This window comes from Haemaphysalis longicornis, unplaced genomic scaffold (assembly GCF_048455015.1).
Source record: "Haemaphysalis longicornis isolate Haplotype H1 unplaced genomic scaffold, Haemaphysalis longicornis Haplotype H1 scaffold_3, whole genome shotgun sequence".
Lineage (NCBI taxonomy): Eukaryota > Metazoa > Arthropoda > Arachnida > Ixodida > Ixodidae > Haemaphysalis > Haemaphysalis longicornis.
The window spans coordinates 88,681,547-88,742,494 of NW_027526335.1; the positions used below are offsets into that span (position 1 = coordinate 88,681,547).

Sequence of the window (60,948 nt, forward strand, 5' to 3'; positions counted from 1 at the left end):
TTACACTTATTTTTGCTCACGTTTTACTAGTTACCTCTTCAGCTGTGTTGGTTAACAACTACTTTTTGGCGCTTTTGCCCTAGCTAGGCTTGCGCCATAAAAATCCAACCATCATCCACATCAGACAGACAGACAGACAGACAGACAGACAGACAGACAGACAGACAGACAGACAGACAGACCGATGCACGGATGGACGGATGGATGGATGGATGGATGGATGGATGGATGAATGGATGGATGGATGGATGGATGGATGGATGGATGGATGGATGGATGGATGGATGGATGGACGGATGGATGGATGGATGGACGGATGGATGGATGGATGGATGGATGGATGGATGGATGGATGGATGGATGGATGGATGGATGGATGGATGGATGGATGGATGGATGGATGGATGGACGAAGGACGGATGGGTGGGTGCGTGGATGGATGGAATGTTTGTGTACCATGGTGGCACGTTATAGAAATTTGAAAGGTGCCCTCTGTGGTGTAGGCAGTCGTAGAATCCACATCTACACGCTCTAGGGCGAGAAGTTGCTAGGGAAGCTCAACCTGTCCCGGACTTTTTCATCCTAAGCGCCGGGCGCGTTCTCTGTATTGGTGATATTCCCAATTTTCCCGCCATGCCTTATTCATCCCTCATCGCCTTATAAACCTCGTATTACCCGCCTTGGTGGCTCACGAGGTCGCGGGTCCGATTCCCGGCCGCGGCGGCCGCTTTTCTGGTAGAGGCGAAAAGCAAAAACGCCCGTGCGTACGATATTTCGGCGCACGTTAAATATCCCCAGCTGGTCAAAATTAATGGTCAAAATTAATGGTCAAAATGGTCAAAGCTGGTCAAAATTTTACTTGACGTTTCTCTTTGGGCTCGGTATAAAATCTTCTGTCTTGAGCTTTCACCTTTTTTTTCTGCGCGTCTTCTCCACTCGGATGGAGTTGGAGAAACTCGTTCACGCAGATTTGCAGTATTCTTTGACGCCTCGATGGTGCATTGGTACTCCACGATGACCTGACCGATGCCGTGTTTCTTGAACAAAGAGGTGTCCAGCTGCTTGTTGCACCGAGGCCTCAGCACTTCTAGGGTTCCGGGAGGTGAGCAGAGGGGCTTTTCTGGCGGAGACATTCCTTGTTCTAGGGGGGCGTTTAAAACAGGGTTATTACTGGCCGGTTCACAAAAGTTCGTGGCAGCTTCTTGAAGGATGTTTCTTTCTTTTTTCTTCTGTATTGTTTCTTCATTGGTGTGGGCTCCTATGAACGGATGGTTCATGCACATCGGATGTTACGATAGTCGGTCTGCCCGTAGGTAGCGGTTTTCCCCGGATTTAATGGGGGACTTCAGAGTCGCTGTTTTAAGGACAGGACTCGACGTAGCTCGAAAAGGTATCCCATTAACTTTCGATAGTGGTTGGTGTGCTTGTGCCGATGTCCGTTTGACTTTAATAGGGGCATTGCGCTCTGACTTCGGCAGCACTGAATCGCTGTTCGTCACTCGTCCGTCTTGGGACTTGGCTCTCATGCCTTCAACGTCCCAGAAATGAGGGAAAAGTTTCGAGACCACTCCATGTTCGACGGACGATCGCAGCACAACAGCACTGGCACACTGAATGACATCGGCTGCTACCGGCAATGGGCCTTGTACAGTCCATCCTAGTTTGGTCTCTATGGCTTTCAGTTTTCCGCGCACAGGTTTTACGGTACCGGTTACCAGATCCCAGTAATAATCTGACCCAATAAGGACCACAATCTGGTTATCCTCCACTCCTTGAACTGAAAGGGGCTGCGTATCCAGGTGTATTTTGTTCATTTCCGCTAAAACTCTCTCTCCTGGTACAGGAATATTTTCACTGCATATCGTGTCCACTTCCAGCGCTTCGATAGAAATTTGACGTTTCCTGTTTGCAGCGAGGAAGAGGACTCGCACCTTTCTCATTGTTTTCCGCGTATTTGGACCGCCGAACACACCTATGGTCAACGTTTCCTCGCCCAGCGGTTTGCAACCGAGTTTTTCAGAAGCACTCGCAGTAATGAAGCTCCGCGGCTTCCTCCATCGAACAGAACTCGGTAGCGCCCTGACGTTTTCGCGCATGCTATTGTGGCTGAGAGTGTCTGCAGCAGCACGACGGAGCCTGCTTGTTTCGCGACCAGGTTGACCGGTGCAGACGTCACGTTCTCCATGTCGTGGTTAGTGCTGTCTGCGAGGCACGCGGATCTTGCGTGCCTTCTCGTGCACTTGCCACATTTTAGCTGGATTCTGCAATCCCTCGCCAAATGACCCTTCTTGAGACACCGGAAGCATCGTCTAGCTTTGGCGAGCATCTCCTTTTTGCACGAAAGGCTGAGTTCTTCGGCATCACAGGCTTCGGAAGAGTGTGCTCCAGAGTGGCAAAAGAAGCACTGCTGCGGCCGGTTCACTGAGCTTTGTAGAGCAGCTGCCGTGAGTGGGAACATCACACGGGTGGTTTTGTTTTCGTGCTTCTTTCTCTGGTGTGCGATGAAGTTTCTGTTCCGCGCGTTCAGCAACAACCTCTCGACACATAAGTTGGTGGTCGAAGAATTCCAGAAGCACTTGAAGCTCCTAGCTGGTCGGGGGAGGCAGTTAAACCGGTCGAGTCGCCGAGTTCGTTTGACGAAGCGTCAGCTGTGGAACGTGACGTCTTTAGCCCCTCATGGAACCGCAGGACCATGTCTGTCGGTAACACCCTTAGCAGGATTTCCCGAAGCATGGTGCAGTATGTCGTGGAGCTCGTGCCAAGCGCCTTGAGGCTGCGAATGTGCACCTGGACCCGATCGTAAAGTTGCCTCAGTTGTCGGACGTCGGATGACGATGACACCGGCTTCAAGTCCAGGAGGCCTCGCAGGTGATCTTGCACGATGATGCGGTCATCTCCGAAGCGCTGTTTCAGGATCTCGATGGCGTCCTTGTAGCAGCCATCGGTAGCTTGCAGTCCGGCTATGGCTGATGGAGCTGCTCCAGTCACGAGGCTGCTCAAGTAGTTAAACTTGTCAGCCGTGCTGACCTCGTCGTTGTTGTGGACGGCATTATCATATGGCCGGTCTTCAATTGATTTTATTATTAGGCCTGGATGATTAGCGCTGCTTTCACGCTGCGTCAAGTAAAAAGTGTCGAAATTTAATCGTACAGAACAAGGACAAGCCAGCGTAGAAGTACGAGCAAAGCATATACCGACAAGCTCTCACCCAAAATTCATTCACTGAGGCCACCTCTGACTTAAAGTGAGACACTGAGTGTAGTAAACACATATGTAATTTAGTTTCTTCGTTGATTCGGGGCCGTTCTTTGTTTACAACTCTGATCTTTGAAGAAGCTCTTTCAGCATCCACATGTAAAATTGGCAATTTGGCGAGGAGAAGGGCTACGGAAGCTAATCCTTGCGTTTAATAAATTGTGAGCGTGGAAAGACAATCGGTGCCCGCTTTATAAGTGCTGCATAATTCGTGTACTCTATAAACATTCTTTCAAAAACTAAATCTCATCATTGGCCCTGGCAACAAGCTTGAAAATGTCCTTATACGTTTAAAAAGGGTCAGACATTTAAAAGCTGAATACTGACCTTTTTCGGTAAAAACTGAATTTCTAAAAAATAAGTGTTCTTTTATTAAATCAAATAGAAAACACCACCCTCCGGTCTATTTAGAGAACAATAGAAACATACCTCACGGGGATGAGCATTTGGTTAATGGACGTCTATTATTTACCCACTAAAAAAGAAAAAGCATTTGTATAGTTTATCTAGCCTCCCGCCTCCCCTGCCGCACCCCCCCCACCCCCAGCCTTTGAGACGAACGCCCCCCCCCCCCCCCCCCCCCTTAATTCAATTCCTGAGGGAACCCCTGATACAGTCTTCCAACCAAAAGTTCAAACAATTCGTCACAAAGACGCATATATATGTGCAGAACCCTTGCAAACAACTAAAACTGCTGGCCTGCATGTCTCCATTATAAGCGCAAAGGAAACCGCAGGCACATTTCAGGCAAAATATAAGTACCGAACCAATGCTTCCCACGTTGTTTTGGTTAAGAATACACGTTGTGGCGGTTTTACTTTGTTTGCACTTAACCTGGTACGAAGCTTCGATCCGTTTACAAATAATGCCGTTTCATACAAAACCTGCAATTCGCCTCTACAATGCTGGCACAAAAAAGCTTGCAAAGAAGTACCTATGTACGATGCGACGGTGACAGACAGCTGAAAATATACGTACCGTGAAACAATTAAGGCCTCCCCGATAGCGCTAAACGTGAAGGAAGCTCACACTAACGCGTAAGACAGAAGGTAGGGAAGCTGTACGCAACCTTCACGACCATCACGAAGGTTTAAGTCCACGATTGCAGCCCATTTGCTTCTTCGCAGCCGCAAGGACCTTTACTCTATCATTGTTGCTACAGGTGTGAGATCTTCACTTTTTTGGAAGTGATAATCATTGGACATCACATTAGAGGGGCATACGCTAAGACGTGTCTTTTTCGTTGCGAGCAAGTGTTGCCGCGATTACGAAGAACTCTAGTTTTTTTTGGCCAATCTTTGCCAGTCTCCATAAATGGGTATGCTTGACCTGCGAACGTGAGCCGGGGGCGCTGTGCGGTCGCCGCGTGGCACTCGCACATGAGCGCTCGGCATTTTCTTGGTTTTTCTAACGGCCGGGCGCTCGCCACAATCTTGGCCAATCTCCCTAAGTGGGTAGGGTATGCTTGGCTTGGCAGACATGCGCTGTGCGGTCGTCCCGAGGCACGCGCACACGAGCGCTAGGCATTTTCTTGGTTTTGCTAACTGCCGGGCGGTCGCCGCAGTCTCGGCCAATCTCCCTAAGTGGGTATGCTTGGCTTGGCAGACATGCGCCGGGGACGCTGGGCGGTCGCCGCGAAGAACGCACACACGAGCGCTAGGCATTTTCTTTGTTTTTTTAACTGTCGGGCGGTTCGCGCGAGGCCCGCGCTCACGCGCGCGCGCACGGCAATTTCTTGGTATTTTTAACTGCGGCCCAGTCGAAAAACACAACAGGAATTTCTGTCGCACAACAGAACTTTCTGTCGCACGACAGAAATTTCTGTCGCACGACAGGGATTTCTGTTGGGACTACAGGATGGTCTGTCGTGCGACAGGAAGTTCTGTAGTACAACTACAGAAAATCTGTCGTACGACAGGCATTTCTGTCGCACGACAGGAATTTCTGTTCGGACTATAGGGTGGCCTGTCGTGCGACAGAAATTTCTGTAGTACAACTACAGAAAATCTGTCGTACGACAGGCATTTATGTCGCACAACAGGAATTTCTGTTGGGAATGCAGGATGGTCTGTTGTGAGACAGGAATCTCTGCAGAATGATGACAGAATGTCTGTCGTACGACAGACATTTATGTAGTACAACAGGCATATCTATCATGCGACCGACATTCTGCAGTCCCCACTACAAAAACCTTTGTAATAGAACTACAAAATTTCTGTCGCATGAGACCTTTCTGTTGTACTACAGTTATTGTGCAACACCCTGTAGGCACTACACAAACTTCTGTTGGCCCACAGACTGTCCTTCAGCCACTACATTCAGCATTCGGTAATTACCATTATTATCTGCCATGCGACATCATTTTGTAGTCCCTGCAGATTTTTATAGTGTGAAAGACAAGCTTAGATCCATTGCGAAAGTGTCACATGACAGACTGTTCAGTATTGCTACAAAATCTCTTGCTTACCCTGTCGGAAAACCCCGCGTTTTCCGGCATTAGGAGAGCGATGGAATAGCCCGGAAAGAACGGAATACACAGGAAAACGCCGCGCTGAACGACAGCAACGCGGGGAGGTTGCTGGAGAGCATCGAATAACATGGGGACATTGCCTTTGGGGACAGGGCTTCAGCCAATGCGAAGGGGATATCACGAACGGGATAGTCCGGGACGGTATGGTGCCGCTGCTTGGCTGGACACGGGAATGCCGCGCGCCGCGATCGACGCAGATGCTCCGAAACTTGGTGTTTGCGGCCCGTGCGGTGCCGCAAATTCCCACTTTTTTAGCGTGCGCTGCACGTAAACAATGCTGCGTGCGAGTGACGGTCATCTCGTTCAATTGCATTGCAAGCGTCTGTTGTAATGAACGTTTGTTGCATTGCGGCCATTAGCATTCCGGCCGTGTTGGAAAAAACCTTCGCTACAAATTTGCAATTAACAACACAACTTAGCACAAATCAGACTAATGTTGGAGCATCTAAGCGTACCCCATAATAAAAAAAAATGGATACATAGAGAACTTCGGAAATTCCTTGGGTTCTTTGAGTGAATTGAAATTGCGTATATTGTACTGTGGACAATGTTTGATAAAAGAATCAGGCAACAAGGGTAGCCCCTCGGCAAAACGGACGCATAAAAAACAAGTATATATGTGCTTTTTGAAGACGTGGTGTAATAATTGCAGTGCACATTCTGACATGTATTTCTGGGTGTCTTTGAGAGCCCCATTGTTTCAATCTGCGTGCTGTTGTTTTATTTTTTTAGCGAGAAATTTGTTTATTTTAACGCGAAACATGTGTCCAATCAAGCCGAAATAGTTAAAATAAGATTTTAAAAACAGCGAACCAGTTGCCGCTACCTGTGTGAAAAAAAAAAGAAACGGCGCCAGTGAACTCGCTGCATTACCGAGATGTGTTAAAAAAATAAATGTAGAAAGAAAGAAAACGCGCGCCTTCCCTCTAGCCCGGCCCTTCGGAATAAGTTCGGGGAAGCATCGTCACCACTGAAGGCATGTCGCGGCGCGGCAGAACTCGCGGGACGGGGAGACCAGAATACGAAGAATCGAGAGGGGTGCGGAGGGGTCGCGAAACAACTTCTCGTGATCGGCCGGTTCCCTCCTTACCCTTCCTTTGTTCCCTCCTGCTTTTCGTCTCCCGGTCAAAATTTGCGGTGGCTGCGTGGCCCAGTGGCTCGTTCACATTTCACATCGGCGCTTTGCCTAGTTGAAGTTAGGCTTAACTTTTTTGTAAAAACGTGCATCTTATGTCCCCGCGGAGTGTCAGCAGCAACATTTGAAGCTTCGGAAGCTGTGGTAAAAGCAAGATCAGTGGTCCGGATTTCAAGCATCTCGATGTGAGGACTCCTCCAGCGACGACTAACCGGGGTGCTTGGGATAATTGGCACTTTAATGTGAGTGAATGCGACGAATCTCGCACGCAGCGTGATTTGGAATACGTGCGATGTGCTTCGACAATCGACTGAACTTGCCACGATCCCTGCGTGAATTCGGCAGGTATCGTGCGTGCATACTCTTCAAGATAGTGCAGCACCACAGAGACGTGCGCTCTTCGCCACAGGATATCCTTCCACCCCTTGCTGTGCGAATGCAACGGAACAAGGTTCACAAAGGCAAGCATTCCAGCTAAAGATTGACTTTCCATTTTAATTTTCTCACGTTCTCTCACGTTTTGCAGTGTAAAAAAATATTTGTTCACTTGTGTTTTAATGGCGCTAACTAATATAAGGAACGAATTTTCGAATGGTTATTGTCGATGCTCGTTTAATAAAAATTATTTGTTTGGTATAACAGCAACATAAGAGGGCAGTAAAAGCCTCTCCATGACAAAAAGTGAAGCCGCGGTAGTGCCCAGGAACAGTGTTGTAAAAAGAGGAAAATAAAATGGATAAGCACCGCAAACTGCTTTTTTTTTGGACTGTGATCAGGCATGTGCAGTCTGCGTAACATCAAACTTTTGTATTGCATGCATGAATGTACCACTAGTTGCATTGCTTAAATGCCTTTTGGTTCAGCTTTCTGAAATCAGTTATTCACTGAAAACAATTTCAAGCTTGTACCAGAAAGGCAAGAATGACCCCAAATGCTTATGTTTGTTGGTCATATTTTTATGGAAATTGTTATTGAAATTTTGAAATTGAAATTGAATGAAATTTTATTGAAATCATCCATACTTCAGTTACTTAATAGAAAAAACATCACGGGAAGTAAATTTCATATGCCAAACAAGTTGAAATTGGAGACATGACAGAATTTACTACGAAAACAGACATGACAGGATTTACTACAGACTACAGAACAGGATTTACTACAGACTACAGGGCAGGATTTACTACAGACTACAGGACCGGATTTACGACAGACTACAGGACAGGATTAACTACAGACTACAGGACAGGATTTACTACAGAATACAGGACAGGGTTTACTACAGGCTACAGGACAGGATTTACTACAGACTACAGGATAGGGTTTACTACAGACTACAGGATGTCCCATTCCCTCACAGGATCATTCTGTCGTATTTTTCTGTTGTGTTTTTCGACTGGGGGGCACGAAAAATACGATTTGCTAAACCAGATTCGCTGTTAAAAACAATTATTTATATACCGGCCGCAGAAACACGTCTTGGTCTCCATAAGCAAATTGTTCAAAATTAGCACACGTAAAAATAACTTGTTTTGGATCCACGCCGCCTGCGAGCTGCTAAACGATGTGTCGTCTAAACAAAACAAAGATTTCGTAAACTTCATCTGCAAAGGCTCTTTCACTTCACAAGTCACACAAAAATGTCATGACAGGTCGTAAATACTGGGGTAGACAAAAAATAGGAGATGGCACGTTCATCGATGGGCGCCGTCATTGGTCCAGTTTACGCGCCGCCGACCACGTGCATCGATTCTTGGGATTCATCGGAGCTTCTGGCGGGCAGCGAAACGTCCTCGCAAAGTCTTCCAGTTGCTTGAGTGGGACGTTGGTTATGCGCACCCGTCGCGAGGACCACTCCTCCGGGCAGCGGTGCAACGTGGTGAGCATGTGGAAGAGCTGACCGTGGGAGAGGTACCACAGGCTCCACGCGTGCTTCGAAGTGTGCCAGCCTGGTCGGCTCAGTGCCCTGACGACGGACGCCAGGCCGAGCGCATCAGCAGCCAAAGCACTGCTTGCATCCACTGCGTCGTCGACGCTCCCGGGTAGGTGACCACGATGTATAGTGTAGCTAGAAACAAGGCAGTCAACGAAGCGTTTGATATTGTCCTTTGTCTTGCTCCCCCAAGCGTCGTCGCTCAGGACCACGTACCAGAGACTCTCTGCCATGAGGCGGCCCAGGACGGTCATCCTGACCAGTTCCGATCGGAAAGACGTGCCGGCTACTGAGCGTGTGGAGGCTTCCGGTGGAAAATGGAACAACTCTGGGCCTCTGAAATATCGTACAGATTTGTAGGTAATGGATGGGCTACCGAAGTCTGCAATACCCTTTTGCAATACAGCAAAGGTATAGGCGCGCCCCTGCAATAAATTCGCGGCAAATCTGCTGCCGGGCTGCGGAATTTCGGTTGATGATTTCACGATCTCTGAAAGAGTAAGAAGGGAAATACTTCTGAACAAGGTTTCAAGGCGTGAATGGTCTTCAGGCTGGAAGAGGGAACTGGATCGGCAGTCCTCGTACACGGTATCCCTGATTGCAGGGAATATGGCTGTCGCCTTCACTTCAACGTCGACGTGTTCGAAAAGTTGAATTATTGACAGATCTTTGAGTCCTCCCATATAATCGAGACTTTTTTCGCAGCTTCGAAACACAATTAAAGAATTCCCGGTACGCGCTATGTTAAACTGCGTCTGGCCACTTTCGACGCTTTTCCATACAAGGAGGACCGCCTTTTGTCCGTCTGCAATGGTCTTCGCCGTTGCAGAAAAAACGTCGTAAATTGCCCTAATTGCACTTACTCCAAATATAGCCAGTTTAGTAGCATTGGTTGCTGGGTATCCGAATATTTCCCAGCCGGCCTTAACGTCATTGATGCTCCAGACACTGTTGAGGGAATGGTCGTCGAAAGTGTAGTTTCGGAAGTCAAAGAAGTCGTTCGAAAAACGTGTGCAAAGACTATCCATAATTTCTGTTGCCCTTCCTTCAGTCACGGTCATGTTCAGTATATTTCTGAGGGCGGAAGCCGACGCTTCCAGAGCCAGGTGTGAGAGCGAATTTGGCTCGCACCACGAATTCTGAGGGAACAGTGCAAACGAGGACAACCCGAAGACGTGTGCTTCAAATAGAGCCGGAAGCTTGTACGTCACAGACATTCTGAGGCCGTACGCCATGGCGTTTCTGGTGTCCGGCTTCGAGAGCAGCTGGCGCATCGCGTCGACGACACCCGAGGCCAGGTCAGAGAAGAAAAGTCCACGCCGAGAAACGGTTTCCACACACGATTTGTGGTAGGCGTTGAGAAAGAGCCAAGCGTTGCTCTTCTGCGCACCCTCGGGCAGCATTCCCGTCACCACTATCCTTACCCACTGTCCTCTGCCCAGTTCCGATGATCCATGAGTGCGGTTTGCGCACACGTACGCCGAAAAGTCGTTGCAAGGCTCTACACTGGCGTTCACGTGTCTGGACATCTCTTCGGCTTCTTCCGGGCAGCAAAACGGTGTACTCGTACTTGTGGTAGGGATAAGGCGCTTGCTTATGTAGACTTCGACCGCCACGATGGCTGTGAAGAGTGCTGTAGCTGCCACGAAGGAGCAGACGGCGCAGATTAGGCCGCAATGACCTTTCCCCGCTGTAAGAAGGTTGTGAAGAGACGTAACTTTCGAAATCCGCGAACGCTGAACTGGTGAGCCAGTGTTGTCGGCCATGCCACCGTTCTTCTTCGCCTTCGTCGTTGTCTGAGTAGGCTTGTAACAAAATTGAACATTCGTATGCATTCAATGCTTCATATTGCCACGAGAAGACGAAGAGGGCAGTAGAACGTAGCGCTGTGCTCTCATCCGTTGAGGACGAAGACAGAGAGAGAGAGAGAGAGAGAGAGAGAGAGAGAGAGAGAGAGAGAGAGAGAGAGAGAGAGAGAGAGAGAGAGAGAAAACGTTTATTGAAACAGCAGGGACGGGGTAGGGGAGAAAAAGAGTTAGGAGCTGTGGGCGGCCATCCTATTCCGGTAGGCCGCGCGTCGCGGCTGCCATCCTCGCCCGAGAGATCAGGGCCTCCTGGTCTTCGAGCTGGCAGCTCTGCAACGCGCGCTCCCACTGCTCAAGGGTAGGGGATCTGGGTGGTGGAGGGCTGGTGGGGCACGTCCAGACGAGATGAGCTGTGGTGTTAGGCTCATCGCATTGGGGGCAGTTAAGTGGGCAGTTAGTAGGGGATATGTGGTGGAGATGGAGGTGATTGTAATAAGTGTTGGTTTGAAGTTGGCGCTAAATGCGGGCGTCAGCGGTAGAAAGGGAAGGGTGGGGATAGTCTAGGTGGTGGTGGATAGGTTCGTCGGGTTGCTCTGTAGTGGTAGAGGATGTCAGTGTAGGTTTGGGAGAGGGGCGTAAGGGAGTTTGTAATAGAGAGAGAAATATTTTTATATATCGAACAGATGCTGGTGTATGGGCTTCGCCCCGTGGAAGGCGTCCCTATAGTCCGGGATTCCTTGGCTTCGGCTGGCTGTCCTTGGCCGGGTCACCAGGTTGAGCTTGGTCTCCGGGTCCTAGGCTGGCCAAGGAAGCCCTTACCTGCTCGAATGTGGGGTTGGGAAGTGGAGGCAAGTCTGGGGTGCGTTCGCACGCCCATACTATACGATACAGGGCGCCAGGCTGGGGACAGTGAGCACAGTGGGAAGGTTGTTGGGTGGGGAAAATGAAGTGTAGGCGGGTGGGATGGGTGTAGGTATTCGTTTGGAGCCAGCGCCAAGCTGTAGCTTCGTCTCGGTAGAGACGAAGACACTGTGTGTGCACGGAGCCTCGCACGGGCTCTATGATAGCCGCCATGTAAATAGTGTAAATACATCGTTTCCACCTCTCACTGTCCATGTACGGTGTCCTGCTGCCCCGCAAAAATATTTGATTTTTAGGTTTTTGTGTTTCGATTGTCATAACTGTGGGGGAGCTGTTGGGGCGAATAAGCCACGGAATACTCGGCCACACTAGCATATTACAGATGTACCTGAAAGAGATGCTCTCAGCTACATTAGTCCCGAACGAGAGAAGAAGCCACCGACTAGGGATGGCTCCTGGCAGCAACGTTTCCTAACTGAAGCCTTCTGAGCAGAATGTCCCCAACGCGATGTTCCGTTCCGAGGTAGGTATAATCCTGGTACGTCCAGTGCTATTCGTAACAGTAATTAAACGTGTATGAATGCGGCGCCCCGCTCCTCACGGCCCTAAAGTATACCAAACAACTCTTATTTAGGAAAGAAATGCGTATAATTGAGCTAGAAATATATTCTACAGTAAAAAGTATCACGGACTCAGTTGACACCAGGGATCTGCTACGGACAGCCCGTCAAAACAGACAAAAGTACCCAACACCACACAAAACACTCACTCGTCGGGAATCCGCTGTACTAAGGCAAATTCAGACAAACACGCTACCTACTGTACACCTAACACACCGATTCCAACGATTACCGGGCACCCCCAAGTGTCCTAACTGCGGGGGCTACCCTAGCATCTATCACACTCTCTGGACATGTACACAGAACCCTAACCTTCCCCCCATACCCAATCCTACCCCCACTTCATGGGAAAGAAGGCTGGCCGACTCTAGCGCGGAAGTGCAAAGCAAAGAACACTCATTGAACGCGCAGAGAAGGCCCTGTCGGCTATCCCGGGAGCTCCGGACTAGGGGATCCTTACAAAAATAAAGTTTTCTTCTTCTTCTTTGGTTGATTAACGAAGTACTAAACCAGAACAGCCGTGGGCATGTGGATTGTCTCTTCAGAGTTCTTTTCCCTTTTTCAACACACGTGTAACAGAATATCTGTATCAAATAAAAACAGGACACACAAAACAAAGCAATCACTCCTTGCAAATGACGATATCGCGCTTGAATTGTGGAGTCGAGTTTCTGAAGCACACGCTACCAGGATAGGGTGTACAGTCAAGGGCGTCGACCGTATCAAGCGGCCACTGCAGTCTGCAATGAAAGCTAGAGGCGGGCGATTAATAGATTACCCTACCAATTAATCGATTAAAGCATTAATCGCGATAACTTTCTACCAGTTGATTGGATCAACTCACGTGGGCGAATTAAACCAGAAATAAAACTCACCAAAACTCTACATAAGATTATCTCAGGGTGTCGCCTTGAGGTTTAGATATCTCCAAAGCCTTCGACACTGTGCGAACCTCGGCCATACTACAGATGGTGAACAAGAATGGCTTTGGAGAGCGCACGTGCAACTACATTAAATCGTTCCTCTCATCTCGTATACTACCCTTCATTTCGTAAACATCCACTCGGACCCCATTAAACTGGGACGCCCCAAAGGAACGCCCCAAAGATCGGTAGTCACCTTTCTTGTTTAACCTCGCCATGGGGGACCTTCCGGCCCTTCTCTCGGACATATCCTACCTACATCATCCCGTCTATGTAGACGACGTCACCCTGTGGATGGCTCAAGGCTCCGACGGCCAAATCCAGGAAGCCCTGCAACGGGCAACCCAAACCGTTGAGGAGTACGCAGCCATGCGCGGCTTTTCGTGTTCCCCCCAAAAATCGGAGCTTTTCATCTACAAACCAAATCATAAAAACCCACCGATAATGAACGTAACCACATCATCAGCAGGCCAACATTTCCATAGTTCACTCCATAAAGGTTTTGGCACTCCGCCTAAATGCTAATGGCCGGCATACAGATGCACTCAGGGGGATCGAGAAGGGGGCCTATCAAACAACCCGACTCATCTCCAGGGTTTCGACGAGGCACAAGGGCATCAAGGAGTACAACCTCATAAAGATGGTGCAGGCTTTCGTCATCTCGCGCGTTACATACGTATTGCCGTTTCTCACCTTGCGGAAGATGGAGCAGGAGAAAGTTGATAGACTCATCCGTATGGCACACAAGCGAGCGCTCGGCCTCTCCCAACACACATCAACTGCAAACCTACTGCACCTCGGGATACATCATACACAATACCCTCTCCAAACTTATAGAGGCACAGTGAACCGCACAGCTAGAGAGGCTCTCTCTCAGCTCTGCCGGTCGGTGCATCCTGAGGTGTTTGGTCCGGGTACCACAAACACCACACTACACGCGACTATAGTTGCCATTCCGCCTCCTCTTAGGAATGTCATCAGAGTGTCCCCAACGCCTAGGCGAATGCACCCCATCCACATTAAGGAACACCGTGAGGCAAGAGCGAAGGCCCTTGCCAAACAACACCAAACAGCTGACTTCTCCTGTGGTATACACCGATGCCGCCCCATATCAAGACAGGAACGCATCGGTAATACCGGTGGTCGACTCCAAGGGGAGCCAGCCCCATCGCTACAGCATCTGTAAACTTGTGGAGAGGGGGGAATCGCGGAAGCCCGCGAGTGACCGGAGAGGAGGCGCCGTTCCATCGCTCCGCAGCCAGGACACGTCATGGGTTACGCGGAAACCCGGCCGTCCAATGGGGCGGCAGGACAATGAACATGACGTCATTCGGGAGGTGAATTAGCGCGCGACGACTCGGGAGCCGGGAGAACCGGCTCGTCTCAGCTAGCATCGACGAACATCGTTATCACCGGTAGCGCCTGAGTCCTACACCGTGGCCTGAATCAACCGACTCGGCCGCTCAAGCAACGCGGGACCCGTCGACGACGCCGAAGACGGGAGCGCGAGGGTGGTTTGGAGAATAAACCACCCCAGAGGATTACCGCCCGTTGTCCTTGCCTCTTGCATGCCTTCCCACGACGGCGCTGTCCACACGGCAGCCGCGTGCGGAGGATCGTCCGAGTCAGACCCACGCCACAAGCTGCTCTTCCTGCACAGAGGCAGAGGAAATGGCAATCGGTCTAGCCATAGTCCACATCCGGTCTCCGCATCTTAACATCATAACCGATTCTAAATCGGCCGTACTAAATTTTTTAAACGGCAGGGTATCACCTAGAACCTTGGAGACCCTGTCGCAAGGGTCCGCACTTCATAGCCGGACCTTCCGCATCATCTGGTCACCGGCACATTCTGGCCTGATGGAAAATGAGAGAGCCAATGAGACTGCTCGAGATATGGTTCGCCGAGAGCCTCATAGGACCCCTTAAGATATCCGCAACCTTTCTGCTATAAGGACCGCGTCCATATTTTCGGCGAAATCCTTGACCATTTCCCCCAGGATCGGGCAGTTTTTCCACCACGCATCCATCGCTCAGTCGAAGGCATGCAGTCCTTCTCAGGCAGCTCCAAACATTATCATTACCCATTCCACATCTAATGTCCATCATATATCCTGGCGAAAGAAGGACGCTTGCCCCTTCTGTTCTGTGGAACGAGCATCACTTCACCACATCATTTGGTCATGTCCATTAATACCCGCATCACGTAGAAGAAATCATCCCATCCTTCATAACATATCATCCTTAACAGAGTGGGAGGCTGCTATCTCTAGCCCAGCTCCCCACGTGCAAGAAGCCCTCGCCCAGTTGGCTGAAGACACCGAGCTCCCAAAACATCGGGAGCCCCGCTGTCTTAGGTGACTGAATGAACAGCTCAGTGGTGCAATCACCACAACTTTGGGGCAAAATAAAGTTACTACTACTTACGCCAAAACAACCCGCACGTTTGAAGTGGCAACGACGAGAAGCCCCGGGTTCGCTTCTTTGAGAAATGGCTCCAGGGGCAGATCACCAATGGCACAAAAGGTTCAAATGAATCGGGTCCTCCGGGCTTAGGGGCCCCTCCGAAGGCTGAAAAAAATTGCATGCAAACTTTGGCTTGAAGAATTTTAAGCCTTCTGCTGATTTCCCCTGATCGAAACGGAGGTTCCAATAATGAATGCTTCCAAACGGCTCATAATGTGCATAATCTTGAAGTCAGCTCACAGTTCTTGAGTCTGAGTTAAAAACGTTGCGCTCGCCCAAAACCATGCATCACGTAAAGCGACCGAGCTCATCCAGCTGATGGACACATGTAGAGAGCAGCCGGACTGGTATTTGAGCAACTACGGTCCAACAGTTTCGGAACGCTCAATGCGAAGGCGCGTGCTCCGGCATGCAGGCTCATTTGGAAAGCCCCGCGCTTAAAGACCCGCTTTTTAAGCGCTGTACTCAAAATCTGAGCCCACAGAATTCTACGTTTATTTTCCTTTTTTTTTTACATTTGTAATTTTTCTGAGCGGCATATGAAAGGAGATAACGGGAGAAGAACGCTAAAGAAGCGAGAACTTTGGTCGACGTAGCTGGCTCGTCTATAGTGGTGAATGTTTCCGTCCTCTATGAGTTCGTGTCTTGCAATTATCAATTTAATTAACAATGTTGTCGTACATTACTTGTAGCCATGTATGAAGAGCGCATCTTGCCCTTTTTTGATCTGAACAATAACCTATACAAGGCAACGTAGTCCATTTGGTGCTGAGTGTCGCGCTACCTCTACGAGGCTGTAGCCCGGCCACAGCCCGGCCGGGGAGGCCCCCCCAGAGGAGAAGGAGGAGGAGAAGTGGCAAAACGTTTATTGAGCTTAAAGGGAAGGGGTATAAGGGCGTGGTTAGCCTCCTAAGTCCAGGAGGCCTCTTGTCCGGGCTGCCTCCAGTGCGCGCCGCACCAGGGCGACCTGGCGCTCCGGTGCGGAGCTGGTCAGCTCGGACTCCCACTGCTCAGGGGAAGGGGAGGGGTGGGGATGTGGGTGTTGGGGGCAGGAGAAGACGAGGTGGTAGGTGTTGAGAGGGGTGTGACAATGTGGGCAGTCTGGTGGAAAGAGAGAAGGGGAAATGTGGTATAGAATGATGTGGTTAAAGTAGGTTTCGGTCTGTAGTCGGCGGAGGATGTAGGCCTGTTGGGCGGTGAGGGAAGGGTGGGGGGGGCGGGTATCGCCGTCGGGAGTTAGTGTGGTGGGAGAGGATGGAGTTGTACGTGGGGTCGAGAGGTGTCAGGGCTGCTGGGTCGGGGGGTGGGGGAGTTATTTGGTCGAGGCTAGGCGAGGGAAGTGCCCGGGTAATGAGTGCGCGGGCTGCGGCGTGGGCTGCTTCATTTCCTGCCAGGCCGGAGTGGCCGGGGGTCCAGACAATGGATAGGTCAATGTCTTCGGGGAGGCGTTGAAGGAGGTGAATGGCTGCTGGCGGGGCGAAGCCGGCTTGGTAGAGGCGGCAGGCTTGCTGCGAGTCGGTTATTATGGTCAGGTAGGGTTGGTGACGGTGGGTCAGGGCAGCGTGGGCGATGGCGAGGGACTCGGCGGTGAGCGTGGGGATGTGGCGGTAGGAGGCCGCGGTGGGGAGGCGGCCCTCGTTGTTGACGACTGCGATGGTGGTGCTGTGGCAGGTTGAGGACTGCGCTATGTCGGTATAGCGGGTGTTGGGATCCGAGCCGTAGCGTTTTTCGAGGAATCGGACGCGGGCGTTGCGGCGGCCTTGGTTGTAGATGGGGTGCATATGCTTGGGGACGGGAGGTACGTGGATGCGTTGACGAATGGAGAGGGGAATACGTTGGGGCGCGTGTGGGGTTCCAGGGGCCGTGCGTCCGATTACCTGAAGTACCCGTCGACCAGCCGGTGTGAGGGAGAGTCGGTGCAGGTGGGAAGTGCGTTGGGCTTCCAAGATTTCTGTCAGGGTATTGTGGAGGCCAAGCTGGAGAAGGCGTGTGTTGGAAGTGTAGGTAGGGAGGCCTAAGGCTGCTTTGTAGGTCTTGCGGATCAGAGCGTCCAGCTTGTTAGCTTCCTGTGTCTTGAGGTTGACGAAAGGGCAGCAGTATGTAAGGCGGCTGATGAGGAGGGCTTGAACGAGTTTGCAAGTGTCGGATTCTTTGAGGCCGTAGGTGGAGCCGCGGATGCGTCGAATGAGGTGCGTAAGTTGGGTGATTGTTTTGTGGAGCTGTGGGAGAAGAATTGCGCCGGAGCCGTCGTAGTGGAAAGGACCCGGACAAAAAGTCCAACAAGACTTTCCTGTTGGGCTGACAGCACGCCTGTGGGGCCAATAAGAAATTCTGTCGGCACTCTATCGTTCCAATAGCCTAGTCTTCCAACAGGGAGCTTAACCTTGATGGCGTTTGTGGGGCCAATAAGAAGCTCTGTCGGCACTCTATCGTCCCAACAGCGTAGTCTTCCGACAGGGAGTTCAAGCGTGATGGCGTTTACCGGCTCGCCAACACGATCAGTGAACGCCAACAGACGCCTTGTTGGTAATCAGCGGCGCGAGCGCGCCATCAGACAGAACCGACAGACGTCCTGAAGGTGTTTTTAGGGCCTAAACAGCAGCGTCTGTCTGGCATAGACGCTAAACGTCAACGTTTGTGTTCTGATTTTTCCCTTCAATAAGTATACCAGTCAGACGGACGATAACATAACGATGTCAAGATATGCTTTGGCTCATACCACGGCAAGCACAATAGTTTGCAGCCTCGGTTGCCCTTCGTCAAGAACAAACTGAATCGGCTGTACAGCTTTCTTCGAGGGCGTGTATGCAGGGGTTCTATCTTCCTTTTTTGCGCAGGCCGCCCGGGGCGGCCCTTGTAAAATCTTTTTCGCTCGTCGCTGCCGTCCACGGTACCTGTTTGCTGTACCTATTATGTCGCCGCCACTGCATGATTCGGTCGCTATCTAATATTGCCTTGCATTATCCCCACTTGTTACAAATTCAGAGTTTTTCGCACTGTTAGCAGTCGTTTTACACGACGGGTTTGATGCGCCTGGCATGCCCGGAGTGACATCGCTTGTAGTATTAGCGCGACGTTGCTTGTCTGCAAGACGGTGCCGGACAAACAAGCGTTATCAACGCCAGAATTCTAGCGGCACATTCCATTTCATTCGTGGCTACCGTGGCTTGCGCAGAAAAGGTCGGGTTGACCTGCGATGGCTTTTCTTGAGGCTAATAAGGGAGCTTTGGCTCAATCGCTTGCAGCGCTAGCAATGTGGCCTCGTCTGCAAGCTCGGTGCGTGAGAAATAAGCGTTAGGACAGCCAGAATTTCAAAAATGCAGCATAAACTAGACACAAACTACAAGATTCGTTGACAACTTACGTAAGTAAATAGTTGTCTTAGGCGAGCCCCAACCGCTCGTCAAGATAGCTCAGTGGTAGCGCGTCCGCTTACTGTTTTGAAGGTCCATGGTTCGATTCCTCGTCGAACCTCGCTGTTTTTTTTTTGTTTTTTTTTTCCGGGTGAGGATTTTATTAGCTCTTTTTTTTTAAGACCAGGGTAAGCGCCTGTTGCTTGCTTTCCATCACGCCGACATTTACCACCCTCTTCCTAAACCCAAAGTAGCTTGTTGTCTCGCCCCTTCTCCCTTGAGAAGCCCGCCGTGAAAACAAAACCAAAACAAACGTCGAAACTTCTTTACAATATCAGTATATATGTCAGTTACTATATGTGTATTCACTTTTGCGTTTAAAAACCTCAAATTCAAGTTATAAACACCTTTCAGACTTTGAAATCAGAAAGATAGTTACCAATATTACAGCACTAACACAATTTCTGTCAAACATAAAGGTGCTGCTATTGAAGTCTGGCAACTATCTCTCACTTTTTGTGTGTTTGTTCATGGCGTGTTGTGCCGGGTGGTTGATGGTTCAGTTTTATCTATTTCAAGCTTAAATCGTAGTTATAAAAGCTTTATGGGTGATGTCTACGCTTCCAACCTACGCGTGTGTCGAACATGGAGACCCGGGAAGAACGATCATCGCCGCATAAAATAGTGCGCGTCAAAAGTGGATGACATTGCGTTCGAACAAAGCCTGCTGCCTGTTCGTGTCCGCGAGATGAAGACGACAGTGAAGGAGAATTGTACGGTGGAAACATCGTTTTTGCTAGGGTAAGTACGCATTTTTTATTATTCTGTATTTGGTTGGAACGAGTTCAGTGGTTCACTAGACCCCCATCTCATTTACTCTGAGAGCCTAGGTGATTTAGCATACTTGCTTCGCGCCCAGTCCACCGTTTCCGCAGAAGTCAGCATCAATTTACGCTGAAGCTAGACCTTGGCTACGGTGCTCGCGCTGTAGTACACGGCTGCTAAAAAAAAAAAGAAAGCGTACACTTGATTCTTTGGCTGCCGTCTCGTAGGTGGTGTGAAGTCTCCCCCCCTACCCGAATTCCGTGCACTGCGCTTCGCAGCTATTGCGCTCGCTAGACCGGCTGCCGCCGTTGCGACCTTGCGGTCTTCGGGCCGCGATATGCGTGCTGTTCTCGTGACGCTCGGCCACAGCGTCGTGAAATCGCTCGCCAACGCACCCCGACAGCATACGCGTCGACCGGGTGCTGGCGGAGTTGTGCTGGAAGAAAAGCAGGCAAGAGATGAGGGCGCACGAGGTATAGTTAAACAGATGAGAATTTACAAAGTGGAAGTGAGAGAAAATAGTATGCAAGGGCAGGAAACGGTGAGTGTTCGGGCCGCGCGCCAGCGAGCGAGTGCGGCGATTTCACGACGCCTGAAGTTGCCGAGCTTCACGAGTCCGGCACGATATGACGACGCCCGTCTGAGAGTTCATAGAGATATAGAATTCACATACGTGCAAATTGAAGGTGAAATGCGCGCATGTGGCCTCGCAGGGAGCTAGCATAGTCTCGGGGTAGTTGGGGAGATTTCACAACGCCTACGAGGCGCCTGCCGATTCCGTCAGAGTAGCTCTCGGGAAGTCTGGGGCTTGATATCAGAGGCATATTTAATGTTTAAATTAGTGCAGAAAATTGAGCGAATTCGCAAGTTCTCATTTTCGCAAAACCGCAGGCCATACAGAGACTAACAAGAAAGCGGTAGGCACTCACTCAACTCGATTTATATTTGAGAATTGAACGTGCAGATACAAGTCAGACATTGAAATGGAGGAGCCTCAACTATCACTCACCAGTACCTATTGAAAGCAAGGGATGCAGATTAGCTGCTAGCATGCGTTCCATGCAAATTAGCTCAGCAGTGAGCTTTGCATATATCATGCATACCCCACTCACAGTACCTGCGGGTCTATTAAATACATTGTTACTGTGACCTAAATTTCACTTGGGGTGTTCCGGGATTGTTCTTATTAGTGCCTTGGAGGTTACTGTCTTTAAGCGATTAAAAATCTACTTGATGTAAGCATTCGTGCTTTGTGTGTGCTCTTCTTGTATTTCAACAAGTGTCAGCACACTCAGATTATGCACCTGCAGGTGCTGCTGCTGGCTGTCCTGGGTGGGCTGCCTTCCAATCCAGTTTCAAAACCTTTGCCAGGGCCTCCCTTGGCCAACCGACACTGCACCTGCTGTACCCAAGTACTGCCTGGCCTTTCGTTGGTGCTCTGTACGCTTTGCTGCCAGGAATGGTCATTCCTTCATCCATCATCTGGCCGCTTGGACCACCCGTTCAGAAGCCAGTGCATTTGCTCGACACATCGGTCCAGGCACTGCTGCCATACCGGTGCACCCACCGATTATGTACTTTCAGGTTAGTTATTGCATGTTGTGGAACCTGCCATGATGTATACCTGTTAGCAGAGCTGTGGCCTCTGATTATATGAAACATTTTCATGAACCAGTGTTGTGTGTTTGGAGTGTGTCATTGCTTAGCAGAGATATTGAAGAGAATCTGGGGCCGATGACTAAAGGGCAAAAAGAGAAATTGGACTGACTTTGAAGCAAGTATTCGTATGTAATCAAGCCAAGCAAACATTTAGGATCTTTCGATATGGTTTTGAACTTGCAACAAAAACTCGTGTGAAACTAGTTTCCATTTTAAGTAAGCTAACAATTTTATCTACTTCAGATCATACTGCTATTAATCATACTATACCGAAAAGTACATCCTGCAGTCTGTAGAATTCCGACAGCGCTTTTTTCGCAGTCTCTCATGACAGGCACTATTCTCAATAATTGGAAGATAGTGGAGGTAGCACCAATCTTTAAATCAGGAGACTGTACTTCACCATTAAATTTCCCTAACAAGCACCATATGCAAGGTCGGGGAGCGTTTCATCCACTCTCAGGTGGCTAATTATTTATAAAATCACAATATCACATTCGAATATCACCACGGTTTTCACAAGGGTTACTTGAGAAACACAACTTTCAGGATTTGTTCACGATCGACATTGATCCATTGACGCAGGCTTACAAACTGCGGTAGTTTTTCTTGATTTTTGTAAAGCATTCAATCGCATTGCACACCACAGACTACTTTTCAAACTTCACCCTAATGTCCTCACTTGAGCGAAAGATTTTCATTCTTCTCAAATGCAGTTTACTTCTCCTAATAACTGTAACTGTATACTTTTGGTCGTGCCACTTTGTTGTCCGCCCAGGCAGGTTGCTTGGTCCTGTCTATCTTCCATGTTGCATATCCTCCCATGTAGGTCTATTTGCAGATGATGTTGTAATTTATCACACAATTTCTTTCAACTACTACCGTCAATGCTTTCAATCTGATCTTAACACAATTTTAACTCCTGGTGCTGCAAATGGCTAATGTCGCTTATCTCTAAAACAAAGTGCATGACTTTAACGGTTGCAATTCTCTAATTGTAAATACTCACTTCATTAACAACAGCCTGATTACCTCTTGAGACAAAGGTGTTTTGGTAGGCCGGTAGGGGAGGGGGGTTGCATGGTGGATTTCAAAAGGTAGATCAATTGGGAAAATAAGACGTGTGATTAATATTTTCATTTGCACTCCAAAGCTCGCTTTATTTCATATGTTTAACTGACTGCAGTGGCTAGGGTGGTGTCCTGTGGAGGTGAATGTTGGTTAGATACCGCTTGGTGTGGCCGCTTTTCAGATGGAGGCAACACGTTAAGACGCCCGTGTTTTGAGATTTCGGTCTGCACAAAAATACCCAGGTGGTCAAAATTAATGCGAAGCCTTCCCCTACAGTGCTCCCCATATCCCGAGTGTAGCTTTGGCGTGTTAAACCACCGTTTTTTTCTTTCTTCATGTTTTTGGAATATTACCTGCTGCTGTAGCAGGTGCAACATAAAGGTGAAATTTTGCATGTTTCCAAGAGCTAAATATAAAGGCCATATTGAAGTGCGTTTATGGGTCTATCTCATAGCAGTAGTGAAAGGTTATATACTCTGGTGCAGGTTAAGAACGGCAATGGCTCATGTAGTGTAGTCCAGTGTTTGACAAAATGCCGTGTAGGCAGGTAAAAGCATTATTGCAATGATGAAACGTAGGTCACTGACCAAGTCAAAAAACCCATTTAACGGTTTGGTGCTTGTTCACGGTGAGCATGTGTCGTGGAAAACGAAGCTATATATTTTGCATTACGCAGTGCAATGAGTTTGCATAGATATGGTGCGGATTGCCATCCATTATATTGATAATGTTGGGCGTCATCTGAACGATGAGGGACTCTACCAGTAATCGAGAAGATAGATTGCACTCAGTTGTCAGTAATTTCGCCTTGTTCCAGTCGACCACGTGTCCCGTCCTCTCACGGTGCTCTGCCAGTGCACTTGTTTTTGCATTGCCCTTGTTCACTTCGTTTCAGTGCTGCGTTACTCTTCTGTGCAGATTGCCTGTTTCGCCAATGTACACTGATTTGCATTCAGCGCATGGAATCTAATAAACAACACCCGGAAGCTTGGAACGTGAGAGGGGGTCCTTCACGCTGACAATGTCAGAACGCAGCTTGCTAGTGGGCACATGCACGATGTATGCACTGCGTTTCTTGAAAATGCGTGCGGTTGTTTCACTGATGTGTGGGACGTAGGTAATTACTGCACGTTTGGATGCAGTCCTTGTGGCTGCCTAAAGCATTGTATTCAAAAAGAAGCTAAGAGGGCGACTAGCAGGAATCCGCATTGACATTAGCAGGCAGAAGCGTCCACAAGGCCTGTGTCAAAACGTGCTGCAATTCTCGTCCTACACATCAATCAAGCTTTTGCACGCATTTTCAAGAAACACAGTGTGCACATCGTGCACGTGCCCACTAGCAAGCTACGTTCTGACATGGTCAGCGTGAAAGACCCCCTCTCACGCTTCAAGCTTCCAGGTGTTGTTTATTAGATTCCGTGCGCCGAATGCAAATCAGTGTACATTGGCGAAACAGGCAATCTGCACAGAAGATTAATGTAGCACCGGAACGTAGTGAACAAGGGCCATGCAAAAACGAAGCCCAAACCAGCCCTGACACCAGAGGTCACATCCCTGAAAAGTATTGCATGTGATAGCTGGCATCAGAACTCATAGCTAACTCATAATTTAGCAAAAGCAAGCATCCCCTAATATGAAACTTCTGGCACAATAAATGGTCTCACATGTGAGAGTTTTAGCAGTCCGTCTGTTCCGTCACGTACGTAGCTAGCGTGTTTACCGGGACCCGTCTGGGCACTTAGGCATTCTTCACAGTGGGGGGATTAGTTCCGCACGCCGGCCGCGGCGGCCGCTTTTCTGATGGAGGCGAAAAGCAAAAACGCCCCCGTGTGTACGAGATTTCGGCGCACGTTAAAGATCCCCAGGTGGTCAAAATTAATCCGGAGTCCTCCACTACGGCGCGCCTCATCGCCTGTGTTGCGTCGTCGTGTTAAACCCTACAATCAATCAATCAATCAAGTTCCGCACGCCTGCCTTTGCCATGTCCGTGCCTCCTCGCCCTTCCGCGCGCGCAGGCGCAGACCGGTTCCGGCAACCCTGTAACAACGTAACCAACGGAACGACGGACTGCTAAAACTCTCTATTGTGCCTGAATGCCATTCATGAATAATGGTTTGCAGCAGGCCCAGCATGGGTTAGCTTGCAAGAAAAAATGCTACAGGGTATTAGTTTATTCCCCAAAGTGTTGCTTTTTAGTGGCAACCTGTTTGGCAATATTTGTTACCCTTTTACCACATGGTCTTTTGTTCACAAGGTCATTGAACCCTTAATTCTCTCTATCTACAGCTCTTTTTCAGATCTATGTGGCCAGGCTGCGTCTGCGGAGCCCACTGAAGCCAGGCTAAAGGTGGTGCGAAAGCACCTTTCGCAAAAGCACGGCGACATGCAGCGCAAATAAATGAGTGAGCAGCACAAAATGAACTTCTCTATTTTTATTTTGCTAAAAGGCCTACATACTTGCCAAACTTGTAAACCAGTTCCACACCTCACAGCATGTGTCCTAAGTCAATCTCGTCATCGGACCTATAGCTTCACCAACAGACTGCATTCAGACCGACAGACTGCATTCAGACCGACAGACTGCATTCAGACCGACAGACTGCCATCAGACCGACAGACTGCCATCAGACCGACAGACTGCCATCAGGCCAACAGGGTGCCATCAGACCGACAGACCGATATGCCGAATTTCCGGATTGGCTGTCGGTCCAACAGCCTGAATGTCTGTTGGGATTTCTCTTGGGGGAACGCCGAGTACCCGAAGGGTGGTGACTTGGGGAATGGGAGAGCCGTGGATGGTCACTTGTGGGTTCGGGGTAGGGCTGTGGGGGGCGGCCGCGGGTGCGGGCTCGGAGAACGAGGAGGGCAGACTTGCTTGGTTCGAGGAGAAGGAAAAACTTTATTAATGTACAAGATAGAGTTAAAGAGAGGGAGAGGCGGTTAGGCCTCTATTGCGTGGGTGGTATTTCTCAGTCCGGGATCCCATTGGTCGAGGCCGCCGCCCGTGCCCGCTAGACGAGAGCCCGCTGAGACTCTATAGTCCGAGCAGCCGGACAGGGCCGCCTCCCAGCCCTCCCTCGTTGGCTTCACTTTGACTTTTAACCCTGGATTATACTGGCGGGCCCATACCATATGATACGTGTCTGCCCACTGACCGCAGAAGTTACACGAACCCGAGAAGGACGGGTTGATGTGTTTTAGCATTGCGGGACTGTACAATGAGCCCGTCTGCAGCCGGCGAAGCCTTGGCGGTGTTGCGACGCTGATTCCCCGAAAACCTGCCGTTGACCCTCCGTCATCGACTTGCCACGAACCGGCGTATTCACAGTGGCGAACTTTGCGCCTACTTGAACTATGCGCCTTTCAGCGACCTCGTAGCTTCTCAAAGTGCCAACCGGCCAGCGGCGGTGCTAACAAAAGCAATGCTGGGCGCCCTGCACAACAAGCCTCGGCGGCGTGCCCGCGCCTCATTGTCATGCCCTCTTGTGGCGTGTTGTCTTCAATAAGCCACTCGAAGAATATTTCCACCGAGGGATGCAAAGCGTCTTCGTGGTAGTGCAACATCGCCAGGACAAAGGAGGGCTCTGACTACGGCGGATTGCCACGGCGGGAGCAACCTGGCGCTCACCTGCCCAGGAGAGGAGGGCTCTCGTGCGTGTGCGCGTGTGTTTTGCGTGGTGGCGCTCCTATCAGTGCCATGACCTCCGTGATTGGTGCCTCCTGACGTCAGCCGGAGAAAAAGGGTGAAGGGGAAGGGACCCAACGTGCCTATTTAATCCCGCGCGCGCAGGAGCGCACTGCCCGCTCTCATACCAAGATGTAAATACTTGTATATAAAGTTTTCTTCTTCGTCAACTTGCCCATCATGACTGCCCCGGCACTTCACCAACCTCGGCCCACATCGACCACGCTACCATGGTTCGCAACAGTGGAGACAGCGGTGAAATTCCCAACAGTGGAGTCAGCCCCTGGCTTCCCAACAGCGGGCACCGGGAACGCCCGCCTACCGAGGCGCAGGTATGTTGTGACCTCAGAGAATGTGGTTAGCGGGTAAGGGACGAGTGTACGGTCAGAGCCAGGGAATTACCGTAAAAACCCGCGTATAATACGGACCCGCGTATAATACGAGGTGTAATTTGGGGACAGCAAAATCAGAAAAAAAAGTTTTCATCCGCATATAATACGAGGTAAAGAGCACAGAGAACATTTATTTGCATTGCAGTTACCCTTCAGCCATTGTCAGTTTTCGCTGGCACTGTCTCCCGACGTCCATTCAGTCATCGTCAGGTTCGCTGCCGCTGTCTCCTGAAGTCGCCTTGTTGGAAATGTCTTTCCACAGAAAATGGTCCTCAGTGCCATCAAGGGCGTTCGAGATGCCGCATTTCTTAAAAGAGCGACTGAGGAGCTCCTCTGGGATGCTGGCCCACGCATCCGCGATCCAGCCACAAAGCACCGCTGGAGAAGCCCGCGTCAGCCATCCGGTAGCTTACGGTTCTCCTGACCTCATCCACTGTTGGTAGCAGGACCTGATGCAGTCTTTGAAAGGCTTGTTGATGCAAACGTCTAGCGGTTGCATCTGGGATGTCATTCCTCCTGGAATGGCAATGAGTTCGATGCGGGGTTCGCGCAACAACTTCCTCACGGAATCGCCCAGGTGGCAGCGAAAGGAGTCCAACACGAGCACTGACGGGAACCCCCAACAGTGCTGCAGGCCGCCGACACCACACAGACAAATCCAGTCAAGCACCAGTTGCTTTCTCCACCCGCGAATGCTGCCTTCGGTGACGCCGAACTGCCGTCCTGCGGCGGAATTCCTGGTGGTCTCGCCACATAAAAAAACCTTTTCTTTTAATTGCCGCTGAATACTGCCTTCATGCACCCGACATTGTGATAGACTTGCGGTGAACGTGCCGATCCTTCGCGTGGTCAAAACAATCAAAATGGAGCTGGCTGAGAGAAGCAGCAGCCAGCTAATACCACCGCAAGATAGCCCACCCCCCGCTGAAACCTAAACCGAAAGTGCAAATTTTCAGCTGAAAACTTTGAGACCCGCATATAATACGAGGCACAAATTTTACATAGTAAAATTTGGAACAAAACCTCGTATTATACGCGGGTTTTTACGGTAAGTCAGAGGAACTCCGGGGGAGAGACGCTCGGGCGGCTGTGTGCGCAGCCTCGTTCCCTTCTACTCCCTGGTGGCCAGGTACCCATACAAGTTGTTTTATATATTGTCGGATATTTCTGGATTAGCATTTGTGAGAATTTTTCTAGCTAGGAGTGCTATCCGACCCCTGATGAAATTTTGGCAAGCTTGTTGCGAGTCAGACATTATGTGCGTTGTGTCAGAGTGAGTGGCGGCCAAACTCAATTTTACTCGTTTTCACCGATAGTTCATCCACCTGTGTTCCCTCGTGCAGGACCGCAACCGTACAGATGCCCCCCGGTGTGGGCCCCGCTGCGTCTACATAATACTACACGCCTTTACGGGTGCCATATTGTTTTGTTATGGCTGTTGCTCGGGCTTACCTTCTTCCTGAGTTACGGTCAGGATGCATATTACGGGGCAGAGGTTTAACGATTAGCTTGCGACGCCAAGCGGGAGGGATGTCCGCTCTGTATTTAGTGGTAGGGGGTAGAGCGATGCGGAGATCCTCAAGGACCTGCATGCCAGTAGTTGTCATTGACAGTCGCATGATATGGCTCGAGCCTCTATGAGCTCAGTGATCGTATTGTGCATCCCGAGCTGTGTTAAACGTTCGGTGGACGTTTTAGAAGGGAGTCCAAGGGCTCTCTTAAAGGGACACCGAAAAGCTTTCTGAAGGTGGCAATCAAATGCATTCAGGTGGTAGAACACATAACGGGGGATTTTTGAGCCAAGTGTGAGCCCCATACGTTGTACAGATAATTTGTAAACAATTTTTGAAGATCGCCTTTCTCAGCCGATGAGCGCGACGCCGCAGCGAGCCGACCGCGGGTGACGCAACGGCGACCGCGGGTGACGCAACGGTGATCGCTGCTGACGCAACGGCGAAGGCGCCCCCTGATTCGCCCAATCGCCGGCAAGGTCGGCTGCCGGCGGCGTCACTGTCATTGGCTTCGGGCTGCTCTTCCTCCTTCCTGCGCGATCCCAAGGCAAAGGCGGCAAAGGCGGGTTTGCAGTGATTGACGCGAGCCTAGGCGCAGGAATGTAGCTAGCTGCTTTGAAGGAGGCAGAGAGGGAGGAGGAGTCGATCGGCAAGTGGGGAGAGGTGCATTTAATTGCTTCTGGCGCAGCTAATACTGAATGTAGATCAATAATTCCAACGCCATTGCATCGCTATATTGGTGCTACGTGACAATACAGGCCTTTTGTAACTTTTACAGAAGGCTTTTCTGGGTCCCTTTAACAATTGACCTGATCATAATTTCAAGTTTTGTCGTAGCTTGAGATAGGGCACTGCATATGTTTTGCGGCTGATGACGAAGGCCTGCACTAGGCGGAGCGTCTCGCATTCCTGGAGACCCCCGTGTTTGCCTGATACTCGACCGATCATGCGGCTGATTTGTTCACACGTGGATTTAAGTTTGTTATGCCTTTGTTATTAATTTGCAGGCCCAGCACGCGGATGGTCTCCACTTCGGATATCTGAGTGCCGCCCAAACTAATGTGAATTTTGGGTACTTCTACCTTGTCCCGGGTGATGTGAAGCAGCTCGGATTTCGCCGGCAGGCGGGGGTGGTTTTTCGGTAAAGGCGGACCGGGATGGCTTCGTTCCAGTAGAAAATGTGATGCGGCACTTTGCGTCCCTCAAAAGTCAGGACCGCCACATTTGTTTGTCCGAGTTTGCGTATGTTGAGGATTTGGGCTTAAGGCGAATATATGACCCCTGAGATGTCTTGCTCCGTCACTGCCGGGTCTACGTTGATAACGCTCGGGCACGTATCTTCGGCTGGTTTGAGATGCGCCTGCACTCCTCGCCGTACGCCGTCGATGATGAGCTCTCTCACGGAAAGCACTTGTTTTATGCGCTCTGAATTATGCACGATGTTTTGGTCCCACGCAGGCCAGATGGTCAATTCATGCGAGGCTAGAGGGATACCTGTAGCCGTGCTGATGGCAGCTCCAAGTTTGTTCGTGCCTTTGTACGCGGCAAGGTTTATCGTGTCTCTTGGCTTAATTACGACAACGGAGTCTTCTCTTCCCAGCTTCGGCATGAACGCTGGCTTCCAGCTGGCGCTGCGCGGCGTCTGTCGGCGCCGGTGTGCATTCCCAGCGCGCTGCGTCCCAGTGGTCACACCGCCTTGGCGCAGTTTCTCCTGATGGCGTTCCGTTTCCTTCTTGATCGCGTATTCGGTGAACTCGTCAAATACTGGTTGATTTGTGGGCGAAGTCTGAACTTCGACGACTTGCATGGTGTCTGGATCATATCCCGTCGCGCAGTCGTCATGGCGCCAACCGCCCGGCGCTGCCCTCCCGCCTACCTGACGGGTGGTTAGGCTTAGCGCGGCGTGTCGATGATCGTGACCGAACTTCGGCCGTAGTGCAGCCAATGGTGGGCCCACCTGGGCATTGTTGGTGTCCACAGAGTCCTGGAGGCTTCCCGAAAATGGTCCAACTGATTTTCGGGCGGTACGAAGTGAATTCAGGGCGGAAAACGAATTCATTCGGAGCTGACACGACGCACGTCAGCTCTGTTGGTGCGCACGTCATCTGGATAACAACACGCATAGACGATAGTCAAAACTCTAACGAAACCCGATCTTACGAATTCCCCAATTTAACGAACAAATTCGGATTTCCCCAATGGTGCCTGTACTGCTTGATGCTTTTATTAACTAGAACTAATAGATCCGGCGCCATTCCCGATTTAACGAAGTATTTCGAGAAACATGCACATTTCAAAAGTAGTAAATTGGAGTGTTTTTTTGTCAAAACGCCACGAGCTATATTGCGCCACGTCAGAAAAAAAAAAAAAAAAAGGCATCTAGTACAGTTGGTTTCCGGCGCACAAGAGGTTTCAGGGAATGCTGACGACCTAGAAACTGCTGAAGCTCTTGTGCCCGCTCGAGGCCAGGTGGTGGACGTTATTAGAGAGTTTTAGCATAGCGTGCTCCGTCCGCTAACGCTACGGCGGCGGGTAGCGGGGTGCGACTGGGGAGAGCAAATTCGTCACGGTGGGTTGGATTAGTTCCGCGCGGCCTGCCTTCGCCATGTCCGCTCTTTCCCTACGCTGAGGGGGCAACCTCCTCGCACTCCCCGCGCGCGCATGCGCAGTCCGGTCCCGCTACTCGCTAACCTTAGCGTAGCGTACGGGAGCCCTTGCCCAGGCGCTTAGGTGGCGCTCACGAAGGACCCAAGGACGACTCGGGCGCGCTTGTGTGCTACGAAGCCAATGCCATAGCGCACGCAGGCGAAAATCGCAAGATATTTTGCCAGAAAATAAGTGCGTTCCCCGTACCCCTAACGTTTTATTGTTATGTTCACCGCGGTTTTCAGCGCATTGTAAAATTATCGCCGGGCGAGTTACTATGGCTGCCGGGATGCGCCACCCTTTAAATAACAAAAATCGGGGGTGGCTGTCTGCTTTTGGAACAGCCTAGCAGACGATGGTAGCAGCGGTCTTTGCTTAGGGCGCATGCGGCTACTCTCGCCGAGTTTGCCGTATCAATCCATCATACGGCGCTGATCGACCGAACGGTAGACGCTCCCGCGTTATTGGGGAAGCACTTGATCCAGCGGCGCAATCAATGGGCGGAGCCACGAAGACCCGTGACGTCATAAATAAAAAATAAAATCCGCTTTTACTGGGCGGAGCCACAAAAGCCTGTGACGTCATAACAAAAATAAAGAAAACAGACCGAGTGAACGCCACAAAATTTTGCTTTTTGTTCTTTTATTATATTTATTTTTACGAAAAGCAGCGTGAGCCGATGTTGTGGCTGGGAGTTCGGTGGCATGCTCGGCGTTTGTTTTACGAGAAGCGGCGGCGCGGAATCGTGGAGGAATCTCGAGATGATGGCTCGATGCACTGCGGGCACCACCAAGTTCCAAAGTGTGTTTGTGTGTCCGCCTTGTTTCAGCTGATCAGTTGGGGATTTCCGTCGATGTCAACATACGTGCGTGAAGTGGGTGGTGCGTTAGGGCCCGGTGGACAGCACTTGTGTTCGATGATGCGTTTGTGTGCGTGTCCGTTTTGTTATTTGATCAGTTGGTGCGTGCTTGTAGTGCACATGGGGGATGCGCCAGGGCATTGCAACCGCTTTGTACGTTTTAAAGCGAAGCTTTTTACCTCTACCCAAGAAGGATTCTTTCGCGACCGTTGGTGTCAACAGAAAACTCCCGCGAACCATAAAAGAATTCACTGGCACCGCCAGGAATCGAAAGCCATAACCGGTTGTCCCACGCGCAGACGGGGAGAACAAGTGGTGCACTCACCAAGCACATCTACGGGTTTAACCCCTGCGTTCTCGCTGAATGCCACGCGGTAGCGGTTAAAGGTAGCTCACACCAACCCGTGGCACCTCTCTTCTAGTACACCAATGTGCTAAATCCTGTGGCTTCCAGTGTTCACGTTAAAACTGAAGCAAAATGGAGAGACGAGCTAGTTGGTTCGCAATTTCCATGAGTGAAACTTAAGCGCAAAAAATTTCCCTTTCTCGTCCCTGTGAAAAATTTTTTGCGCTTAAGTTTCACTCATGGAAATTCACGTTAAAAATCTCAGCTCCTTGTCGTCTGCCCTCACGTGAAACGACACCTCAAGGAACACATTCAAATACTCCTTGATGGCCAGGCCATCACTCCAAGCCCCAGCATCAAGATCCTGGACCTACATCTTCAGGGCAACACGAAGAGTGACGTATCCTTGCAGCACCTCAAACTGAGCATGAATAAAATCATGCACATGGTCAGGCGAGTTGCCACCAAGAAGCGAGGCCTCAAGGAATCCGATAACTTTCGATTAGTTCAAGCTTTTGTCCTCACGAGAATCACTTATGTGAACCCCCCTGTCTTCTTCTCGGCAAGGAGGACATAAAGATGCATTATATAATGATTAGAAAAGCGGTTGAGCAAGCCATTGGTATTCCAATGAGTGTGTCCACAGAGAGGCTACTTAGCACAGGGCTCTACAACATGCTGGAAAAGCTGATAGGGGACCATCGTTCTATCCATAAGCTCCAATTGAGCAGAACTGCGGCGGGTCGCCGCATCCTTCACCAGATTGGCTGGGCAGCATGTCATTCCGCTTGATGTACTCCTGGACTTTTGGCGACAAGAACTAAAAATGCTCCCTTTGCTTAGAAATATGAACCCCTCACACGACGAGGGTCCCCGACAAGCACTGGCGCTCAACACCACCCTCGGTGGGGATCATGCAGTTACCTACACAGACGCCTCCCAACATCGAGGGCAGCAGTACACCATCATCGTGGCTACCTCCTTGCTTGCGCCTCACTCAAGACCGAAGACATGACGGATGCTGAAGAGGCAGCCATCGCCTTGGCTTTCACTGAACCATGGGTTCTTAGGTAGTCACTGATTCCCAACAAGCCCACCAGAATTACCAGTTGGGTGTCCCGATGTGCACTGCGTGTGCTAAAAACCCACTCCCCAAATGGTTCCATTCAGCTCATCTGGACGCCTGCTCACGCTTCCATGGAGGGCCACGAACACGCCCACCAAGCCTGCACTTTCACCCCCGGTTTAATGGAGCTGCACGAGGACAGTCACCCGCTTGTCTCAAACAGGGACATCACCCAGAATTATCGCCTTACCCTGACCTTTCCATAGAACAACAAACTACCCTACGGCTCATAAAATCCGGCTCCTTCCCACACCCGACGCGTCTTCACTTAATGCACCCGAATCGCTACGACGTTGAATATAAATTTTGCTCAGAAGCAGGAATACTCTGCCATATAATCGGGGTGTGTGAATTTAGCCCTTAGCACCCCTCTCTTTCCATCAACTACCCAACAAGAGCAATGGGAGATGCTGCTGTCCAGCCCCACTCTGCCTACCCAGCTTCAGCTGGTGGGCAGAGCACAGGCGGCGCGGACTGAATACGGGCTACAGTGAAGAAGGAACCAATCCCCTGTGCCGCACTCTGGTCATTCAGAAATCTGAATAGAAGTATTTCCTCCTGCTCCTCCTCCAGCTCCGCCTGCGTCTCTGCCGTCACCTCGTCGCCTCCGTTCAAGACGGCAGAGACGGAGAAGTGAGATCGTCTAACACCGGGTTTGAACTTTACTTTTATTAAAAAAGAGTTTCCACTCATGTGCTACACCAATACAACTCAACCAACCACCGTTCATGCATCATGCATTAATTTAACCTCACCAAGAATACCCCTTTGAAGTAATAGAGGTGTGGTTAAGTGGATTTCACTTCTCTGGTTTCACTATTTGTAGAGTGGCGTGAGTGAATTTAAGTGATGTCGCATGGGTAATCGTCGTGGGTGCCATTTACAGCTTTGCTTTCCCATCACAATCACAGGGTGGATTGGCGCAAATTTTTTTTGGCATGCTGCTCATAATTTTGTTGATTTCTGAAGCAACCAATAACGACACCCCCACATCTATCTCAGCTAATAGTATACCCCTACAACTGCCACTCTTGTACCACCTCGTGTAGGAACGCCTAACGTTACTGGGAATGCCCATACCACCCGCCCTTCCCCATTCGCGAAGCAATGTGAGTGCAAGCTGATCAGCTCGCGGCCTGAAATTCAAAAAATTTGGCTGCACGAGCCGAGCAGCGACAACTCACGGCTTTCTGAAAAAGAAAAATGCCACACACGGTTTTTTCATTTTATTTTGCTCAACTACGTTTTTTTTCTCACTCACTCAAATACACTACCTAATAATTATGGATCCCGATGTGGATAACGATCCACAGGAGACCAACTTTACAAGATTTTATGAAAGATGGCGATAACCTAATTTCTAGCTTTCGATAAGGATCTCCAGAAGTCGTTCAAGACTGGAAAGTGCACACAGTTTGATACCGAGTTGTGAAAAAATCACAAATCTGGACAACTTTACCAAACGCCAAAGCACTGATTATTTATACAACAGAGATGGAATCACGCGAAATTAAATTCTGACCACAGCCATTTATCAGGTGGAGTACATAAGCATTCAAGAATTTCCAAAGTTCTCGCCAATTAAACTCCGTCGTTACTTTTGAGGCACGGTTCCCTGTATTTTTTCCTGCTAATAAATGAAATAAATGGACAAACCAAATTAAATCAAGAATATTTTCCATGAGGAATACCAAATACTAAAACCAGCTTCATGCCTCAAGGGCTACTAATATGTTACACATTGCCGCTTCTTTTGTTCATTGTAAACACGTCGCTTGGATACTTGACCTTTGGTGCTTTTGTCACAGTTCGAGACAAGAACCTGCGAACCTAAAGCCCTTAAAGGGACACTGAAGTGATATGTAAACATTGCGGGATTACTTGCGCAAACTGTAGTCCGGAGTCCCCAGGCCATGTTTCGACCACCCTGGGCGCGTTTACGCGATTTTATTTAGTAGAAAAATTAATTCGAAAATGCTGTCCTCCTCTCTTTACGCTCGCCCATTTTCTGCGGCGTTTTCGTGTGACGTCAGGAGGGGATAAGCTGGCAATTGGCCGCGCTACTGCATGGCTCCCCGGCCTTCAGACAGAATCAGTCGGCCCAGCGTTTCGTCCGCCGGCCGCCGACGGGTCGTCGCAATTCGTTCGCTCAGTTGAAACGAAGCCAGGACACGTTTGTGAATGGTAGAATTTGCCTTTCTTTACTTGTTAGTTTGTACACTGTATCTAGCTCCAAGTCAAGGTCGCTTCACACAAGCGCTGCACAAGCGCACATGCGACGCTTCGCTGACGGTATGCCAGTAGGAAAATATAAGGCCTCTTGAAGGCGGGAGAAGAGTCAGCGAAGTCAATATAGGTACTAAGGAAATAAAATCAACTGATATTTTTACCGTACAGCGTAAAACTAGGGTGCGGGAAGCACTTTTTTGCGCTGGGCGAACAAGCACAGCGGTCAGCAGCACGACTACACATCTGCGAACGCTTTTCCGTCTACGAAATGCAATTGCTAAACGTGAGCTATTGTGGAAACTCGGGCGACGCTTACTGCACGAGCGCAATACAACAAATAGTCACCTAAGCTGCTTGAAATGTCAAAACTAAAGAAAAGTGTAGACTGGTTGTACAATATATACCCTATATTAACAAGGCCGGCGGACCCCGCTCCGTGGTCGAGTTGTTTGGGGCGCTGGTTATGCCGCCGCAAGTATTTTGCAAGTCAGAAGTTCGAATCCCCACGGGTACGTGCTTTTTTCTTCTGTAACTTAACTTTTTTGTTTTCCGCCGATGTTTTCTATATTGAGTTCACATTTTTTTTGGGCCGCAACGTTCATGGCTCCACGAACTAGTTCACAAAACGCGCGCAGGCTGTCACTGGCGCGCTAGCGAGTTCTCGTTGGCGTGCTGTTGCCATAAGCACCGACTGCTTGCAGGCAGTGGGCACAGGCCAGAATGAAAAGACCCTTGGCCTGGTGCGAACACGCTTTTTACGACACAGGCATGAGGGAGGCAAGCTCCAAATATGGGGGAAAAGCGCATGACATTTGGGCGTCTGCGGGTACGCGGAGGGCGTTCATGCACTGCGTAGGTTTCGGCTAGTGAATGCTACGATTCCAATCCGTCCTAGGAGGCTTATCTTTATGCATTTTTACAGCTGACAACATGACAGAAGCGCGGTACGATGATTACTGAGTTATTGAGAATGCCCATCCAACAACGCCAACAGTTGTGTTTTACAGAACCGAAACCGAAACCGAAACTTGTTTGGTTGCTCACCTTGAGCATCGTCCAATCACGGTGCGGCTCCTCCTAACGTCACAGCTTTAGTTGGCGCGGCCGCCGCAAACCGCGCATGGTAGTTTTTCTTCTTTCGCGCTTTGTAAAATAATTACCGATTTGTCAACCGAATAAACGATAAAAAGTGTGCTAATGTGAGCCAGTCTACGCAGGGCAAGCAAAAACGGGAGCTTGACAAATTCACTTCATTGTCCCTTTAAAGTGTTCGGAAAATAGAATACTGACTTCTGTGCTGAATATTCGATGGTGACTACACTCAAGCTGAAACAAATGCTTTGAACGAGCGCTTTCCGGAAAGCAAAGTTGTCCTATGCGACTTCGACCGGGAGCAAGCTTCGCACCAATGGCTGAAAAAGACAGACTGCTATGTGCAGTTAAAGGATGCTGTACTTATTTGTCTGAGAACTGAAATCGCAAATTTATCTTTCAGAGACCTTCAATGATTGCAACATTGCTGGAACAGCAAGCTGAGGTCGTAGATAGAATGCGAATGGCTGGTTGTCAGACATGTAGGTAAGAGCATATATACAGGCTTGACTTCAATGTAGTCATTACCACAAATAATGGTACAGAGGGCCAAAACAAAGTTTTGAAGAATAAATATCAGAACACCAAACGGGGGAAACAGAAATCGTTGACTACTTTTATCTCTGCTCGTGCAAAGAAATTACCAGACAGGCCATGAGATTACAGCAGGTATGTGATGCGGTCACCATACCCTTAGAGGGCGTATAGTGGCAATACCCAAGTCTGCTTTCATGACAGGCCAGCTGACGATGCCGAGAATGAACACTGCACTGCAGTATGAGGAGGGTGATGTGTATGCTGCAGGTACAGCTAGACAGTACCAAGTGTGCTTACAAGCATCTAGCTTGCACACAGTGGACATGTTGCCGCAAGAATGCACCAACACGGACTCCAATGTAATGAAAATTTTCTGTAAACATTTTTGCACTGTCTTTTAGGCATGGTGACACTTCATTCCTACAGCGTCCTGTAAGTTAGCTCAATGGACCTTTTGTATCTATGACATGCGTGCCCAACACTTATGCAGGAGAAATCAGACTAGGGCCCACTGAAGCACAGCCAGAACCTCGCGATGCCACAACTACAATAACCATATCTCAAAGCTCATCAGCTTTAACCGCAGCCCCACAGAAAAAGTTTAGAGTTTTGTCTACTACTGCACAGGCCCTTTGGCTCTGGATTGCGCTATCAAGCGGCTTGAGGCCTGTGTCATTTTAAATGAGCTGATTACTTTGTGCAGTAGATTGCTGCTAAGAAATTCCCTTACAACAGCTGCTCAAGCCAAAGGCCCTGGCCATTGGTAAGAAAAGCCATTAGGTCATCAGGAATCACCTTGCTTCCGACTGTGAACAAACAGCACTGCATTTTGAACAGTGCTAAGAAGACGAGGCACAATACAGGCACGTCTTTCTGCTGCTCAAGATGCAACCTGACCGATTAGCGCAGCTTCCTTTACAAAGGAGCACTGGTGTACTAGAAGGCGTGCTGGGAAACTTTTGGGGGACATGCACAAATGTTAAACCCTCTTTGTCAAGCCACGTGGCAAATGAGAGTGCAGAAACTGTGACAATGCACTTGAAAGATGGCATCACGGTTGGCACGAGTGGTGATTCAAGAATAATGAGATTTTTTTCGTTTTACTTCACAATAAATGCTGTGTTCATTAGCCAACTTGCTTATTTTGTTCAAAGCCTGCATATAAACATCCACACTGTCTCTGTATACGTACCCCTCCCCCATTTTCTGCTGAAATGTTTCAGAACTGCCTGTAGTTCCTTTCAATGTCAAGAGCCCTATGGCACTTTAAATGCCACACACTAATTTGCCAACTCACTTTTGTTAAAGTATGCCTAGGCTCACGGTATTCCTCATAACATGGCGATTCTGTCATTATATAAATGCCTCATCCCGTTCACTTTTTCATCCCTTCATAGTAACACACAATGATATTAAATACGGAGTTAAATGAACCCTTGTTTCAAATGTGTCACGCGTTTTAAAGCTAACCTCCCGACATCGTCATGATTTCAGGCATGGTACACACGTTAGACATTGCTGAAAGTGACACTTCTAAAATGCACATAATTTGTTTCCGTTAACGTGCGGAACGGGTCAGTATTTAAGTGCTATCCATATCCACATGAATGCAGCGTTCACATTGCTACTTTCTCTTAACGGTTTTCTGTGTGCATTGCAGTCACCCTTTTAATGACCACTAGGCTAATTTCTAACAAAAGAGAAACGCTGATTGTTTTAATTCTGGAGATTAGCTGAATATGCGCATTGTACTTGTGTTACGTTAACATTTAGGTTATTGATTGCTTCAGAAATCAAGAAAATTATGAGCAGCATGCCAACAATGCTATCTGAGGGCTATGCAATTGTACTTATTACCCTTCGACGTTCCACGTATAGGTGAAGTGGATCTGACGGATTTGAATTGTGGTCTGTACCCAAGAGTAAATATCAGCTGGTACGATCTCGTTGATGGTTAAATTCGCTGCTGTTCCCAGCGAACCGTACCAGCGGAGAACAGCTGAGCTCAGCTGTGAATTTAACCATAAAGCAGCTGGTGCTAGCACACATTTTCTCTCGGGTATGCATTTCTGAACGATGTTATTACTGCACCAAATGAACCTAAAGTTGTAGATCGAACTAGTGCTAGGTCATAAGGGAGTGTTTCCTTTTAGCATATTGTTTCAACATAGTCGCATCCTCGCCGGTTGCTAACAGCGGATATGACGACATTTACCGCACAAAGGAAACTCTAGTGTAACGATTTTGTCATTGACTTCAGTCTACTGACGATATTGTACGTAAACAAACCACCGCGTACAGTTTTTATCAAACCAACAGCGCACGTACGTAGTCCTTCACGGGACAAAGGGTAGTAATCATAATTGCACACTGCTGGAGCAAGCTTCGCATCACTTGGCAAGGGAGTTTAAAAAATTGAAGCGGTGCCTTAGCGCATCACCCAGTTTGAAAGCACCAATTTGATGAGCTGAAACGGGGCAGACGTAGAAACACACGTCATAGCTGCGGCACAACACCGCAGAACTTCCACAGGAAAAAAAAAAAAAGCAAAACGTTCAAAGCAGTTGCCCTGGCGCATCACCTGTGCAATCCAAGCACGCACCAACTGATCAAATAACAAAACGGACACGCACACAAACGCATCATCGAACACAAGTGCTGTCCACCGGGCCCTAACGCACCACCCACTTCACGCACGTATGTTGACATCGACGGAAATCCCCAACTGATCAGCTGAAACAAGGCGGACACACAAACACACTTTGGAACTTGGTGGTGCCCGCAGTGCATCGAGCCATCATCTCGAGATTCCTCCACGATTCCGCGCCGCCGCTTCTCGTAAAACAAACGCCGAGCATGCCACCGAACTCCCAGCCACAACATCGGCTCACGCTGCTTTTCGTAAAAATAAATATAATAAAAGAACAAAAAGCAAAATTTTGTGGCGTTCACTCGGTCTGTTTTCTTTATTTTTGTTATGACGTCACAGGCTTTTGTGGCTCCGCCCAGTAAAAGCGGATTTTATTTTTTATTTATGACGTCACGGGTCTTCGTGGCTCCGCCCATTGATTGCGCCGCTGGATCAAGTGCTTCCCGCGTTATTGGGTGTACATTGTTGACGCCATCTGGCGTACACGAGCGCAGCCAGTGCAACTTCTCGATCGCGATTGAAACGGGCCGTGTAGCAGCGGCAGTGCGTCGAGCACGCTCGAAAGCTAGATCGTGATTCACTTCAATCGCGATTGAAAGTGCCCGTGTGACAGGGGTATAACATGGAATGTACGAAATCAACTGCTTGTAAATTGGAAGTCCCGATTTTACTAAGAATTCTCGTTTTAACGAAATAATTCGCGGTTCCCGGTGACTTCGTTAGATCGTATTCTAACTGTATTGCCTTAACATGCAAGAATGTATATGATTTCGGGTCTTCCGTGTGGAAGACCTCATAGCAAAAGCAAAAAAAAAAAAAAAAACTTCAAACACGAAATGCAGTTTTTGACACCAAATTAACCGATTAATTAATTGATTAACGACTGCCTATAAATCAGATTATTGTCTTAATCGAAGCACAGCACTAAACAGCTCATGCTAGCGCCGATTAGCCTAGCTCGTTGCTAGGCTGAGCAAAATGCGTCATCCAATCAGCTGTTCGTTGCTAGGCTGAGCAAAATGCGCTGAATGCCTCGCGCATTACGTTCGCATGTTTACCGCGATCGGATATGCGGTGAAGACGCTCCTCGCTGCCGACGGCCCCGTGCGACACCACCGCGCCCTTCTGTTTGAATTTGGCGCCACGGTGTCCTGGGAGCAGACGATGCGCCTCCGCTGCTATAACAATGGGGCGCATGCGCAGAAAGCAGTGGTGTGAGATCAAGCAGGATCAAGTGCGAAAAACTTCTCCCACAGGCAGCACCTACTCTTCGCCATGTGAACAGTGAAACGATCAGAATCGCCATCCCGAATCTTGTAAAAAAATGCCCGTAGTATGGCCCTTCACCTTACTAGAACTCATCACTCGTTCAGAGTACGGTACTCCGTTCGGCCCCACTAGGCAGGAGAGGACCGTAACTCTTTTTGTGGGCACATGCGCGTGCGCATGAATACAGCCGTCACATGTCATCATATCCCGTTTCTTCCAATTCCTTCTCAAGAGGACGCAAACCTGAAATTTTTCGCGTCGCTTCCGTGCCGTGCAAAAAAGCCAGAGCAACGGTGCGTGCATTGTGGTAAAGCTAGCCTCTTGTATCGCCACTGTTGTCCGAGAGCTGGCAAATCTGGGTTTTACAGAGAAAAGAAAACGAAGAAAAGAGGATTGCGAGGGCAAACCCCCTAACAAGACGATGACTTTACAGATACATAAGCACTATACAAAGCGTGTTTCGTCTTTTCTTTCTTCGTCCTGTGCTAAAGTTCGCTAAAGTATGAGTTCATTAGTCAGCAGCAACCAACTCGCCCAACTATTCGCTTTAATACAAAGCCTCATTGTAGGGCCTATATATTGTTCAAGACCGGTGCGCCCTACAACTATGCCACAGGCTGGACAGAAAAGCTCAGAGGATGTAGAAGCTACGGCCTAAATTTATATAACCTCTTGCAGCTACGTGGAACGCTGAATTAAATGGCAATTTGCACACAACCTAAACACTACAGTAGCTGTTAGAATGCAGGAGCACAGGTTTGCAATGCCAGCCTTCTACGCACTCCAGTCGCATCAATGATCTTACAGCTCTAATCAACCCATTGTCAAAAAAAAGAAACAGAAAGAGAGTGGATGACATGCATCTGCCAACGTGTTACAAGTCACTGTTGCAGGTTTGAAGGGTGGAGCTCACAGAGGTCAAATACTGGTGTGACATATAAAGAGAACGTGCTATTACTGTACTGTATTACTATAACAAGATAATCTAATAGCTTGTGTAGCTTCGACACAAATCACGCAATTTGTATGTTCCAGTTTGCACTTTATGCAGAATTTCGATTTTGGGGGGGTGTTGGTGAGATGTTTGGGGGGGGGATCTTTTTGGGGGGGTGTCGCAGTTCTTCTGGGGGGGGGGGGGGGGTGTATAAATCCCAGGCTGCATTTCATTCGTCCATGAATGTACATGGAAAAGTCACTTGAGGGCTTCAGTTCATGCAAGGACAAAGCCACCATCAAAAAACTGAGGACAGTCTAGTACAAAGCAGTTTTATTCATCAGCATTTTGACCTTGTTTGGAAAATTGCATCGCGCACTTTTCACTGCACTGCTTGCTTTTTTTTTTGTCCTTCGAGGACAAAACAATGTGGTCAGTGAAATGCAACTTGGTATCAATGCACACGAAACGTAGCAGAACAAATTAGTGACATAAATGCCAGTACATGTTGCTTTTGGCACTACACATAGGTGTAAGAAAAAGAAAAAAACATAACGACTAGGCAATATTGTACTGTGAGGCTTGTTCAATGTTAAGCAGTCAGATTGCAAGTGACATGCTGCAAATAAAATACAAGTTTATTCTGCCATCACATCAAATGCGAATATCACGAAATATAAAAAAGTTAGTTTGCATAACATTCTAGTAAAAGACATCCACAACTCCTTCAAAGGACGAACTGTATAACCAGGAGTGAACAAAACGAAATCAGGACACATCTTACACTTCCTCGCAGCAATGATGCACACCTTGTTTTAAAAATTTTCCGTAATCAAATAAAAAAATATGCTACCAAAAAATGCTACCAAATTACTTTCACGCCCTTTGTAATGCACAAACTGTTGGCCCATACTGTAGTACTGTTGTAGCATACCCACGATGTGCGCAAAATAAAGCAACAGTGTGCAAAAGAATCTCCTTGATGTAAGTGTGACAAGTTCAACACCTGATGTTCACACGTCGACCTGCTGCATTGGTTTCAGGCTTGGCGAGACCTAAATGGAAAGGGGGAGAAAAAAAGAAAAAAGAAATGTTTCATTTTTGGTAATGCACAGAAAAAAATCCCGGGCCATCTCCACTAACATGAAACCTGGGGAGGCGAAGCATGCAGTGTATAAGTGTATTCTTGGCGCCTTGGCATTTTTGCGAACGGAGATGAAACCGTTGGGGGGGGTAGGGCTGTGCAGTAAAAGCCTCCTGCCTTTGAAGCACACTCTCTAGCGTGAGGCTTAAACTACTGTCCCGGTGTTTAGCACGTGTTACGTTCTAACGAAGACGACGACAGGAGACGCCAACAGCCCCAGCCCCAAAGGGGCTCCGCCCCAAAATTCACTATTGAACAGGTATTCGTGGCGAACACTGTTGAAACTTTCTTTTGTGCATGATTTAAGCTGCAGCACCAATGAATTTCAGTTGACAAAGTCGACAGCCATTAATACCTATGTGCAGGGTGTTGATTGATTGTAGGGCTTAACGCGGCGACGCAACGCAGGCGATGAGGCGTGCCGTAGTGAAGGGCTTCGGATTAATTTTGACCACCTGGGGATCTTTAACGTGCGCCAAAATCTCGTACACACGGGCGTTTTTGCTTTTCGCCTACATCAGAAAAGTGGCTGCCGTGGCCGGGGAATAGAACCCGCATCCTTGAGCTCAGCAGCACAACGCCTTAGCCACTGAGCCACCACGGCGGGTAATGTGCAGGGTGTTGCAATGATAAATTGTCCTATTTAAACCGTTTTCTTGAACAGACCGCACGCTCCCCTTTACTGAAATTTTGCATGAACGTCACACTTTACTGCATATTTCGTTTAGAAAAAACACAGGCAGAACCAATGTTTAGCAATCATGTGGAAGCCAAACTTGCCAGATTAATCATTTTCCTTATGAGGACACATACAAATCAAAACCCCAAAAAGCTGTGGTGTGTACCCAGACAGAAATAGGTTTTTGTTTGATAAAAAAAAAAAAAAAAAAAAAAGAACCAGAGCACTGCTGTTGCGTGTTCTGAAAAAAAAAAAAAAAAAGTGTGAAAAGAAATGCAACCGTCATAGCACACGTATAATCAAGTCAGCCGGTTCTGCCGAAAACTTTCTTTTTTGGGTCGATTTGCTGTTGCATCACCCCATATTGCCAAACAAGTAATAAGTATTTGGGAGGGCTGCAGTAATTTTTGTGTAAATAAAAACAAAAATACAGCACAGATTTCAAGTAGCAAAATATGGCAGACGATGGCGTTGCCGTCGTTAAGAGCCTGACTTTCATTGCTACCCCAACAGTAAAACAGCAAGTTCAAGAAGGCAGACATTGAGGGCAATCATGCCTGCCAAAGGAAATCAGTGCTGTTTTTCCCTCCGCCAGCCGAATCCCTTGAGCCAACTCAATGAAGTTTCACACTTAATATGCAGCTACTTGGTGCTTGTGCCAGTGGCAGAGAGTGCACGCCTCTTGGGCAGATTAAAATGCGGAGCACATGAGTGCCGGTGCTCCCGCCACTGCGGAAGCAGTGTCACATTCTATCTTATGCAACAAGATGACAATAAAAAACGTTTTCAACAGAGGATCGAGAGCAATCTTTTTACGGAAAAACTGTTAGTGTGCCTACCTCAAAGGGGCAGGCAGTACTGCTTTTGATGTCGTCGACCTTAAGCCCGTCGGCAATCTCGATCAGTGTGAGGCCTTTCTTCTCGCATACTTCAAAGACACACTGGAAAAAAGATGGGGCAGGAAATAAAGACGTGCAGCTGCTGTAAACAACCGTTACAGAAGAAAACCAGAAGTACAGTACTAGCATTCCTCTGGAACTTGAGACAACCCATTTTCAAGTGAAACCTTTCTTGTGTCAAAATGATGTGCAATGGCCTCCACACATGCTTTGTTTAGGTGTCATAACATGTGAAGTCCAATGACCTGCTACCATTTTTTTACAGTTCTTCAAAACAAAGTGCACTATCACACACCTACACTTCTCTTGAAAGGCACAGCTGACAGCCCCCATCAGCCTGTGTACTCGCAGCGTTTGCCTACACTCCTTGCTTGCTCTAACTCAGCCACATTTCACTCAACTTGGCCAACAGAGCAGAGCAGAGTGTCAAGTGTCACCTCTCTGCAAACAGAGCCTCCAAAGTGAAATTATGGCGAAAGCAAGACAGGCTGCCAGCCAAATTAGTCAATCAAAGTAAGACAAATCTCTTCTGTGCTTCTAACAGGCCACTGAAAGCATCCCTTAGAAACCCCCCTACATTCGATAGAAAAGACAGGCCAATGTGAAATCTAGGTATATGCCATTTTCAAGTTTATACAAGTACCCCTGAATTTTTCAATAGAAAAAAAATATGTTGGTTGGTGCTAAATTTACAGCTGAGTCAAAAGAGAACAGCACCGTGTCCACTAGGAAAGAACTGCGTAAAACTAGCCCCAACTTTAGTTTTATGAAGCAATAGCCTGCACGGCATGCAAATGGTTTCATCTGGCAATGACACAGGGGTGCTCATAATTAACACTAAATTTATTGCACTGACAGAAAATCTTCCGCATTTGTGACAGTTCAGAAGCAAAGCGGCGCAGTGTGTCGTTACCTTCTCGGTGATGATCAGGTCAACGCAGCGCTGTCCAGTAAGAGGCAGCGTGCACTCCTTCATGATCTTGGGCTTCCCGTTCTTGGCCACGTGTTCCATCGTGACAACAATTCTCGTGCCGGCCGCTTTGCTAGATACCAAGTCCATGGCGCCCCCCATTCCCTTCACCAGCTTTCCCTGCAAGCAAGAAGAAGAAGAACCAAAACGGTTCATCCTTAGGCAATAACACCACCTTTGTGGTTGTGCTAGTTTAAAGTTAATCCAAGACCTTCCGTTTTAACTCCTTATTCAAAACTGATCACGGTGATCGATGTGTTAAATATTAAATTTAATTATGTTTCAAGCATTTCTAAGACAAATCCTCCAGTGGTCAGCTTAGAAAACTCCCTTTTAGAATCACTTTCATGTTGGCGACAAAATCACAATTTTAATTGCAAATTTTTATCGCATAAATGTGATAATTTGGTTCTAGAAATCACTAAGATCTGTATATATACACAAATTTCTTTACATTTTTTATTTCCATGAAAGCCCAAGCTATAGTCTTGGAGGATTTTAGGCCTCCATGTGTTGTTTTTCCCATATTTCACGCGGTTTCAAACCTATTACATCTTTCTCAAAATTCTCGTTATGCGACCACTCACAACTGTTTCACACAGATCTGTGCAAAGAACAACGATAAAAGAAATCTGTGCAATACTTCATATTTTTGGAGCTTATTTTACAAATAAGCTGCGGTCAAAAGGGGCAATTTTTTCACGTTATGCAGTTTTTCGATAATTACTTCCTTAATATTCATTAAATTACATTTACCCTACCTCATTTCCTAGGTAAGACCTTTCTAAATAAATGCCAAAGCTTTCTTCTATCGAACATTTCCTTATTTAGTTATCATTGCTGGCGTGACTAGCAATTTTGACACATTTCTCAACAAAAATTAACTGTTAAGAATTAACAATACTAACTCCTTTTTGTACGTCCACTCTTTTGATCCTTAATTTTCTTCAAACTACAGCCTGTAAAATGTACCAAAAAAAAGATACATATGCATCTTTCCTGTTTAATCAAAGAGAGGCCACTCACGGGAATCATCCAGTTGGCAAGGTCACCATACTGCGACACTTCCATTGCACCGAGCATCGTAAGGGCAATGTGGCCCCTGTAACCACAAGTGAAAGAGATATATACTATTAAGTTATTGGAAATGCTCACTCCATATCTGCCCACTTGCATTTTGCGCAGTATTGTGGCATCATTTTGAGATAAAATAATAGAGAGCTGAGCAATTTTTATAACTACTGCACCATGACGTCATTGCATGCGACACTGCCTCTGCGCAAAGCTACGGCATGTGGCGAACGTAGCAATTTAGATCATATGCTCTGGCGGTGTCCCTCACTTCGGGGCCCTCAACGCATAACCGAGGAAGAGTGGCGCCCCGACTTGGAGAGCCCCGATCTACTACACCAACTAAGGGCCGTCCAGAGGGCCCACGACCCAGCGGAGAGGCTCGGCCTCCCCGTCCCCACGTGGGAGCGGCCTGCAGCGCTGCCGCCCTGAACGCCGGCGGTGCTCCTTAGGACCTTCAATAAAGTTCATTGTCTGCCTGTATGTACTGCACCATGTGATGCACAAAGGGGCCCTCAAACTACAACCTAGCAAACTGTAATTCACTGACATTTTCCCCGTTTTTTGTTCAATGCGCACACAGTCAGTCCTCAAACGGAGCCCTGTCAACACCTCAATCTGTGGTGGTAAATCCAGTACAAGGCCTCCAAAGGCTCAATTTATTTCGACACTCCATGCTTTCAACTATTCTAATTCCACCCCACTTCCCTCCCTTGCACACATACACACAAGACACGTGGCTCTCGGACCACTTTTACCGTTCATAGGAGGAACCCCGCACATTTGTGGTTGAAAGCCAGTCAACGACATAACCAGACTAACACAAAGCGTAATGCTTCACACCCCTGAATGAATATTCGGCTTCTGACTCTCCCACCAGTCTTTGAATATTGCCTAGAGGGATCTCTGTGCTTCTCACCCTCGGATCATTGCAAATGACTCATCGCTGCCAAAGTAGGACGCTCCAGGGAGTGCGGTGACCGTCTCCTTTCCCGCATTGATCAGGTCAGCATCCACCTCCACTTCCGTCGGATACGGACCCTGAACCAAGACGAGAGGAGGACATGGCAGTCATCTTCACCTTATACGAGTGGGTGTTTTCCAAGGTAACACTTGTGAGTAAACACAAAAAGTTATTTGACAAATGAAAAATTTTACTTATGCAATGATACGAAAAAGGCACTTTTCACAGAACAGCAGCCACATAGCTACAAATTTGCGGGCTCGAGAAAATGCGCATACAGCAAAAAGTCACCAACAAAGCCCCTAACAACTAAAACAGCAAAAAAACACAGCGTTCAGAACTTGGTGGCAGTACCTTTCACCTTTTAAACAACAGGTTTCATCTCTTCAATGAAAACGAACTAAAGATCACTGTTGGGTAGTCCTGCCTTTTTTTAAGTCGTTCATTTCTGGCTCTGCCACCCTCACTACAATACTCTGAAAAACTTTTAGAAATAGGTCAATGAATAATCAGTAAACAACAGCTGTTAACATCCATATTGAGAAAGGAAAAAAAATAACGTCAAAAAATAAAGTCGAAGAGTAGATGGCCTGAAGCCATTTGCAGCGCAAACATGACAGCACTCACAACTCCCAGGATTCCATTTTCGCTGTGTAGAACCACATGGATTCCCTTCGGAATGTAGTTGCTTGCAAGCACAGGGATGCCGATGCCAAGGTTGACTGGGTGAAGCTCAGCTAAGGACAAGTCTTCTCCAAAAATTGTGCACATACTGATCGGTGCACACCGATGATGGTACTACTACGCACGAAAAACTTTGGACTTGTAGCAGTATTATTAGGGTTAGGAAGACACAAGGAAGAACATTTTGCACCAGCTCTACACCACACAGTACATGTGGAGACTATGTGAAAACAACCTAAACAGCCACTGCGTCCTGAGGAGCTACATACGATGTGAGTAGCATCCCTACTGACATCAAATGAAGCTTTACTTCAAATGATTACAATGCCCATCAAGTTTGAACAGCCACTTGCAACTTCCAATGCTTTTCTCTGCTGCAAAATGACAGCCAAGGTCCTGCGGTGAACCGCAAAAGGATACCATACATGCCATCCTCAAATTCCAAGGCTGCTCGTCGGATGATGCGACTTCTGACATCGTCCTTGCTGCCTCCACCCGGTCCTTTCTCCCTCAGTTTTCTTTTCTGAGAAAGCAACACGAGAATGTAAGCTGTGAAAGCGTAGTTGCTGTTTTTTTGTACGACAAATGTAATTGCTGCTAATATAAGAAAATGAATTTGCAAAAGGATACCTCGATCCTCTTCTCAAAGCTCTTTCCTTGGTAGACGGCATCGACGTAGATACTCGGTATGTGGATGTGGTCGGGGGGTAGAGCTCCAACCTCGCAGATCTCTTCCACCTGTTTGTGGGAAAAAAAGAAGCAGAAATGAGGGCTGCAGCCCCTCCTGGTTCATTTGATAAAAATGCCCCACAAAGCAAAATATTCGTCTTTACTTTGATGAAAAAAAATTGCCAATGAGAATTCAGTACGACTCACCTCTGCAATTGTGTACTTAGCTGCCTTGCACATAACTGGATTGAAGTTTGCAGCTGTTTTCCTGAAAAAGAAAAAAGGTCAAGAGAAGTGAGTATAGTACTGAAAAGCTAAAAGAAAAGCATAAAAACAGTGAGCAAGGGTAAGGCAGCACACGGCAACCACCTTTCAAGGGTAAGTTGAAAAATGATGATGATACACTTCATTCAAAGAATGACAAAACTAAAGATAAAATAACAGCCTCACAAACGAGAAAGTGACGGGAGAGAAAATTTCCATAATGAGAGGGATGCCTAGAGCAGTTACAGTTACTTCAAATAAGCTATTTCGTCAGCACGGCACATGCCATAACCTTAATTTACCTGCAAATTCTATGTCACTCATCACAGAACTTCACTTTTCTTTGTAACGCAGTCAGCAACTGCTGAGAACCAAGAGGCTCTCTTCACATATTTAAGAATTTTTTACAACAGGTTGGCAAGGGCAAAATATTTCATATGAATTTTAATTCTTACAAGGTGCCTGTACCTACACTGCACAAAGGAAACCAGGTAACTGTCAATATACAAGGAAGGAACACAAAAGTATTTGCTGCAATGGGAACAACCCTCTTTCAGGTCTTAGGTGTAGTTGGATTTCACCTCTCTTTTACTTGACGAGTGCTGAAGACGAAATAGTTAGGTTCTTTGGGAAGCTTGAGCCAAGAGGACCATCTCAACTCGCTACGATGACTGACCACCAATGCTTGAAACAGGTGAGGACTCCTTTTCTTTCTGGATATTACATTTATTAAAACATGGAGTCATTTATTTAAATGACTCCAATATTTACATTCGGCAAGAGTGGCAGTTACTTTGCCACTCTGTCCGCAGCGGCTTGTTCGGCCATGATTTATACTGAACTAGATTCCTCTCGACCAACCTCGGACAAAACCAGACACTCTGGCTTTGACCCCAAAAACCACGCCTTCAAAGGAAGAGTGAAAAAAGAAAGAGCGTTCATTCAAGAGAGAGCGAAAACCCTTTTCAGAATGATTCACACTTGACCACTGATGACCCGCCGCAGTGGCTCAGTGGCTAAGGCGTTGCGCTGCTAAGCACGAGGTCGCGGGTTCGATTCCCGGCCGCGGCGGCCGCTTTTCTGATGGAGGCAAAAAGCAAAAACGCCCGTGTGCACGACATTTCGGCGCACGTTAAAGATCCCCAGGTGGTCAAAATTAATCCGGAGCCCTCCACTACGGCGCGCCTCATCGCCTGTGTTGCGTCGGCGCGTTAAACCCTACAATCAATCAATCAATCAATTGACCACTGATTCCCCACAAGAACCAACCAATCCTAAGCACGTCCCACGCGCATGTTATTAGAACCGAGAAGCCAAAACAAAACAGCCGTCACCGAGAGCCACTGACTGTGCTGAGTGCTCAACCCATATCTCCACGAGGCAGCACCTTCACAAAGTGTAAAATCTGAATTCCAAGAGCCATCTTTGTGCAGCTAGCATTTTGCTCCATCCTCGCTTCCCCGTCTCGTCTTTGTCACCGCACGTACTGGCACAAAGAAGGTGTCGCTCGCTAATCCCTTCCCTTGACCAAGAGACGCCGCCGTCTAACTGGCTGGATGCGCTCCTCCAAGTTCTGCCAGGCATTTCTGAGGCGGATGACCCTTCTCCCAATGCTCAACTCCGGGGGTAACGTAAACGAACAGCAGTTACAGCAGCTTCGCAAGATCCTTAAAGCTACGCCACCGCTTTCTGACACACGAAGAGACCGCATCCTTTCGCTTCTTGACCACTGTCACCTTGGCAAACAAACGAACCCCCTCCTAACGTTGGGAATCCATAATACCTGCAGGCACATTGTCTGGGAGAAAACTACGCGCCGAAACTGTTCTTGCTACTGTGCACCCAGCCGTCTTTCACTGAAACCGCTTGGTCGAGCTGAACCCACAGCAATACAGTTGAACCCCTTCATAAGAGACACATATCGGGGAGCAGTTCCTGTCTCTTATACGAGATGTCTCTTATAAGCAGGGAACCATGTTCTCACTTACTAATGAGACCAAAGTTCAATGTGGGCACCGTATGACTAAAATAAGTTCAAAGGAACGCTACAGCATGTTGCAAAAGATTCATTCTAATGTATGTTTGGCCCAAGAATTTATGAAACTTTGTTTGCTTCACGACTGTATTTACACTGTTTTTTACAACCGATTCCACAAGCTTTTTTTCTTTCCTTGTTTGTGGAAGATTAATCGTAGATGTTGAGTTCAAAAGCCTGATGAATATCCAGAGCGCACAGCTTCTTCCGCTGTGTGCTCAGGCTATTCATTACGCTTGCAGGACTCAACATCTGCAGTGCTTCTTGATTTGGAGCTACGCGAGTGGGAGAGCCCGCATGTGCGATCGTGCTCCATTCAATAGATGGCAGTAAGCTTCAACCACTTCTGTCAGTTGCATTTCCACTGGCAGGGCTTCTCATTGTCATTTTATAGCTGACTGAACCACTGTGTGTTTGCTGAAGTTATAATAAATAGCGACTGCAGGTGTCTGTCGTCCCCCTGTGTTTCCACAATGGAAGCAACTGCAATTAGTGACTGGTGGCACTGCATCTGAAGTGAAAATGTTTGTTACAAGCGAGATTATTGATGAAACTTCAAGGATGACTTGTCCCTTATAACCAATCTTCTACATCCGACGTCTGTTATAAAAGAGGTCGATTTAATGGGAAAGATAGGGCAGCCAACCATGTGGGTGAATAGTGTCTCTTATACCCATTTGTCTCTTACATCAGTGTCTTTTATAACGAGGTTCAACTGTACAACAAAAGTACATGGGCTAAGCATCCCCCCATTTTGCCACACAAAAGGATAGAACTCAAAGCGTGCTTTCGGCGGCCCCGACTTTGTGTCTCTGCAGCTGCATGAAAGGACAGGAATGTGACATCTACAAGCACAGGCAACACTGATACACGAGCTGTTGCTGGTTTTCATTAATTAAGTTAGGTGCCCAAACTTAACAGGTCTTGCAAAGTTGAACTGCATAGAATCAACAAGAGGCACTCTCTGTGACGACTACACTGTAAACTTTCCAGGCCGAATTAGCAACCATAAATTAGCGCATTGGTAATGAGATGAAACTGGCCCATGAGGGCTCACATTGGCACTTGCCTAAAAACTAAATTGCCAGCCTTGTCAGCTTTCCATGCTTTGACAAGGGCAAAATCTCCGGTGATAGCGTGCTCCATGATGTAATTCTTCCCATTGAACACTTGATGCTGAAACAAACAAGCAAAAAGCTGTCAGAGGGTGACTTCATTATAGCTGCACATTACTTCAAGTTTTGCACGTGCATTTTACATTGAATGCAACACCGTAACAGTAATTTCGCAGCAAAACCAAGCACTAATGATGTGCACGCCCCCATTTCAACTGGCCCAGTCTCTAGCTGGTATCCAAACCACAAAAGAACATCTCATTAGAATTGTGTGTTTCATATTACATCTATATTGCTGCGAACAAGAATCAGTACATTCAGGAAGCCTGTACAATCTTTTCTGACCCTTATACGACTGGACAACAAAGACTAATGGTCATCACAGAGAGGTTTAAAAAATTCAAATTTTGGGGGTTTCAGAAGCCAAAGCTACACCCGGCCTATAAGGCTTGCAGCAGTGAGGGGCTATTAGACAACTTGGGGATCTTTGTGTGTGCTCAAATTCCAACATATGGGTGTTTTTGTTTTTCATCTCTATCGGAAAAATGACTTACAAATGTTCCCAAATTACTTCAGTGTCCCTTCAAAAGGAACAGCAGTATGATGAGTGGTATCGTAGTAAGAGGCAGAAGCAGATCATGCGATGGAACGATGGGCGAGTTTTCAAACTAGCCCCTAGTAGAAACAGGGGCATGGCGAGTAGACAGTGAAGTGAAATAACACACCCTGGGGAGAAGGAGATGGAGGAGGGAAGGATGAGAAGGGTGATGCTGATGATGACTGTGTGGATGGGGAGGATTTTCATTCCCCCTTCCGATTCAACTCAACAACACATCGCTGGCCTCCGCCCACGCGGGGAAGTGAACTGAGGAGGCGCAGTGCATTCCCTACCTGCCTGGGCTCGCTGGTGATGACGACGTTGCGGTTGGAGTCGTATCTGATGGGCGCACCACCCTTGTGGATCAGCGTCCCATAGGCTGTGGGTGTGTAGAAGGCCGGGATGCCCGCACCACCAGCACGTAGTCGTTCAGCCAGGGTTCCCTGCAAAGCACGGGTGGGCAGGGATGGGCATTGTACTCTGCCGCTGATAGAGCATGGCAAGACTTGAGCATTTTATGCCCAATTTTGATCATTTCATATTCTGTCCAGCTGCTCGCGTGCAAGCAGCATAGTTAACATGTGCCGCTTCATGAGTAAAAAAGATTGGCTGGCAATTATGATACCCCCTAATGCGAAATTTTATGATACTTTCTAATGATATGACACTCCCTAATGCGGTGAACTGCAAACTTTTGGGTGACAGAGCATACCTGCTGCATCCCACAAAGTGATCGCCACATCAGTGAACGCACGAAGGCGCACAATTAACTTTGGCGTGGTGTTGTCTCGTAGCATGTCGCCGCAGGAAACCATGTCTCACGCCTTTCACCATACAATCATCCATCGCTTTCCTGCTCACTATCTCCGGTGGCCTCTTCGTTCTCTCGGTTACCTCATAGCACGTCATCGCCGGAGAGAATATCTTGAGCCGTCAGGGAATACTGCCCTCCCCCTCACACTTTCGCCATACTTGTCTGCTCCACTTTCCTGCTCCTTCTTCTATCGCGTTTGTCTTTGGCGTCCCCTTTGTTCGCTCGGTTACAATGAGGGATGATGGGGCCACGAAACCACAGAAGCAGGCACTCAACTGCTGTGCACTAAAAATTATTTCTGTGATCCCTTAACCACAATGCTGGGCTGTTCAGTGAAACATTGCTAAACATAGCCAGCCACCTCACGTGACGTTAACTCTTTCGCTACCGCGCCTATCAAAATCGATCAATTTGATCGATACTTTTGGGAGCGCCTTTTCATAGCGTTCCAGGCGTTTCTCGAACAAGTAAAGCTGTTCGGAGTTAGATCAGAAAATGGCCTTTCAAAATCAGTTTTGTTTTCATTTTTGCAACGGAAACGTGATTTTTGACACGCTTTTGAATCACCTGGTTGTGGAAAAGGGGCGTGGTCAACGCGCCTCAAGGCTACCAACGAAGAATGCGTGCAACTCGTAATTACTCTGCACCAGCGCTTGTTTTTTGCTATCAGGGCGTGAATGGGGAACTAGCAAACGATTTTCAATCGTCAGGTTCACGCTCTGACAGTAATAATCCCAGAAATCGGCTGAAAATGTCAAGCAGTGCCTGGTTGCAAAGCTACTTTATGATTTTAGGCAGTTTTATTTCCTTTGCGCAAGTTGTCCTAAGTACTCTGGTAGTTCTACTTACCCCAGGACCATTCCCAAACAGTTTACAACAGTTTCGGTTTCGTTTCTGCATCGCGAAATTCATATTTAGCGCAACTACGCAGTTACCCAACTTCAAGGCTAACTGCCATGGCGCCTGAAGCGTCCGCGACTGATCCTCGAACAAAGCACGCCGCTCCTCATTTCCCCCCACCCTAACCCGATTTCTGCGATAAGAACTTCAGATGCAAGTCAAAAGGTCACACCCAGTCGCCAGATATTTGTTCCGCCGAGGACAGCGCTTCAAACCGGCCTTACACTGCCAGCTGTTCGCCTTCCAGTTTCGTTTTCATGCGAGGGTATATCCGGGTGTCTAATGTTGCTGCTTAGTTGAACTGTCTATTCGGACGGAGTCTCTGATAAGTTTTTGTACTGTTTCATTTGAAAAATGTTAGGTGGCGCTGCAATAGAGGAAGCTCGTTGTGCTGATCTTTTTTAGCGCGCGACTGCTACTCGGCCAAAGATCGCAGGGGACGATTCTAGCTCATCGTACCTCATTTTTGCGAGCAAGGCTACAATTGCGAGTAAGAAGATGATAATAAAGCTCAGCTTTATGTTTTGAGAGATAACTGACCGTGCACGACAACAAACAGCAGCCACGGCGTTCCGTTTTCAACTTCATGCATGTTTTTTTCTGCATCGCGTGCTTGTCCCAAATATTGTGCTCGCTGTAAATGCAAAGTCAGCCATTGACAAGATGTTTCTACGTTATGTGGGGGCAAATTGGTGCCTCTGATAACGTCAAACCGCCAGATTTATTCCAAGGAACCACCCAAAATTGCACAGTTTGAATTAGAGGTTGGGCTTCACCGCATGACACGAGCACCGTGCGTGCTAACATTTTTTTTTTATATCTGAAAAACTGTTCCGCGCAAGTCGACATTTTTTTCAGGGTGTGTTTTTGAAATGTTTCCCTGCAAAATGTATATTCTAATTTTTTTCTACTACCGGTGGTTTGATATACACAACTCCTTTTTTATCATTTTTTTCGACAACTTGACAAAACTTTTGATTTTGATATTTTTTTTCACAACTATGATATATGAAAACCTTTAAAAAACTGGTGTTATTGGAAAGGCCGTTAAATAATCTGCATTTTATGCTCCTGCAATTAGTGCCTAAATAATTTTTTAGCAGAAAAAAAAATGTTTTCTTGGACCCCCCAAAATTGGTAAATTTTCTGCGGTAGCGAAAGAGTTAAGTAAGGAGTTGTGTTCGTCTTAGAAGAGACGACTCAAAGCAAATCGTGAAATTTCCAAGCCTGCAAGAATGTATGGCAGAGGAAGCTATAACTTTTATGATGCGATTTTTTTCGGAAAGACAAAATGCTGGTTAAAAATCTCGTCTACTGTGATCATTTACACTGCCAGTGCCATGAACCTGCTAATGTTAAAATGTAAGTATAAATCTGCCCTTTTTTTTAATGGAAATGTCGTCAAACCATGACCGACGTTGCTGCATAGTGGGTGTGTCAACAAAAACAGGCATCGCATCAAAGGGGCTACGAAGACAAAAATGCAAGTTTGGTTTATTTGAAAGATTAATCGTCTCGTTAGAATAACGCTGACACCACTCCTAATGCAGAATTCACTCAAATAAGCTGTATCATTAGGAAAAAAGGTAATGGCCATGCGACCCACTAGCTACAACTCCTGTGACGTATCATGGACAGCTGTGCGAATAGCTGAAGCCAGCAAAAGCAAACGCAAGTTAAGCAGGGCTTATAAGATGGCAGAATGAGCTGCTTGCACTTAAATTTAGTGCATATCCTTTTTATAGCAGGAACAATGGTGGAGTAAACAATAAAAGTCACAAACACACACGTAAACATAGAAGTACCAGTGCATACTGCATGCAATATGTTTGTTACAGCTGCACAGAAGTCTGGCACTCTGGGATAGTCTTACACAACACTGGCCAATGGGCATAAGTGACATTGTCTTACGTCACCTTTTTATCGAGCAGACACACGCAAAACAATCACTATCAACCACTACAAAAATGAGCCAGGTGCAAATCCGGTCAAAAACAAAGTGAGTGTGGACAGCGGGCCAGAGTGCTATTGTGGTGCCATCTAGAGGACGGAGTGTAAACGAAGCAGCGAAAGATGTTTTGTCGTCTGCTGAAGCCCTAGTCAACATACTTGACATTCGTTTTGAATACCTGCCCTGGATGAGTTGTCGCTGACGCCGCAAAACACGATTTAGCAGAAGAATTGAAATTTCGGCGTAACTTGTGTAATTTCTCAGTGAAGAAAACAATGTTTGCTTCCGGACAAGCATTGCAGCACTATAAAACACCTTATCTTTCCAATAAAACAAACTTATATTTTGTTTTCATGGCCCTTTAAGCGTCAGGCATGTTGAATAGAAAAGGGTGACATTTCCTTTTTTTTATTAACAAATGTTTGGTTAATTTTATTAAATAAAAAAAAAATCTACACAGCTTACCTGTGGCACAAATTCAAGCTCGAGCTCACCCGACAGGTACTGCCTCTCAAACTCTGCATTTTCACCAACATAGGAGGATATCATCCGCTTCACCTACAAGCAGAAATGAAAGGGTCATGTACAGACACTAGCCAATGCACCAGCTTAAAAATGCATTATATGTTGCTGCTACAAGGGCAAAGCTTTAAAGGCAGTACCAAAGGTCAATCAAATCAGGGTAGATCATTACGCCAAAAAAAAAACAAACTGATATAGTCTTTACATGCTGATATTCACAGCACAGTGAAATAAACCATCTTTAAATGAAAATCCCTCCAATACAGAAGCTGCTTCACCACAACAACCTCAAGGATGTTTGGTATTGTACACAACTTTTTGAGCAAACCCCCAGGAAATGGTAATCCGGATAAATTAAACATAACAAATGACACAACAAAATATAAATCCTTATAATTGCAGGAAAATAAAGCTGCTTTACTTTGGGTAATGTTCAATGGGATTCTGGTGTCATCTCTCAAGCAGATATGGTTACAGAAGGTTGCAAGTACACTTGAGGGCAGTGATAGCCTTGCAGCCCAGAAAAAAAAAGAAACAGTATAGATAGTGACACATTTATGCTTTCCTACATGCAGAAAAAAAAATGCTACGAAGAAAAAATTGTGGCTGACCTTGTTATTACTAAACAAGCACGGACATTAAATGAAAACAGCTTTTGGTATTCACATAAGTGCCACACAATATGATTTTGTAGCTTGCCTTTATGGCAGTTGTGTGCACAATTAAACGTTTCAACAACTACAACAGCTCTCACAAATGCAAAACAGTAAAAGAAAGCACCAGACAGAAGCTATCTTCAGACGGCACTATCTTTAGCAAGCATGCTTCTTCTGGCTCAATGCCAGGGTTATACAGCACGCCTTTACGCTACGCACGATAAAAAACACTCCACCTTATCTGTCATGTCATTCATGATAGGCTCAAGTGACAGTTTGTTGACCACACAATGTTGTGCGTATTTGTATCTGCTTTCCAAAAGGCTAAAAAATATCGCAAATACTACAAATGGCAGCTGACATTCAGGTGCAGGTAAGAAACCAAACAAATGCAGTACAATGTATCGCCCAATCATAAACAACAGTATTAAACAAGTTGGCCCCAAAATCTTAAAAACAAGCGAAACAGGCTGAACGCTCGAGTCCCCACAGTACTAGCGCTCTGTGTAAAGTAGACAGCACCCATACTCGCTCAAAATGTTGCCGCTCCTTTTCCTGAATTTACGACAAACTTGTTACTTCTGGGACATCATGCATGTTCCACTTAGACTCCAAAAAAAGTTCATATCACTAGAGCGCCGACAGAACAGTATGTCAGTGCCTTATCACGTAACTTAGCACATCTTGCTGACTTCACTTTTCTTGACTTTTTACATCTACTCGCAGGCACACGAGCAAAAAAGGAAAAAAGATTGAATGCACAACTCTGATAAGCAGGCCCTGTGGATACTGTGGTTGGGATCGAGTGTGTCGCTCAAGAACAGTTAAGCAGATGATGCTCAGACTGGTGAAGGCTTTTTGTGCTTGTGAGCGCTCCCACCTGTTTGGCTACTTGAAACTGTGATAAAGCCCTGGCACGTCGATCGGTTGATGCCCCCGTGATATTATACAGTTACTGGAAGCTTGGCTGCATTACCCAGTATCGTTGTTGGCTGCCTTTATAGTTGCAGCGAGAGAATGTTTTCAATGACTATTGTTTGAAACACTATTATCAGAAATGCAAAGCAGAGAATAGAAAAGAATCAAAACAGCTGAGGGAGCGAAAAAACAGGAAAAAGAGGGGGTCACCTCGCGTCGGCCCAAAGCAAACAAAACTGTGCAAACCTGTCGGGTGTTGAGGAGGATGCCAAGGCCGAAACCATCCACGCCAGCATTGTTACTGACTACAACGAGGTCTTTGACAGAGGACTTCGAGAGTGCAGAAATCAAGTTTTCAGGGATACCGCAGAGACCAAACCCTGAAAAAGAGATGAAGCCAATGCACTATTGTCCCCTGCTGAGAACTCGTAAGGGCATTAAACGATTCCTTCACACAGACTACTCCAGTTCATCTTGAGCACAGTGTATCAGAAGGGTGCCTTAATGCTTGTAAATCTTGATCAAGAGACCAACTCTAATGTGTGCAGAGAAAAAACGTTTTTTTTTTTCGTGCATTTTATATTGAATTCCCCTGCATCTACTTTTATACTGGCTCTTGTATTGCAAATATACTCCTACTGTGTGAAAAATTCCGACCACCTCAAGAAATGTATCCGGCTAATGAAAAAAATCATTTATCTTAGGGGCAATAAATTGCGCTCTGCGGAGGTGTATCAGTGCAAGTTCCGACTGATCAGACGTCGTGAGTGGCATGGCCCGCAGGCTTGCACCGGGGATGTTTTATCAAATCACGGTGCAGTAATATGTTTCACTGACCTCCAACCAGCAGCTTGGATCCGCTTTTGATTTCCTTTACCGCGTCTTCGGCCGAGTTGTAAAACTGGGCGTTCCGACTGGCGGTCGTGGCGATGCATCTCTGTTGGTGGGACACATGTCAGCGTTATTCCTTGCAAACGAAATCACGTGCTACGGTTGTTAGGTGGAAGTCAATAATTTCTGAGCGCGCGCATGGCTTTTTTGGCAGTAAAGTGGAGGACGTAAAGCTTTAAAAAATAATAACCCGCGGCCACCTAAACTTGATGAAAGCTCTCTTCCCTTGGAGCAACTTGCGTATTTCGGCTAACTCATTCCAACCCATTAACAAGAGAAATTTTGTGGCTGCAGAAAAGTCCGTGCTTGCGATGCGGCTCACGTTCACGTGTGAGCGCAACATGCAACCCGAGAAGAATGTAAACACGACGTACCGCTGCCAGCTGCTGGCCTCTCCCGAGCGAGGAACGAGCACACAACCTGCGCACGACTATTCTGGCAGCCATCGCTGTTTACAAAATCCTCCTTAGATTAAAACTGGTTCTAGCGTAACTTCGCTTGGGGTACGCACATCTCAACGACCGATCTCCTCCGACTCGACGATCATCCGATCCGGCTGCAAGTTGCAACAGCGGCGGTGGCGCTGAGATCGCTCGATTAGTTTCCGTTTCCGCCTACAACGTTCCAGCATTTTTTAACTGCTTTTTCTTGAAGCGGTTAGGGTGGCTAGAATACCCCAAAGCGGTTTACAGCACTCCTAAAACCAAAATTCCGCAAACCATACAAGGTGCAGAAAAGCGAAACCGAAAACGGCCAAACCGAAAGCTAATGCGCATCCGCGCCTACGCCAATTTTTCTGACGGCTGGAACCGCACCTGCCGGGAATTCGATGTCATATAAGAGTATTTTAGGCGCTCAGGAGGAAAAGGGCGCCCCTAATAGGAGGTATGGGGATTTTGAAAGAAACACAAAGTGTAAAAACAAGTTGTTTCTTATCGTGCAAAAATGCCAAGTTCCTGAAAATGAATGTCGCTGCTCTATAATTTGTGACGCCAGAAATGTTGAGCGGGTGAGCCTGATTGGAGGAGTTCGTTTCAGCGCTTTAATGAGAAGAAAAATAAGGTTTAAGGTTACACAAACGTAAAACCAATTCATTTTAGAAGCTTCTGTTTATGGGTTTTTCAAAGGGTCACGAACTTCATCTTTTACACGTTGCAAAACAGCTAGGCCGGTTTACTAGGTACTACAGCAAGTGTTGTTTCAGACAATTGTTTTGCCCTGGTGGGCTAGAAATGATTTGCGCAGATAACACAAGTTATTGTCCCTGCTTACTGCTAGCGATTTGCATGTGTACGTACGTGCGCACTCATGCACTCACACAAGCTTTTATCATTTCTTTGCAAACAAACAAACCATCATTTGTGGTCAAAGAGAATTTTAAAAAGCTGTGAAGGGTGCAGTGTTTCATTTGAAAAAAGAAGTTGATTCCTGATACACGCGCGTTTTTGCCGACCAGCCGAGCCTGAAGCAAAACGCGATGTCAAGTTAAATATAA

The 60,948-nt window shown here is 47.6% G+C and overlaps 1 protein-coding gene and 1 long non-coding RNA gene across 2 annotated transcripts; one reads left to right on the plus strand and one right to left on the minus strand.

Moving 5' to 3' along the window:
* Window positions 1-19,041: 19,041 nt before the first annotated feature.
* Window positions 19,042-25,025, plus strand: LOC144173324 (uncharacterized). Its single transcript, XR_013323222.1, has 3 exons — window positions 19,042-19,679; window positions 21,014-21,287; window positions 24,720-25,025. It is a non-coding gene; the product is annotated as an uncharacterized LOC144173324 (long non-coding RNA).
* Window positions 25,026-42,025: 17,000 nt separating this feature from the next.
* Window positions 42,026-60,038, minus strand: Scot (Succinyl-CoA:3-ketoacid CoA transferase). The gene is made up of 15 exons (XM_077703702.1): window positions 59,828-60,038; window positions 59,400-59,499; window positions 58,809-58,942; window positions 56,932-57,024; window positions 53,095-53,244; window positions 52,158-52,264; window positions 48,997-49,057; window positions 48,751-48,858; window positions 48,541-48,643; window positions 48,064-48,158; window positions 47,392-47,513; window positions 46,428-46,503; window positions 45,345-45,521; window positions 44,372-44,473; window positions 42,026-42,764 (listed from the first exon to the last, which is right to left on the minus strand). Exons 1-15 carry the CDS (start codon window positions 59,897-59,899, stop codon window positions 42,723-42,725), a joined length of 1,542 nt encoding a protein of 513 aa, XP_077559828.1. The 5' UTR covers window positions 59,900-60,038; the 3' UTR covers window positions 42,026-42,722.
* Window positions 60,039-60,948: the final 910 nt, after the last annotated feature.

Coding starts and splice junctions, on each gene's coding strand:
- Scot (XM_077703702.1), bottom strand. CDS start 59,899: ATGGCTGCCAGAATAGTCGTGCGCAGGTTGTGTGCTCGTTCCTCGCTC. Junction 53,245..56,931: donor AGCTTGAATTTGTGCCACAG/GTAAGCTGTGTA, acceptor CGTGCTTTGCAG/GGAACCCTGGCTGAACGACT. Junction 45,522..46,427: donor TTGCCAACTGGATGATTCCC/GTGAGTGGCCTC, acceptor TCTTGCTTGCAG/GGAAAGCTGGTGAAGGGAAT.